We start from the raw sequence: 72,089 nt of genomic DNA, 5'->3' as shown, positions 1-72,089 counted from the left end.
TTAGTTTTGGCATGTTTTGCTATTTTGCAGTGCTCTGATATAATCCCGGTGCATTTTCTTATAGTCACTAAATAGAACAAAAACAGGAATTTGAAACAGACTGCAGACATGCATCTGTCCATATAAATGTTTTTATCCTATGGGCATGCTTATGTTGTACAGAAGATCACAGTTTTTTCCCAAACTTTCAGATTATGCTATAAAATTTTGATATAACTCTTTCAAGTACAATTTAAATTTTTTGCTCTGTTTTTTTTGCAGTAACCTGCTTTAGAAATGTTAAAGCAGAGAAGTCAAACTATCTATCATGCAGCCTGCACTGGATTCAGGCCACCTTCCCTAGAAGTTGTTATAGTGTAGACACAGTAAAGATAAAGTGGAATGGTAACTAAAATCACAAAAAGGAAATTCAATGTTCCTTTTCTCCTAACATACAGAGTGCTGGTAATGTTAAAAAATAAATACTGAAATAAAAAAATGAGACTAAGACATTGAAACTGGTCTCTTGGTTTAACCACAGGACTGCAAAGTCAAGGATACCTAAGCCAAGGAAAACCAACTTATTTCGCTGATAATGTCAATGTATTTCAGCAGTATGCCCCAATGGTACAACTTTTCAAAACCAATGATGATTAGTTTGGGTACTGTGCTGCAAAGCCTGGTTCCAGCTGTACTCTCAATCCTGTGTATCCCTGTGGTGCTCTGTGGAGGTGTGTTAAATTTGCAATTTTGATTCCAGTTAAAGAAATCCTTGTGCATGCTAAAGGTCTGCAGAGTGTCCCAAGTTCGCTAGACAACATGTAATGTTTTATTAAGCCTTACATTTTGTAAATGTATTTCACGTAATCATGTCAAAACCAAGACCTCAGTTGAAACTATTCAACTAAGGTCTTGGGTAATAAAGGTAATTATTTCTTGTAACAACCTGAAGCCTGTTAAGCCACAGGGAGTCATCTCAGGGTGTGCATCACCAGGCACTGCCCTTGTTCTAGGACGCTGCCATAGTTTGGCTGGGGGATCCCTCTGCTTGCCCACAGATCCACTGGCCAAAGCAAGCACAGGCAGCTTGTCACAGACACAAGTGGCTGCACATCAAGACTGCTCATCTCTTCTCCCAGCTGCGAAGGGGAAGGAAACTAAATCTGTAGAGACTTCAGGAGAGGCAAATGCTGCCAAGGTACTTCAGGAGAGTGCGCTCTTCTTTGGATTCAGTGTTCAGGTGGGGCCACAGAACTCCCTAGGTCTGGGACTCGATAACGATCTAGAAAGCCCATTCGGGGTCACTCCTGGAGCCTTGCGCGCCCTTTCCCCCGCAAGTGGAGGGGATGCCACCTCCGTCTCCGCCGGCGAGCGGGCGCGCCCAGCTGCGCTGAGCCGCGCCCGGGCGGGCGGAGCCCGCGGATCCTGGCAGCCGTGGGGCCCGGAGTGGCGCTGCCCGTCCGTCCGTCCGTCCTGCCGTGCGGGTCAGAGTCTGCCCGTCCTGTCCTGCGGGTCAGTGTCTGCGCGGCCGCGGGGCCGGGGCTCCGCGGGAGGGCGCGGGGCTGGCTCGGTCTGTTCGGTGCGCGCATCGCTCGGGACGCGGAGGGTCGGCAGGGCTCGGGACGCGGCCGTGCCCTCCTGTTTCCCCGGTGTCGGAGCCCCCGTAAGATTTCCCTCCGCCCCGGCAGCACCCCGTTGTTTTCCGAGGAGTGGCGTGGGTCCGGCGCCGGGGAAGCTACTGCGCTTCTGCCGAGGCTGCCTGGGGTTAAACATCTTGTCAACTTTGTTTGGTGCTTTTTGGTGAGTCTCCACTCCAGGCGTGCCAGGGAGGAATTCCTTGCTGCTTCTCGATACACCCACTTTTGGCCCCAGGAGCTGCGCCTTGGCAAAGGTGGGCTTGGTATTTCCTGGGTGACCGAGAAAGGCATTTCATGTTTCTGCCAGGGGTGAGCTGAGTCGTGAGCCTGCTAGAAATGGTTAAATTATTGTCTAATCAAAGCAATTAGTTTTCGAGATGACTTAGGACCAGTATCTTCAGTAGCAGGTTAAGAGCCAAGTTGGCTGTCACTAACCAAGGCAAGTCAGCCCTGAACTGCAGAATGACAGCAAGTCATGCATGTCACAAGCAGTGCATAGCACCGGAGTGTCTGGTCTACCCAATTCAGATAGAGAATATTTAGGTGTTTAAGGGGAAAAAAAAAAGGAAAAAAAAATAGCTGAATCATAAAAAAAGTTCAGAAGTTACACCAGCAGCTGCCTTGGCTCAGACTGGTTTCCTGTTGCTGCCAGTCTTGAGTCAGAGCTGGGAGAGATTATTTCTGCTAGGAGGAGTTCTGCTGACAGGTTCATGTTTGTTGACATTTGGAAGTAGGAGGTGAAACTAGCTTAGCTACAGAAACTCTGTGCTGAGCAAGCCAGGTAGCCTCAGTGATTTGTCATCTTCCTCAGCCTTTCCAAGTGATCTTCAGACTGTTCACAGGGGTAATAACAGTAATTCCTGGATCAGCCTCCTCTTCCCGTCTCTCAGGTGGTTCTTTGATCAATGCAGTTACATGCCACTTTTCATGCAAGTGGAACAAATGACTTTTTTTTCTTTAACCATGAGAAGCTGCTCAGCCCAATAAACAGAGATCATAAGCATTCAAAATTACTCTTCTCAGTGATAAATCCAATATTTCTTTGTGAATGTGGGCAAAGATTGTAATTCAGAAAGGAGAGAAACAACCTGTGGCCCTCACTGGGTGACTTAGTACAAATGGCATGATTAAATTTTTCTGATGTCATAAGGTATGCTGAGGAATGAAAACCTTTAGAACACATAGAAAAACATTTTGTTTCACGTGAAACAAAATAAGCCTGCCATTCATCTCCAGCTAAATGAAAGTACACCAGTCACCAAAAAGGGGGAAGAAAATTGTTATTTTCTTCACTGTAGAAACCCAATGCACTGATAGAAAGCTGCCTTACAGTTTCCTTACTGTTGCAGGAAACTGAAGGACTTATCAGGAGTGTTTATCTTCATGTTTTCTTTTCATTAAAGGCAAGGAATGTTACTGCTTCTCACACCATTCTGGTTTGACATCAGTATAGGTATTGAGAGCTGAGGGATTTCATTCATCTCTCCCTTGTTTTTTTTCACAGAATAATAGAATAGTTTGGATTGGAAGGGACCTTTGAAGGCCATTTAAACCAACCCCCATGCCGTGAGCAGGGCATTTTTATCTTGCCCTGATATGTGTTTATAAAGAGAAAATATAGTTATGCTTAAAGGACTTTTCTGTAATTTTGCTCTGTGATTTATTCTTCACTAATTATGTCATAACAAGTATATGCAAATTTTTCTTCTTCTAAGACTATGCTAATAGTTTAGGATTTTAAAATACTTTCAGGTGCAAATGCTAATTCCGTATTTTTACATTATCCAACTGTAATTTCTAGTAATGATAAGAGTGTAGAATAGTATCTATCCTACATACTATGCAACAGGAACTGCATGTGGATCTAAGTTCTCTAAGATTTTAATCTTCAGCTGGTGAATATGAACATGCCTATCTTGTGGGAACATTTTTATTAAGTCTGACTTAGCAATACAAAACAACTTCTGTTATATGGAAACACTCTTGGCAAACAAGGAAGTGTGTTTGCACAGCCTGCAAATCAAATTATAACTTCCTGTAGTATGTTGTATAATATGGAATGAGAAAACAGGGAGCAGGTACTCACTCTAGTTCCTTACTTGAAAAGGGTTCTGTCTCCCAGAGCTAATACCAGCATTGCCAACAGCAAATAGGATATTTTTAGGACCTTATGTATTTTAACTATTCTTTTTTAAACTGTATTAAATGAATTATCCAAGTCTGCTTCTTGTTAATTGTTCAGTGAAGTACTTTTGATATAACATTTTTTATTTCCAGAGCTTACATGTGAACACAGAGGCACATCCTTTTCTACCAAGTCCCCAAGTGCCATTTCTTCAGTTGGGAAAGGGGAGAAGAAAAGAGAAGAAAAAAAGGGAGTGTATTACTGATGCTGTCACTCTTCAGGATGAATCATTCATTTATTATTTTAATTACAGGGAAACCATGGGAAAAAAAAACCTATTTGTTGCATCCCCTGCTTCCTATGTATCACGGTGGACTGAGCTTTTGTACTTCTGCAAATTGTTTCATATTTTAACATGTCTTCACAATAAGCCTTCTTTACAAAAAAGATTGTTCTTAAAAGTTTTCCAGGCTAGAGTCTGTAATCCACACTGGCTGCCTGATGCACTCCACTGTAACAAACTGAGACATCAGCCTAGACTGCCCAAGCCCTGTAGCAGCTCTGCTGCCTGACCCCTGCTTCCCCATGAAAAAAGCAACTCCTTTTGTTCTTGGAAATGCACTACCTGCTCTTCCTTTAGAAACAAATCTAGGGAGGTGGAATGAGGCCTTCACCTGAAAATTTTGTGATTGGTTAAATGAGACTTGGCTCACACAGTATTCACTGAACAGTTTTTATAAAATGCCTTAGCACCCATATGCAGTGAGAGTTTTCTCTCTGTTTGATTTTTCCTTCCTTTTTTTCCATTTGTTTTTCCAATCTTAGCTACCAATATAAAACCAGAAGCCTTGAATAGCAGCAGGCTTACTTTAACAGGCAAAGTCCAAAATCATGGATTTGGCTATATGTTTGTGGTCTCTGCACAAAAAAAGGAGCTCTAGGAGCTCTTTCATCTTCAGGTTTCAGTTTAGCTTTTAAGATTTTGAGTTGAATTTTAAACTGAAGCTAAGATTTTTTTGTTGCATTGCTCAGCATTCCCCTTATTGCCTGAGCCAATGAAGTGCAAAACATGGATGTAAAATAATGTAATCACCTGTGAGCTACAGGAGTGGGTAATGACCCACGGCAGCATCGTGTACATTGTGTGGGTTTTGTGTGTTATTTGCACAGTCAGAAGTTACCGGTGCTCTGCAAAGACACGAAAAGGAGTGAGCAGAGTGGGAACAGGGCTCTTCTAGAGCTGGGCCTGTGTTGTGAATCATTTGTCCTTCTTTTTCTGCTCCCAGGTGCTGTGCTCTCTTTTTCTTGTCCTGACTCCTGCCAGGCATGGTGCCAGATCACCAACGTGTCTGAATCACACTCTCCTCTTCTCACCTCTATGGAGGGGACTGGCAATGAAACAAATTGGAGCATTTCCCTCCCTTCTGGAAGCAAATACCACCTCTACATTGGCTTGGCTTTGGCTATAGGCTCCAGTATCTTTATTGGTTCTAGTTTCATACTGAAGAAGAAAGGACTTTTGAAACTGGCAGACAAAGGAGTCACCCGAGCTGGTAGGTGATGGTGCCATCCTTGCTCCAGCTGGGGACACAAACACCTCTTCTAACTTGACAAAATCAAGGTTCAAGTCACAGATCACATGTTTAAAACTACTTTAATGGTGATCAGAAGTCCTGTCTTGGTAAGGGATGGAGACATACTATTATTTCTGTGTGTGGTTACAGGGACTGGAATTTCAGAACTCTTAGGACTAACAGATATGCAGTGGGTATTAAATCTAGTGAGCTGGTGCTAGTTCCTCACTGAGAGCAATTAGTTACCAAAATAAAATTCTCTATTTGTCTTATCCTCCAAAATGCCCTTCTCCCTCTTTTTTCAATCTTTCTTCCCCCTCATTTGAGATTGAAAGTCTTAGGCTGGTTTAGCTTTTTTGTTTTGCTCAGCTTCTTTAAAGTGTGTGCAATGAGTTGCAGAAATGACATTTATTACACGAGTTTCTACAGTTAGTACAACTATCCCTTCATCAAAGTCAACAGATGAACAGCTAGAAAAAGAACAGTTGCACTAATGTCTTAATTTGCTTTGCATGGATTTAAGTACATAGCATTAGCAGTTTTTCTTTTGTTTGTTGTCTTTATTGGAAAATATTATTTCAGAGAATTTGGTTATTTGAAAAAACTGATACTGAATATAAGATATGAATATATTGGATCTGACCTGGAAAAGCATTTTGAAACATCTCTCAAGCTCACCAAAAATCTTTATAAACATTTTACTTTTGCTTGAAACTTCTCCTCTGTGTATATTTAGTCAAATAGCATTTTTTAGAAGCCCAAGTCACAAAGCAGTAGAGTCATTGATAAAATGTCAGTCAAAATCAAATATTCTTCTTTTTGCATCTAGGTAACATGCTCTTTTTGTACTTTGTAAGTGCAAATGTGAAGCTGTACTTTTTGTTTCTTACAGTAAGGTGATCTGTTTCCTCTAAGATAAGGTTATTTTTTTCTCTTTCAGGACAAGGTGGATATTCTTATTTGAAGGAATGGCTTTGGTGGGCTGGACTGCTATCAAGTAAGTCAGCTCTTTCCTCTCAGCCTATATGTAAATCTGCAAAAATCAGATTGTTTTAAATAGATTTATTGTCTGATTTTTCATTCCCTTCACTTAAAAGAAATGTCCTTGCAATCACATTAATGACAAGCTCTTCTCATATGCCATCTTTCAAATATTGCATTTGGTCTTAAGGGCTCTTTGCAGAATAACCATCTTTTCTTTAATATCTGGTCAAATGCCATGGAATTGCATCTGTCCAGATTCTAGGAGTACTTAGGAGTACTTAGGAGAAGAGTATTCTACTTTCTTCCAGCATTTATTAGTTGTGCAGCTAATTTTGAAATGAAAATGTGCATATATAGCGCAGAATAAAGATTTTGGTTTGTATTTGCTGTCATACAAAATATTTACAATAGCATGCCTTTTAATATTCTCCTCCAAGCTGATCCAAATGTTCTTTCTTCTGCAGTGGGATTAGGAGAAGCTGCAAACTTTGCTGCCTATGCCTTTGCACCTGCAACCTTGGTTACCCCCTTGGGTGCACTGAGTGTTCTAATAAGGTCAGTACCAATGGGGAGCAAGCCTTGGCAAAAACCACTCACTGCATGAGGGAAAAAATACTGGCTTTGGCTGAAAGTAGAGATTTTTAATAAGAAAACTGAAAAGCAATTGATGGGCAGAAAATGCTTTTCATTGCTTTCTGGAAATATATTTTTCCTTATTGAGAACTGAGTTATCTGGGTAGATAGAATCAGAAGTCTTGTTGCAAAGGCCACTGAATGCCTTCCCATTAGCTTTTCACCTAGATCACAAAGTAATTCTTATCAGCATAAACAAGGTATACTGCTGATAAAAGGTAATTTATCTATTCCTAGAGAACTGGAACTTTTTTAAGAACTGTTATCCCGTTCTTCGGCTGTGACTGAACTTTAAATAAAAATACAACATTCCTTCACAAAATGTTTTCAAAAACATTTCTATTGATCAGAGCACAGTTAGTAAATATTTTGATTTTGTTTGGTCTTTTTGAAATCTTTATGGAAAGAAGGCAAAGAAAATCTAAGCTTTCTTCTGTATCCACAATTAAAATTTGTGGTTCTTTTGAAACATAAATGTCCTTCACAGACTTATTGTTTCCTATGTATGAAGAAAAAATTAATTTCCAAGTTCTTAAGCACATACAGTAATGTGGCTATCATAGCAGCAGAAAGGACATGGACTGCGCATACAAAAATTTTATAGGAAATAATCTTTTAGCAAAATGAAATTATAGTAATTTAAATGTAAAACTGATTTTTAAGAACTCAGTATATTATATGAAGCACTGTGTTTAAAACAATATGCACCACATATTAAAAACAAAACAAAAAATAACCCAAACAAACCCCTCCCCCCACCCAGGATGATGCTTGGAATGATCTACCTGCTCAAACTGCAGCTGTTCTGTCATAGCAAAACCAATGTAACTGAGTCCCTGCAGTGGTGCTGGGGTCAGCATGTTGGTAAATGCAGATCAGCTGGCTGCCTGGCTGCTGCTGTGCAAAAACAGCTTGAGTTTTATTGCTCTCTTCTTTGACAGGGAGAGCAATCATTCAAATTTTCATGAGACAGAGGGGTTGTTAGAACTTCATGTCAGTGAACTCATTACCCTTGTGTGAAAAAAAGGTATTTTGATCAGTGGGTTGAGTAACTATTTGTGTGTTCACACACCATTAAGCCCGTGTCTGTGCCCAAGGTTGTTCTCCAACAGGCTAATCATGCCCTATGAGTGGTGTTTTAGGCCATGTTATTGTGCTTAGGTTAAATAATCAACCCCGTGGAGATCCTGGGGTTGATCACTGAAGGGGGAGACATGCCTTCTCTGTGTTTTGGGGGGAGCCCTTGGCAAGCCAGGCAGAAAGTGTGCCTGGGTGGGAGAGCCTGGGGAGAGGTGAGGAATAGTTTCCAGCACTCACGTGCATTGGTTGTAATAGCAAATGAACTGCTTTGAGCCATTTTTGGAAGAAATAAACAGCTCTTGTGGTTAATCTACAGCGAGAGTGCGTACCCTGACCCAGGCAATCAGGAATGAGAAGCTCCTTAGCAATTTGGACCCTTTTACAACCTGGAAGGAAGCAATAAGGGTTGCTAAACTCCCTAAAACCTGACCTTACCTTCTTGGTCATGACCAACTTTCTTGGAAAAACTCCTCACAATTTGATTGTTTCAGACTGATTCACCATATATCCAAATTCAAAAGAGGTTTTCTGATATGCTACACAGAGAGATTTTGAATGTCTTCTGTGCCTGGTGGAGCTGAACATTTTATTTCTATTTTGCTGAACAGTGCTATATTGTCATCCTATTTTTTAAATGAGAAGCTGAATATTCATGGAAAGCTGGGCTGTGTACTGAGCGTTTTGGGGTCAACAGTCATGGTTATTCATGCCCCAGAGGAGGAGGAGGTCACCTCACTAGATGAGATGGAAAGAAAACTGCAAGATCCAGGTCTGTATGCAATTGCAGTGAAGGCATGCTGCAGTTCATAGGGAAGTGTCCAGGACACTGAACAACTGAGCATGTTCGTGAGCATAGTCTGGTGTTGTGTGTATTACTCTTCCCTTTCCTCTTTTTTACAGTGTTTGTTACATTTGCTGTTCTGCTGACAGTCATTGCCCTTGTCCTGATCATTGTTGTGGCTCCAAAGAGAGGTCAGACAAATATACTGATCTACGTTTTAATTTGCTCTCTCATCGGTGCCTTCTCCGTCTCCTCTGTGAAGGGTCTGGGCATTGCCATCAAGCAGATGCTGCAGAGGAAGCCAGTCTATCGCCATCCCCTGGTTTACATTCTGGTGGGCATCTTGGTGCTCTCAGTCAGCACTCAGATCAGCTACCTCAACAAAGCCCTGGATGTGTTCAACACATCCCTTGTGACACCCATTTACTACGTGTGCTTCACTACCACAGTGGTGACGTGCTCCATCATCTTGTTCAAGGAGTGGAGCAGTATGGAACTGGGTGATATCATTGGAACCCTGAGTGGATTCTGCAGCATCATCATTGGCATCTTCCTACTGCATGCTTTCAAAAACACTAACATCACCTGGAGTCAGTTGATGTCCACTGTTGCCAAAGAACCATCACCACCACACCGTGAATCTGAAACCAGTCACACTCTGCTGGAGAGCATGGAAAACCCAGCTCTGGCATATGAGGAGGACAACATTTTATTCAGTCAGTGAAACACTCAAGCAGTGTTTATCATCAAAGTATCATGAATTGCAAACTCAGCCCACCCATGTCTACTAGAAAGCTCTACTTTTCTGCAGTCCTCTGGAAATTAGTCTGTGAGGCCTGTTAAGTGTGGATCACTCCTCTCTATGTCAGCTGTTGGCAGTAATGAGTGAAAATGGTCAGTAATTAGCACAACAGACAGAAACCTGGTGGCGATTATATGTTAGGCAATGAAAAACATGGTCCTTCTTTTATGCAGCATCTCTTCCTGGGAAATTTTAGCAAAAAAGAATGGTTTTTGTAAGCCATGTTTACAAATGCAATTTTCTTTTGATGATAAAAGACAATCCTTGCTGAAATGGCAGGTACTCTGCTATTATCTTGTGATGGCCTTAATATTTCTGGCTTTATATTTTTATAATTTATTGCCAAGTGAGCTTGTAGATACTCTACATGAAGGATCTTCATTGGAGACATAATATGAAGAAAACAGTGTTTAATACTTAGTTTTTCATATAAAATTTTATGCAAGATTTTTTCACTTTTGATGACCTGCCAATGAGCATTGATTAGATGTCACAAAAATTTTAGCAAATACAATTCTTGATACATCTCAGCTTTTCTTCTCAAGGAATCCTGAATGGATTGTGAATCCCTGAATGTGCCTGTAACTTTTTTATTACAAAAGTAAGACTGAGTTTAAGAAAAATAAAATTCATTTGAGGCCTGAAAACAGTTGCTACTGGCTTAAAAAGTTACATGAGGTTATAGAATTAAGTATTCAAAGGCAGGAGAAAAACAGAACATGCAATTAAAAATTTCCACTTTGTTTTATATTATTTTGAGGATTAAGAAGGAGCTTTACTTATTTCCATACTTCTTCCTAATGCAGCCATCTATTAATTATAACCCATTTAAGCTTTTCAAAATTTTTTCCTCATTTTCTGGGAAGGCATTGTTCTTTATTAATAATAAAGCAGTCCTGTTAATTTTTATTCTTTTATAAGTGCAAAATTCATTTTACAATCCATGCACTACTTCCAAAACTACTAGGTAGGGGATGAGTGGTAGGCAAGGGGTGAGAAATGTCAGAATGTCTTTTTTTGAGTTTGGACTTCTCTAAAAACTATTTGCCCCTATTAGATGTTTAACAATATGTTAACCTACCAGAGGCCTTGAAGTTTGGTAACTGTACTGTAGTTCCTCAGTTGTGGTCACGGATCTTCCTGTCACAAAAAGCTTGCACAGTCCATGGTTTACTCACTACAACCCTCTTTGTTTTCCACTTTGTAAGTAAGTAAGTTCAGCAATCAGACATGTGGTTGGTGACAAGCTCATCAGAAAGCAGCATTTCCAGTCTTTGGATCTTTAAGTGTGAGTCCAGAAAGTTTGCCAGAGGATGCCATGACTTCAGCACTTAAAAACTGGTTTAAATCAGCTGAAATTTATATGCCAAGCAGAACTTCCTCATGAAGCAGGCTATATGTTTCCTAATGTTCAGAAGGTTTAGTAGAAGACGACAGTTTGGATGGATAGAAAATTGTTCTGTCAAAGAAAGCTCATCCTTCACAAAAGGGTTGCTGCTTATGTTTCATATATTTAAGTGGCATCACTATTACCCAGCAAAAGGGACATTTTCACTAAAAATGTACTTGCCTTCAAAACATAATGACATTGTACACATTATCAATTTGGAGTATTTTTCAGCTTGAGTGATGAAATTCACAGCAATTCTTTGCTGTTAAAAAAGCTTCAGACAAGAAAATCTACTAACAGGGTTTCATTACTTCTTAGTTAATGTAGAGAATACTTTGGTTTTATTTACCAGATTCAAGCTTCTAAATCTTAATAGTTAAGACCAAGTAATACAAACAATAAAAAAACTAAAGATGGAGGGGGTTTTATAGTTTGTTCTTTAACAAAAACTTGCTTTTCACTCTGAATTACACAGTTCAAAGAATAACTGAAGAAAACGTTGACTGTAAAAAAGAGAAAAAGAAATGCTTTTGCATAGTCCATGGCCCCTTTATTTGCCTATAGAGTCATCACTGTGGTGTGACCAAATCAGTTATTTGTAAGAAATAACAACCAGTCCAGTTCTTGAATGGATGTGCATTGGCATTTTTTAAAGATATATCATAATACTTCCTTTGACAAGGGTGTGGACTCCTTATGTACCAGCTGCTGGCAATAATTAGCTTATAACAAGCAAAATTCCTGTATTTTCTACTGGATCTTTGTATCTGCTATTACACATAAATAGCAACTAATAATAAAAGAATGCTATTTTCTAACAATGTCAAAAAAACAAAGTTAATGGTTATTTTCATGGTGTACAAGAAGTCCATCATGTTAGAAGTAAATTAGTGATTAATTTTTTGTATAAAAACATTTGTTGTAAGAGATGCTATTTTTTTAAATGTTTATATTTAGTTACTGGTTTGGAATAACTTTGATTTTTTTATTGAAATTATGCTCATATTTCTCTTGTAATAAATTATTCATGGTTATGCGCTAAATTATCTGTAGTTTTTAAACAAGGGATAAAAAAAGAGTGTCATTCATATTTCTAAACTGGAGAAGAAAACCCAAAGCATGTGTGTCTCACAGCCAGTCTCAGTGGAGAGTGTGAGTTGTCAGGTTTTCCAGGCAGTGAAATGAAGAACACTATTTAAAGTAATTAGATGTGTTTTGGTATGTAGGGCAAATGGTTAAGAAGGAGAACAAAGCAATCCTCAGAGGCAATACATTGCTAACCAAATTACAGCTTTTAAATGCTGATACCAAACAAATCTTGGCAGCTACTCATTATTACCACGTCTCAGGACAAATTAATGGGTAATTAAGTTCCTTACATAGCTGCATCAACTAAATTTAGGTAGGTCAAGAAGACTTCAATAGGTTAAAAAAAATCTGTACCATTTTGGAAGGAAATACATCAGTTATTAATGTCTCTAGAAATCTGCTCTACTGTCTTAATTTTCAGCCACACTTGAAAGAACCATGCCATAAAAAAAAAAAAAAATCTTCATCCCAAAGGGTGCATATTCAAAAATTCAAACTCTACTCATCAGGCTGCATCCTGGAGCTTTATGGGGAATTGCATACTCCTAGAAAATGTTGTTCTCTCTTTCTTTAAATTCCAGCAAAATAAAACTGTTGTCATCTTATTTCAAAAAGCTCTCATACCTTCTTGGTGATTTCTCACAGGCAGCTCTTCACAGCACAACCAACAAACTCCAACTCTCTCCTCACCAGCTAACCCACTCTTTTGGCTCCAATAAGGAGCACTTGTCTCCTTATTGGACACAGCTGTGGCCTGTTAAGGGCAGGCCTATTCCTAATCTTTGGTGATTAGTACAGCTGCAACTCCTCAGGTGTGAGACTACCTTCTGCACTATTTTCTTACATTCTATCCCTCCACATAAAACTGGCAAGTGTGCTAGGAAATATCCTTCCAGCAGGGCATATTTGCAGTAGCTGACTCCTTCTGGACAGGCTTTAAAATTGTGCCGTGGTTCAGAACATGGGTGGGATGCTGAGCAGGAGCCAGACTGGTGGTGCATGTGGGAGGAGGGACGGTGATGTGCTTTGGTGGGCCTGCAGGGCTTCCCATCTGTGAAATCTGCTGGGGGGAGAGGGATGGAGGCAGGAATTGGTCTGAAACAAGTGTCACCAGCCCTGTACACACTAGTTATTGGTCTGCATTGTTTCTCAGGAATACTTTTGACAAGTGAATTAATTTCACTTTCTGAAAATAAATTCCATTTTGCAAATAATGCACCTTTTTAATAGAAAAGAGATGCATCCTAAGTGGCTGGCTCACAAAAGCTTGGAGTTCTGCCTTTTTTCCTCCCATCCATAATACAGACTTGTTCAAGTTTTCTCATGTTTGATCAGCAAACAGTAGCTAAATTTTTACAAATGCTGAACACTCCTACAGCCTTTGATGGAAGTTTCCCTGTATGGAGGTGTCTCCTTTACTGCTTTTTCCAGATCTCATTTTCATCATATGTAAGTTTAAAAAGAAACCATCAAACAGACATCTCTTTATGGCTAGTGATAAGGATGTCACTCACTATTCATCCATTTTTTTGCCTGTTAGAATATGGTTGGAATTTGACCTAAGCTCACAGTCACCATGAGGTCTAAGGTGGCCTACTCAGTCTTTATGTAAGGGTGTAACTGTTAAGGTGGCCTACTCAGTCTTTATGTAAGGGTGTAGCTGTTCTGGTAAATAAATGCACTGTAGATACCTGACCTTTGTACTGCAGACCATTTCTTGCTGCCAATTAAGCACCAGTTTCACTGACTCTGAAGCAAGTTCTCATGCTTTTTCATTTATTTACTGTCACTTGATGATAGCAGCTGTTAAATTTATTCTTTGTCAGAATGTTAATAACAGCTTCCTCAGATTTTTCCCCAAGCAACCTACAGAAAGATTATATTGGGAAGTGGAAGCCTGGTAGGCAAGCATTATTGGCTCCAGTTATTAGACCAGCATGCTTCCAGGATGAGTGGAAACATGAATATGGGTCCCATATTCACCATGGAACAGCTCAGTGAGAGGCAGGAGCAAGATGCTTTGAGTACATAAATCTAATGCAGCTGGTTTTCACTGCATGGTGCTGTAACGTATTACACATTAACTTGCAGTAATATGGCAAAACCAGTTTTACAAGAGCTGCTTAAAAAGATGTCTCATATTATTAAAAGTCCCCATGTACTTTATATTGTGGAGAGAGCTTGAATTTCACATTGGTAGTGCATCATCTGCTGAAAAGCTTTGTACTTCTGTGGTCTGGCCATAAAGCTTTGTACTTCTGTGGTGAGCTCCATGTATGTACCGTGTTGTTGTCTCAGTCTTGGCTGAGAGGGAGCAGAGCCAGGACACCTGACCTGAAGTGGCCAAGGGGATATTTTGTACCATAGAATGTCATGATCAATGTATAACCTGGGGGGGAGAGGGAGGGAAGTTGGCTGGGGGTTGCTGGTTATTGCCTGTGGATGGGCTGAGCATCAGTCAGCAGGGAGTGAGCACTGGTACTGAGCATCACTGGCTTCTCTTGAGTTCTATTCCTCTCTCTTTCTCCTTTTAATTGCTATTACTATTGTTACATTTTACTTTGCTTCAGCTGATAACCTGTTCTTATCTCACCCACAAGTTTTACTTTCTGACTCCCTGTCCCACCAGGGCAGAGGCAGTGAGCAAGCACTGCATGGTACTGTTGCCAGCTGGGGTTAAACCACAACAGTTATTAAACCACAACAGACTGCATTCAGTCATAGGTCTGATAAAGGGCTGAATGCTCATAAATAAATTGATTATGAATGTAAACAGTGACATCAATTCTTCTGGGAAATTACATGAAATAATGAGAATATCATGGTTTGCTTGATGCAGAAATACCTTAGAAGTGTGTTTGAAGGTACTCCCAAATGTTCAAACACTGGGAATAATGATTTCCTTTCCCAAGGGTTGATAACTATCAAAATACTGTCACAGTAAAGATGACTGATTACTGCCAGGACTATATTTGATTATGAGATGCCATCATCCTTCAGAAATTCCAAATTTTGTGTGGTTTTCTATATTTAATTTTAATGTTACAGTTAGTTTTTATATTTGGAAATAAAAAATAAAACTGTGACTCAATTTGTGACAAAAATTAATTTGAACTCATTCTTTATCTAGCATGTTTTACATACTCTGTCTACAAAGCCCTAAAACTAAATATTGTGATGTATTTACCTATAAATAATTCACAATGCAATCACATATTTCCAAGAACATATTTATTTGCAATGATCTATTTTGTTTTAAATAATTATGAATTCCATCTACCTTTCTTTCTCTACCACATATTTGTGTTGACCATAGTTAAGATTTAAAATTAAAAGTGAATAATAACATAAGAAGTAGGGATACAGACATGTCCATGTAAGGTAAGGTATCATAGGTACTGTCAGGTTCCAGTTTTAACTTGCCCATGAACCATCCTGGCCATTTGCAAGGGCAGGGCTGAGGCACTACTTTGTCCAAGTAGGGGATCCAGGCACACGTGTGGGCACTGCTCCAGTAGCCAGTCACTTGGCTGGCTGTCCCTTGGACAGAGCCCTGCTCTGCTCCTCCAGGGCTGGATGCTCTGCAGTGCACAAGGACTTGCCTTTAAAACTGACCTAGCCAGAGCTTCTCAGAGCTTCTTCCATCATTTTTGCTCTGTATCTGGGGAATCAGTATTCCCCAGTGCACGAGTCATAGTAAGTATAAATAATGTAATACTGATGCAAGAATTAGTGTAACTCTGAACAAAAGAATTAATAAAAATATCTATAAGGTGAGTAGGCTTGGTTACTGCTTTTCAGACAGATTTTTCTCCCTAACCATGAAAAGAAAGCCTTGAGAGTCCCAAACCAGTGTCCTGGAGTATCTTCCTCAAAAAAGAAAAACTGTGCCAAGACCAAACAGCTGCTTCAATATGCAGGATGCTGGTACTGTGATTTAGGTAGAGACCTCTCTAAAAGGTTGAAGTTTTCTGTACCAGCTTCATTAGTGGCATGCTTAATGGTAACCTTTCAGGAAATACATTGGTATAAAATCTGTGATTATGTCATCTCTGTTAGATCTCTGAGGGTCACTGTTAACTCTGCAAAAGTAGGACGCCCTTCAGGTTTCTGAAAAGAAAAGCAGAGGATAAACTTGTGTTAGCAGATTGGTTGCTTACAGTACCAGACTTCAGAAATTGGATATGAGTACATATGAGATAACACTTAAAAATTACAATTAATTTTATTAATAAAGATTAACAAAATCAAGTTTGTAATTTTGGAGAAAAAGGAAAATCTGTTATTCATGACACCAGCAGCATGAGCACAGACATTCATAAAAAGATTCCTGAAATTTCTTTATACTTGTTTCAATTCTGGAGCAGAAATCCTATGGAATTTCTCCCTGGTAGGTCTATGGAAAGCCCTACCAGTCAGGAAAACATGGTGCTCAGGAATGCTTCCTCTGTTTTTGAAAAAGGATCTTCACTGCTGTATGATTTGAAGTGCTGCAGCTCAGTATGGAACAAACTCCTGTCTGGTGGCAGACAGGAAAGAGAACTTCTTCCCCAAGACCTCTCCGCTGGTTGGCACCCCAATGGGTGTTTGCAGTAAGCAGGCAAGCTGGATGCAATTTAGATTTCCATCTCTTAAGCTTTTGGTTTTTTTTTCACTCGAGATTTAAAAATTTTATTCAGAGGAGTAAGGTGGGAGATAAAGGAGGCAATGGTAGCAACAAGATTCCCCAGCTACTCGCTGTGTATGCCTGCACATTTAGATGAAAAAATTGCACACAAAGCTCATCTGAAAGGACTTTTAACCCAAAATAAAGATTCATTTCTTCTAGAGACTAGAGAAGAAGGGCCCTTAAGGGATTAATCAGATGGAGAAGTTGAGGAAATCAGTGTTTTGTTACCAATACAGGAGGTAATAGGTGCTAGACAAATGGTGAAAGAACATGAAGTACTAAATCAGCTTAGAGAGGGTGAAAGAGGTGCAGCCTTGGAGATGTACTGATGTACAGATATACCAATATACACTTGAAAAAGGGGTTTCAAAATCTACATTTAGTGGGCATATCCACTTTGTATATGAATGTGTTATCATCCAGAGCAGATCTAGAGAAAGCCATGAACAATACAAAGGCATGAAAAAGGTATCACATTGCACCCAGCAGAGAAACAGGACAGCATATTCCAACCAGGGATGCTCTAGACCTATTGTACTGATAGTGTGCTTTATATTTCTTGGCTGCAATAGTCAAAAGAAGCAGAAGCTTGTAAACTTTGGTGTGGTTTGTGAAAAACATACTTGGAGATGCCGAGAATGCCACAGATGTGAAATAAGGATTTAATGCCTTGAGCTTTTAAGATTGCTCTTATATCCATGTTAAAAATTAAGAGCAAAGTAATACCTCAGGGAAAAAAAAAAGGAAACAAACCTCATGCCAGCAGCTGTACATGACTTTGTACACAGGATGTGATGCTAAATGTGGTCGATAAAGTCGGTTACCCTGAGAAATCTCACGGACAACTTCAGCATTTGACTTGGTTTCAAAAGGCATTTTGCCTTCTGTGAAAACTTCCCACATCAGTACACCTAGAAGTGAACCAAAATAGGTTTAAGATAAAACAAAAGATGCCAAACCCACAAGCTTTTAACAAAATTAGGAGAATAAAAAACACTCCTGATTTTTCTGTGTTGAAAAATGAATGTGTTGAGAAATGAATCAAAATACAGGCAACCTGAGCTGAATGAAGGATACAACCCAAACAATTTTCAACTAATATAATTCTGCTCTCTTTTAAGTCAGCTAAGGTGATGGTCCATGAAACTCAGATGAATATGTTTGGCTAATGAGGACTCATCAGAAATGCACATTTCAGTCAAAATCTACTTTTTAGGTGCAGAACCTTCCAAATGAAAAATCCATTTGTCCAATATAAGCAAACTTTGAAAAATGGGAAGGGCTGAAGCTTCAGATAGGTAGCATGGGTAAAAATTTACACTTTCCTAAATCACATCAGCAGTTTTAGGGAAGTATGATTGCCCTTTCACCTAATCAACTCACCAAATGACCAGACATCTGATTTGCTGCTATATTTTTTGAAATGAAAGACTTCAGGAGATGACCATTTGACTGGAAACTTGGCACCTGAAGAGCTGATATATTCATCATCAATGACATACCTGAAGAATAAGAGGAAACCACATATATTTGAATGAGTGACATTTCCACAAATGGTTTAAAATTCCAGAAAAACAGTATCAATTTGGAAACAAAATTATATCACTATTTTAGTATAAAATGCACACACAAAAAACCCCCATAGCTATGCACTTAAAAGACATTTTTGTCTAAATGAATGATTTGGATTATTCATCAGAATTATGTCAGAATAAAACATTTTGATACAAGCATAAGAGTGATAGGATGGTTATTATTGTCATCTTTTGGGTGCATATTAATAAGACACACCAGTTCACCATGGGCAGGAAAATCAGCAGCAATAAATAATTACTCTTTTTTAAAAAGGATCCACCTTTTCCACCATTTGTTCTACCCAAATAAGACTCCTGCTGTCCATCTTCACAGATGCCATATCAGGAACATTGTTACCAAAGCAACACACAAAGAAATGTTCATCACATTCAAGACAGCAGTTCCTGTAGGTGCACTAAAGTAATTGTTTTTCCCCAAGTTTATAGGAGCTGACCTCCCAGATAAAATGAAATTATTTGCCTAAGGCAGGCATTTATAGGGCAACTTTTTAAATTACTACTAGGCTGACCCAAACATCCTTATGAACTCTGGGCACATTTTCCAAGTATTAATGTTCCTGAGCAGATCACAGATGTGCAGTACATGTTTATTCTCAGGGAAAGCATAAAGGTATTTTTTTAAGCACCTTTTAAAAGAGGTCACATTGAAATAAGTAATCTTTTTGCCTTACTTTCTCATTTTGGTGCAGGCACAGAAACACAGGAAGCTATTGAATAAGGAACATATGAAATAACAGTATAAAATAGCCTGTAATAGCAGTTGTGTGAGCTCTGAATAATTAGGTTTTTTGTGTTCCCATCACTTCTTCACAGCCTCCCCAGGATAGTGAATCCTAGAGCCAGACTTTGTGGCCACAGTGAGCCTTTCAGGTCCATTATTCTTAGGCTGGAGCCTGACAGCCACCTTGGTCTTACTGTATTTTCTCATTCATTTGGATGAGTCCAGTACCCTAATACTGGCCTTTCCCTTTTGGGGAGCAACACAACCATGGTACAGGATCGCCCTTTGAAAAACAAGTCCTTAGCTATAAACTGCTAGGATGTTATAAGCCTGAGGTTAGAAATAGGAGGCAGAACTGAAGGAGCATGGCTGTGCTGACCTAACAACTCGCAGCCACAAGTGTCACCACAACCTTCTGTCAGAGCCCCTGACTGTCTTTCAAGCTCATGCTAATGCTAACCCACAGAAAAACCAGCCAGTAAAGCACAAAAGTGGAGGGCTTTGTGCTGGGCTTGCAAGAGGAAAGAAGAAAGAAGAAAGAAGACATCCCTTTTGGGCAGCATTCAGTCATTTGGCCAGCTCAGCTGTGTCCTCTGAGGAAAGTCTGTGAGGCTAGAGCTATGTTTCTCAGGCTGGTGCTTGTCAGAGTTGAGAGTGCTCTCTTTCCTCACTTTGGCTGGTTCTATCACTAAACAGAAAAACCACTTCCCTGCTAGAGCAGCATGTGTCACTTCCTACCCACATGGTCCCCCCTGCATCCTGCCTCACCTACTCGGCTACCGCTGCCTCCAGAGGTCAGCACCAGCTCCCAGTTCTGTCCCTAGTAACTTTCTGACCTCCATCCTGCTCAGCAAAGCTGGGGAATTTCTTTCTTAGGCTTGTGGCTGCCCTGTGCACTCTGGGCATTTCTCTGTCCATAAACACCTCTGAAGTTTACCTGGCACTTTTTTTACCTATCTTGCACTCACCAAGAGCAAGAGGAGGACAGGATATCCAGTTCATGGTACAGTGGTTAAACAACCTTACAATTTTCATCAGCATTCAAAAATTACCCACAGTGGGATTCCCCAAACCAGTGAAGCAAGCAGTGAGGATAAGTAAAGATCATACTGCAGCTGTCTGAGAATAGGTGCTCACAAAACTTTTGTCAGTGGCCTTGTACCTTGCCATGCCAAAGTCAGATACTTTAACCACGTGCTCCTCATTGACTAAACAGTTTCTTGCAGCCTGGGGAAAATGAGAGAAACATATCTGAAATCTGTGCTAAAGATTTTTAAGAGAAATACAGCAGCTGATTATATTTGCTCTAGCTCGTGCTGTTTATATCTGAAAGGAGATTAGTGTATTGGTCAAAAATATTAATGAATTTTTGAGTCAGGGAACATATTTCACTATTGTGTAGTTACACATACATAGCACATAGCAACTTATATGCTTGTAGTATGAGTTGCAATATGTTTACATATTTTTAATAGTGAAAGACTTAGGTTGCAGAGTCTAATGATCTAACCAGATATTTTCCTGAACATCAACACTAGGGACAATCAGTGTAAATTTTAAAATTTGTTTTGTGATGTTTTCATTACAGAAATCAGAAGCCTTCTGGTGATTTTACATTTCTTCGTGCAACTAGGTAGGAGAGGAGGAAGATTTCCTCTCTACATCCAAATGTGAGCATTGAAAAAGTATCAAAGAGTAAAGAAACAAACTCCTTTCCTCTAATTACCTGCCTATGGGCAGAAAAGCCACTCATATGTCCCAGCATTAATGAATTGCTGTAGAGAGCCAAAAAAATTAGATAGAAAAATATTTCAATTTTTAAAAATTCTCATTGTTGCTGACCTTTTGAATGCTGTGATTTTGGTTGTGTTCTAAGCACTTTCACATTGAGATATCATAATACCAGATAGTTCCATGTCAATATCCTAATTTTCTCTGACCTCTTAAGGGGTGTTTCCAATGGACAAAGTTCTCTCAAGTGGTTTTTTGAGCTGTCTATGGCAAAACAATAGATGAAATTTTGGTTTTGCCTTGTTAGATCCTTCAGGGCTTAAGTCTTACAGGGTACATAGTGCCCCATAAAATGCAACGGCACATTCTCTACTGCAAATATTTGATAAGAACCTCAGAAAACCTGTTGTACATACCAAATCACGGTGAATAAAGCTGTTTCTTTCCAGATATTCCATCCCTTCACAAACGTCCTGGCACATGCTCAGGAGAACATCTCTGCCGAGTTTCCCCCGCCTTTGCCGCAGGTAACTGAGCAGGCAACCATTTTCCATGAATTCAGTCACAACATAGAGGGGTTTGTGATGTGTGCACACTCCATAAAGCTGGACCAGCTTTGGGTGGGAGAGTTTCCTGTTTAAAATCACATTTTAGACAGGCTAATATTTGTTCTTGGCAGGTAACTAAACCTTTGATTCTCGTGATGGCTTTGAAAAAAATTGTTACTACTTGATAAAGAATTTCCCATTCAGCTGTCCTCAGAGTTCTCCCAGTACTTAGCACTTTTCTCTCTACAACTTCCTACAAAAAGCTCACTCTGTGAACTCATAATTCTTCACCAGTTATATAAATGCAGTGAATGCAAAGCTTGATTTGGTCGCTGCAAAATGGAAAGGTCTAGCTACACTTGGTTTGCAGGCAGGCGCCTTGACCCGGCAAGGGTTCATCTCTTCTGGGCTTTGCCAAGACCTCATGTGGATACTTCCCTAATTTGAAAATTTGCAGATATGGTAATACAGTTTCTCAAAAGCTTTAGTTGGATAGAAGCTCTGCTAGTGTTCCTGAGGCACTGAGGTATGGATTAAAGAATAGTTGTAGGAGCACATTTACATTTTACCAGAACATTTATTCCCCATTGAGCTCCATAATACAAAGCATGCACACTCTAAAGAAAGAGTCTGGGCATAGGAAGCACCTGCATCAGCTTGGTTCAGACCTTTATGTCAGCCTTTCTGTCCCATACAATCACCATTCTCATCAAACTGCTTTGTTTGTTTGAAATGGAATTAGGTTATACTTACCTCTTGGTAAACAGACAGAATAGCTTTTGTACTTACATCATCAGTTTGGCCTCCTCTATGAAATCATCTTCAGACATTGCACCTTCATTGATTGTTTTGATGGCAACCTTGATAGTCTCTTTCCATTTACCAAGATAAACAACTCCAAACTGCCCATGCCCAAGTTCTTTCAGTAACAGCAGTTCAGATGGGTTTAATCCCCACTCCTCTGTAAAAGCAACCCAAAATTGCAGGAGAGTCAGGCCAGCTTTCCTGAGCCATGCTGCAGGAGACACACCCTGCTGATGGCAGTTAATGAGCACTGCAAAGCATCACACTTGTTCATCAGCTATAGCATGAGTTTTAAATATCTGAAAATTTTCACTGACTCATATATGTTTAAATATAAATGCTATTTTACAGCTTAAAGAATGTGATTGGGAATTTTGCTTAATGTAGGAATGTCTGAGGCTTGAAGATAAGGCAAGTGTTTAGCTTTGATTACACATGAGAACTTTTTTGGCACTATGATGTGTGATGTTTTTAGCTCCAAACCAGTTCCAGATGGATTGTATAGCTATACAAATAGTCACTGGCTACCTTTATTGTAATAACTACAATAGCTCAACCCTTCAGAAATATTAAGCCATGAGATTCATGGGAACATGAAAGATACTCAGTCTTGAAGGTTCCTATTGCCTAATAGATGGTATGAGATTCCCAATCTATATACACAAACCTGGGATTTATTGTTTGCTTGTTTTAATACCACATAAGATTCCATTCTTATTTCTAAAACCTGCAGAACTGACAAAGAAAATCTTCTCCATTAATAGTATTAATTTCAGGTTTCAGTTTTGGTTTCCTAAGCATTTATGTAAATCAAATAGCCTTTCAAAAGCTATTAAATGTCTATTTGAGTCTTAGGTTTGCTTAGAAAAGTCCAAATAGCTCTGAATGCACTGGTGGTTGTAACAGAAGCACAACAGTCACAGAAGCAGCTGAGTCAGGTGTCTCATTTGGTACTGACACCTTACACTGTTTATGTGTTTAGTATTACTAAAGAATTTCACAGATAATAATTATTAAGCTGGGTGAATACGAGCTAAATTCTTGCCTCAGCAGATAGCTAAATCTCCTTCAAAAGAAGATTAAAAATTTACCATAACTCAATCCTGCGGTTTCTGGTGAGGTGCATCCATCTGATCCCACTGGATGTCGGAGACGTGTGATAAGACCTGTCGGGGACAAAGCCACAATATTCTGCTGACAAATTACTTAATTTTAAAATATGCTATATCATACCTCTTCTCAAACAAAACTACTTGGAATCTGATGTAAATGTCTTATTTCTTTAAGTTATTTTTGCCTATAAAACACTAGATAAAACAGATAAAACACTTTTTGCTCAGATAAAACACTAGAGTGAGAAGAAATGGAGAAAAACTATTTAATAAGGCCCTGACTACAAAAGTATTTCTACTTTCATAAAGCCAACAGTAATACTCTTGCTTTTTTGTACCATGATAGTGAGCTTTAATGAACTCACAAAAAACTGTATCACTCACTTGAGCAGGGTCTGCAAGCATGACTTCCCAGGTTTGAAATATTTTTTGTGCCTGTCACTTATTTTGTTTGCATTCATAAACCAAGAGTCCTAGTGAATACATCCTTCACTACGGACTCCCTGAGTTCATTGATTCTTCCCACTACTACTTTTAGGGCAAATTCTGCTACAAATGTTTGCTACAATTCTCCTCCCTCCAGAAAAAGGCTCTGTCCATTCCCATGTCTTCCTCTCTAGTGCAAAGGATCTCCATGTGTTTTCCCATCTTCCCTCATTCAGAGTAAAACAATTTTATATTGTATTAAAATGATGGGAAGAACCAAGGTGAAGGATAATTTTCATGCTAAAAATTACAAAAATCTGCCATCAGCCAACAGTTAGAGATATCTAACCCTGGTAAGCTGAAAGTCAGTGTTAGAGAGTCCTTGTGAGCACAAGGACTAATTCTGCCCTTGATTGTTTGTGTTATGGGTTGGGTTTTTTTCAAAATCAGTAGAAGGCTGCCTGCTGATGCACAGCATAGCTCCTGCTTTTATTAGATTGCATGATGCTGGTCCTTGTCATAGACAAAGAAAGAATTATGATCAAATTTCACCCAAGTCCCATTCAGTCAAATGTGAACCAGGAGAATACAGGGCAGCCTTTTATTTTTGCTAAACTCATTTAATACATGTAGGCAAGTTTGGTAGTTTCACTTCCCCCACAGTATATGCACATGACAGCTATAAATTTGGCAGAAAGAATCAAGGCATATTTGAATTAGCATTGAATTAGCATTAAAAACACTTGTGTCAGATTTTATAAGGAAGCTATTAGAAAAAGATGTAAAACCATTATCAGCTCACATGCATTACCTGCTGCATTGTGTTGGTGATACTCAATGAGCTCAGGAATGGATGAGAAGACATAATTTTCTGCTACATAATATTGTCCTGAGTGATTTTGTTTAATTTGATAATGTAGAATATTTCCATTATGACTTCTGAAATCAACAAAGCATTAGAATTTTCAGTAAAAATAATTTATACTCTAAATCTGCTTAAATTTCACTATGAAAACATAGAAAAATCTGAAAACTTGGGACACAGTTCTCAGCTGAGAATGGCTGTGTCTTGCTGGGAGAAAAAGAAAAGACTTTTATTGCCAAAGTATTTTTTACCCCTGTATCAATGTATTCATAAGAAATAGCCACAGTGTTTAAGAATTGCTCCTCCTCATTTAACATTCATTTGAATACAATCTCTTGAAATTAAAATGTTACAAATTAACTGCATTTTCTTCCAAAAAACTTAAACACATATTCATGTATAGCATGAGATTAAATTTTTAGTTCCACTTCTTCAAAGGGTCTTCATTGGAGCTTTTATTTGACACCTTTGTTTTTCTGTATTTCTTCTCATTATCTGTCTTTTTTGTTTTCTGTGTATTTTGCTGTCTGCTTATCCCTGCTTTCTGTGACACTCAAAATTAAGCAATTAAGTTTGCATTTCAGGCTAGTGGTTGCTGAAGGTTAGTACTCTAAATTGTGAACACAGCAAGCAGAGTTCAGAATACAGAGACATTATACAGTCTGCATTACTGAGTCATTGTCAGAAACACTACTGAGCCTACAGAAATTGTGAGCCTGACCGCAGCACAGGGATGGTGGGGAAGGCTGGCCCCAGATTTCCAAGGAGGGAATGGAAGGAGGGAGGAAGAGGGTGGAGGTAACAGCAATGCCTTAGCTGCTTTCACCTCCAGCTTGCTGTAAGAAGAGAAGGAAAGCAGACACAGTTGATACAGGGGGATGTGGGAGGGCTGAAGAAAAGGGTATGAGACAGCTTGAAATATGTTAAGTCAGTTCTGTAGGTGATTGCTCCTGATACGGGCAAGTGTAAGTCCTGTGGCTGTTGTCCAGCAAAAGTAAGATTGCACAGTAGGGGTGAGGTGATTTTGGGAGACAAATAGGTGAAGTTTGAGCACAGCAGTGTCTGGGATGGATTTACAGTGCACAGAGATGTGGAGAAAGGAAGCAGTTTGGTGCAGTGGCCAAAGTCTGTGGCATGGTGTCCACGGCAGATCATTTGAGAATTTCAGTGAGTGCAGGTAATCCTGTCTTGCCAGGACCTTTGCACACTGACTCCCAGATCCACCACCCCCTTGATCTTTTCTGCACACAGGGTGATCAACTCTGCATGAACAGCATCCCGGTGGTTCCCTGCTCCTGTGCACTGCATGTCCAACCTATCCAGTTATTCTGAGGAGTCTGGAGGAAGCTTTTCCATCACCACTTGATTCAGACCCTGACCATTTAGAGGAACTCACCCCTTAGCCCGTGAATACATGGACAGCGTAAGAAGACCCTGCCGGCTTGAATCCCTGACAACAAAGGCACCTTCTTTGGGCTGAAAAGAAATCCAAGTAGAGTTATTTTATGCTTTTGAGCTTCAGTAATGCTCCCTTGAGACAGGACTTGCAGCTGATTACCAAATTCTGTAGAATACCTATGACTATTTGGGAGAAAGATCAAGAAGTGGAGAACAGGAATGGATAGCCAGGTACACAGCAGAGCAAAATAAACCAAGAGAAAATAATAAGTGCCAGGAAACTTTAAGAGATAAGTAATTTAGCTGAATTATACTCTTCAGTGTGAGGTAGTGAAAATGCTTCAATTTATTAAAAAATCAAATTGTACAAATCACTAGGAAAAAAACTCCAGTTAAAACAATTTTTTTCTGAGATGTTCTTCCTTGATTTTTCTTGCCCTAGGCCTGAGCAAAGATCCAATGAGTTTGACTGAGTTAGGCACTTTGGTAACTGACAGGGGGTAGAATGCAATGTGGATTGTTTGCTCTGTATTTAAGGAAGATGCAGTGGTTTGTTAAATTCTGCTAAACTTGGAGCTAATTAGCTTACTACATGGATTTCAGTTTTTAATGTCTAATGTAACAGACAAGCACAGTAAGGCACATCATTTGATTTATCTGGCATGGAAAATCTACATAGAATTTGCTGGGGCTACAACTTAAAGCTTTGTGAAGTCTGGATAGTCTGCACTTTACACTTACACCAGAAAGTCTTTTCCTTTTAAGGTAGAAATCTTAAAATGTACTTTTCTCTCTTACAGAATACCAAACAGATTTTGATTTGACTGTGATAATGCTCTTGATGCCTCTACTGATAGGTATTTTTCAGTACTGTTAGCTCTATGTGTAAGCTGAATTACCTTCTGGTGCAAAAGAAGTTCGGCCTGGCTTCTGTTCATGTTTCTGCAGTACCACCTGCAACAAGGACATAGCCTATCCTTAATTTCAGACAGTAAAAATGAATGTTTGCTTTGTTTCACAGTTTAGTAGTTGCATTATTCCAAGTCAAAAACATGTTTAGAACTATCATTGTATATGAATATATCTTAATTTGGAATGATTTTATTAGACTTTTTTTAGAACTTTTTGGCCCCAATTTACTGTGACTAAATATTAACTCAAAAAAAAAGAAGAAAAGAATTATGCCAAACTGTGATGAAATTTACAGTCCTGGATGATGTGTCAAGTCTTTCTTCTCTACAATTTTTCAGAATTTTAATCTTCTCTCCAGTAATTTAATTTTATAGTAGTTGGAATTAGCTACATGATCACAACAGGCAAAGATCAGAATACAGAAACATTATGCATTGAGTGTACAGAAACAGGAAAAATCTGGATTCTGACACTATGATTCATGTACATTAATGTTAATTCATTTAAGGAGTAATGTTTTGTATTAAAAAAAAGAAAGCTTTTGATAAACATGTTCATGTCTAATAAAAATTTGAAGGCTCAAACATTAAAATGTATTTCTGCAATCCATTTTTAAAAATAAAAGCCCAATTATAATTTTCAAAGGTACTTACTTGTATGTTTCTAAATTGCTTTTCTTCTCTGTAACATAGTTGCTGGGAATTAGACCTTCATTCCTGAAACAACATATTGGGGATAATATTATAGTATGGTGTAAAAGATAAGGAGGATTAAGATATACATCATCCTTTTGTTGAATTACAAGGATTCCTTATCCTGGGGGCTATGTTGCTGGATACTGAATTCCAGCATTAGAACTGAATAAAAATTTGAGTCCTTTCATCCCAGGCAGAACCTTTTTGTCCCATGACTGTGGATTGCTACTCAGATGAAAAAGGCAGATGGTACAGGCTGAGATTTAGGAAAAAAAAATATTTTTCTTCTGAACCAGAAGCCACCATCTTTTATTTCTGGCCTATAAAACCTCCTATATGAAGAAATACAAAGTGTGTGCTTGCTTGTGTGTTCAAAATAGTTGTCAATATACTTTTGCTGAAAACATAAGTTGAGAAAAAACATTTAAAATATTTAAAGGACAAATCTGAAGGGAAAGGAGATGGTTATAATATAACATACAACATTCCCAATATCAGAGTACAGGATATACTGAAGATAATGCAGAGGAGAAAGGGGAACAACACAAAACAAACATAAGTGTGAAAAAGATTCTAAGTGAAGTTATCGAGTTCTCTAAAATAGCCAGGTATTTTGGGGAAGAGGTTATGTTTCAGGTATGTCTTCATAATCTCTGTGGTTTCATAAAGTTTTTATACATCCATGCTCCATTGTAGAGCATTTGGAATATGGAAAGCTGGATTTTCACATGGCCCAGAGCCCAGTGATTCGCATGGTCCTCAAACACCCTTATGTGGCTCAGGAACTTACTGAGTGTAGGCCTTAACTCTGAATTCCCAACAGATTCTAATGCCCTGTCCATTTCTGGGGTGCCAAGCCCTGCTGAAAGTCTGCCCAGTCATCCTGTGTGCCTCACATATAGTTGAACACTTTCAAGCCTGTTCCTGAATAGTCCCATAAGTCTCATTCTATCTACCCACTTTTGCACAGCTTGCTTTAGGCTTTTTTCTTTCTGTGAAGGGAGATTGAAATAGATACCCTCTCTCTTACCCATGTTGGTCTCTTGCCTTCCACCAGAGGGGATCATACTGTTCCAGGATAATGTATTCTTCTGATTTCTTGAGAGGTAAATCTAAAGGCCCTCTAGCAAAGAAGTCATAGAGTGCAATAACTCTGGGTTTGTCCGTGTAGTCTTCAAAGGCCTCAGGAGGCAGAGGAGGTAATGGCTTGTCCTTAAACTGTAATTGTCTCTTGTGCTGCTGAAAAATCAAATTATTTTTCATAACTAGACTTTTCTCTCTAGTATAGATTGCTTAGTTACTCTTACTCTGTAATTTTTATGCAACAAAGAACTTTATATGCTCAAGAGCTAGTTACTCCCCTGCTTATTCTGGTGCTGAGCCAGTGTGTGTCAATTCTCTCTTTTCACCTGCCAAAATGTTACTTACCCCACACTTCCAAATAGATTCATAGGAAACATCTGGTTGTGAGGCAGAGTACTGGGTCACCAGGACAGTGTCAGGGTCCGGGTTCACTTTTGTTCTCATTTCCCTGATTTTGAAAAACATGAAGCATTGGTGTGAATGCCTACCTGTAAACATCCACATAAAAATATCCATGGCCATACATGCCTTCCTTCATTAGGGATATGCAGAGTACAATGTCTTTAAACTTCCACATATTTGCTCTTCTACTGCAAATAGAGGGACTTTAAGAAGTCCTTTATGTGTAGATATTTAATTACTGAAAAGTTTAGGCATTTCACATACCTTTCTTGCACTGAGCAGCAGCAGCAGCAGAAAACAGACTGGATGGTGTGATCTGTGAACAAGAACAATTTCCATATTTTCAGTGTTCCTGTTTGTTTGCTCACAAAACTTACAGAATTAAGGACTGTCCTATGTGCTTACACCCACTGTTAGCTCTGTCTTGCTGTGAGATATCTAGCAAATCATTGCAGCTGAATTTGCAGCCACCAGAACAAGCAGATCTTTCCTACCACAGTCTCCCTTACAATGTTTTGGCAATCATGAGGCTATATGTATGAGCTAAATCAGCTCACTAAATCAGCAAAAATAAATAATAAAAAAGATACATTTTCAGCCAAATTCATACCAATTTAACTGATTACACCACCCTGCACAAGCTCTACCTAGTGCAGTGAGGGGGATGAGAATCTTGTCAGGGACAGGAGGTAGAGAACTGTCCCCTTCAGCACTGACATAATTTTTAGATTATTCAAGCCAAATACAAAACCACGTTTGTATGACAAGCTTTTCTTTATTTTGAGATTTATTAAAGGAGCTGCACTATATTAATTCCTCTGAATTAATACTGATTTTCCTGTTTCTGTTGCAGCCATTAATATAATAAATGAACTAGCCTAGGTTTGAAGTGCAGAGAGAATATGTTCTTTACACTTGCATGTCAAGGGGCTGATAACCTTTCTTTATAAAATTGTTTCTAAAATCCAAAATGCATTGGATACATCATCACAGACATCAAAAATTTAAAGAGAAACCAATCCGATCTATCTTGTATGCAGCAGACAGGATATGATATTAAATATGTTGGAAGGCATTAAGAAGATTTGAGTGAAGTAAATAAATGGTTGACACTTGGTCCACTCCTACCTAGGCTGCAATGTACCTTCCCCAGTTTGTGTTCCCAGAGCAGATTGAGCTAAGCTGCAGCAGTTATGGCCCTGTACTCTTTCCCTCTCCACCTCATCTCATCTCAAACTGAGCAAGACAGGATGCTAAAAGGGCAGGTACTCCCTTTTTACTGGGTCAGATCCCTGAAGTGTCACCACTGGGCAGGTGGGAGGGCAGCAGCAGCACCTGCAGGACAGACTCAGGTTCTTTTAAGAAGCATGACAGTCAGGGATGGAGAGACAAGGTTCCCCTCATATTCAGCAGCACTAACACAAAATAAACTTTATATCCCACTATAATGTGTCCTATTTTTCTCTGCCACAGATGTCATAGTTTGCAAAGAGGCCTCAGATTTTTATTTGAAATAGACTTCCCAAGGTCTCAGAATTTTGCTGCTTTGTATTTCATATGATATTTCTTTGTGCAGTCCCACCCGTTCCTTCCACATTATTTGTTTTGCCCTCGTGGCACTTTTGCATTGCTGATCCTAATGACTTAACCCAGCCTGGAATAAATGGGATGTCCCTTCTGGTGTCCTGTGAGACTTTTTGCCACTGCCTATGACCAACTGAAAGCCAAATGTGGTAAGAGTATGAATATTAGCATTCAAACAATTAAGCAACCTTACCACATAATGAAAATGTAGTTATTTTCCCCATGAAGGTACACAGCATAGCAAATCTTGTGCTAATAAAAGAAGTGAGAATGTTGGATGTCCGAATGATAAGACCAAATCTAGTTCTTAGTTGGAAGACCCCTGTCTCATAAGTGGTTTGCTTAGACTGTCTTGAAAGTCATGGTGAAGTTTCCCTTAGAGGCTGTTGAATCCCGTGAAGAATCTATTGTGCGGGAAATGGATGACCTGACAGTAATCAGAAGACACCATCAATTGTTTGATAAAAGTTTCCAGTGACAGCTGTGGAAAATGCAGCAAATAAAAATACCCAAAGCAGCTGACAGCAACAATTCTCTTCAATGCAGCCAGACTAAAAAGTCTGAACTGTCAATGAAGTTCATTTGCTGCATAATTGTCCAGTGTACATTGAATTGTCCCTTGGCCAGTTAAACCTGCCTTATAAATAGTGAACACTGTGGGTGAAGAAATACTTAGGTTTCTTTTATTTCAGCCAGTGACATGAAGTTTAATCAATGTCTATAAAGCATGTCGTTACTTGCAAATAGGAACATGATATTTGAAAACCTGTTTCTTCTCATTGAACCATCTAGTCTAGTTAAATATATTATTTCTCTTCAGTTTATTTGCTCTCCATGTAAAACATTTACAATAAATAGTTAGAAAGAGCATTGCAGAATTTCTTTGTAACACTAGAATAATCTTCTAATTAGATTTTAAAGATTTGCCTGTTAGCTTGAAAACGAGGGGTTCAGACAGATGCCATAGATGTGTAATTCTGTCTCGTTTTCTTTATGAGCCAAATAATTTGAGTATATTTATAGTGTAAGGTCAGGAATCCTTTTTGCCTTCAGTGAATCTCAGACTCGTTTTGTTAATGGATGATTTTTATGTCTGACCCCCTCCTTTTACTGTGCTAAAAGCTATTAGTAATAAATGACTGTATGTGACATTTTAGAAAATACCCTAAGCATATATGATATTGAATGTTTATCCTCTTGTCCTATCCATAAAACCACAGAAAACTTATAGGCTGAAGCTGTAATGGTGATGTTTCTTCCTGGGACATGTGCTTCATTTGGTGAGCAATTTTTCCAAGGACAGTGTGTGTAACCTAATAAAGATGACAAAATAGGAGATGATAAATTCTGCAGACAGTTAATTAAGGCTCAGATTAGATTAAGGCCATGGATCAGACAAGACCACATTGAACTGAATTGCAGGATCCGGAGGAGCAGCACAAACTTTGCACAGTTCTACCAAAGTTTAGTTGTCCTCATTCACTCCATTGGAGCATTTTAAGTGTGAAATCACAGCCTATCAATCCAGCAGATATCATCCTAAAGCAGATAATTTCCAGTTCTTTGAGAATTAATTTGTCTTTATACATCTTTTCTCAGCAACCTCAGTCACTTCTGAAATTCTTTTGTCCCTGCATTACTCCTAGAGTATTTGTGGAATTAATTCAATAGAAATTAGTGCAAGTGTAAATTAATGCAGTGCAAACTGTACATTTCTGCTAGGAAATTTGCCAAGGCTGCAAGGAAACATTATCAAAGCCCATAGAAAAAGGCCTTCAGCTCTGCAGAGCTAAGTCCCGCTTTAGTTAAATTGACTTAAAGCCACAAGCTTTGACCTGATGGCTTGGAATTTCAGTTCTCAAGCAAAGACTCATGTACTGATCTATGCATTTTATATCTTTCCTGGTCATTGGTAAGCTTCTTGAACTACACTTTTCACTCCCAATTAAATTCATATTTATTAAGTTCAAAACTTACTTCAGAAAGTAGGCCCAAACTGTGATGCTATTTTAGAAAGACTTGGCCAACACTACAGATAGGGAAAGCTTTGATACACTGAGTGAATAATTTAACTTGCTCTCCTCGTGGCCAAGGAAGATGCTGACACTGAGGGCTGCACGGCAGTGCGTGCTGTCATGCAGCAGGAAGATGGCATTTCCTGCCTGACACTTCTCACCCCCACATGCACTCTCTCATGTCTTGTGCTCTTCCTTCCTTTCTCTTTTCTCAACACCCATCAGAAAAACTAAGAAAGAATTATAATACTTAAACTCCTATATTCCAATTTTTTAAAAGCTATAATTTAAAATACAAATACATTGATAACAGAATTTACTCATCGAAACCATTTCTTCTTGATTATCCCTTCTGCTAGATCCCTGAAATCAGTGGAACAATTCTGATTTCCTTTGATTTTTCACCAAGGACATTTTCCTAAGCAAAACACTGAATTTGTCAAGGAATGTTAGAGTCATGTATTAGCTGGCCTAGATCCCCTGGTCCCCAGCTCAAGTAACCACACTGAAGAGTTCATAATTTAAAGATTAGTCACTGATGGTATCACTGAGAGTTGTGCTTCAGCAAAGAAATCACACTTTGGATTCCATATTTGGAAGAGAACAGAGAGACCAGTTAGATTTGCCATGTTATGAATTACAAACTGCTTGGACAGGACACAGGAAAGAAATACAGGCTAAGAGGAAGAAATAGTCCATAATCTTTAACAGTAAATTAATTTTGAAGTATGTTTAAATAGAGTACTTATAGAGCTAACAATTATTTTAGATTCCATTCTCTGTTTCCTACCTAACCAAAAAGCTTCCCATAAATTAAAAACAATAAAAAAAAATTAATCAAATCTTGCTTCTTTTAAAACCATACCAAGGAAGATTTCCCCAGCACCCACAACCCCATTAAATCTTCCAGCTCACATTCACTTGAGTTCTATCACAACATAAGCTATGCACACATGTTGCTTTGATCCTCGGGGTACATCATGATGGAACAACTAAACTCAGTAGTTTAAAACCTAGGTTTAAATTAAACAAGAAGAGTATTTGAGGTGTTGAACCTAGAACTTGCCATCTTCCTTCTTCAACTGTATAGAGAATTTTTCATTTCTGCCATTTTTGATGAAAGCTCGCTACCTTAGACAAAGTTATTTAACAAAGTTATTTAACACAGGAACAAACAAATACAGTGTATTTCACTGCTAATGTCTTTTTCTTTCTGGAAATGAGGAGTTTAGGAGGAAGACACTTGTTTATAAAGCAGTGTCACATTATCTCCCTGATGACAGGCAAGCAAGCACAAATCCCAACATTAGCAAGAACCATGACAGTTCTGTACATCAGACCTATTAGGATGCTCTGTTTCAAAACAAGAAATAACCACAGCACGAGAAGCATGTGGCTAAAGTAAAAACACTAGGAAAGCGGTGTTGAAGCTAAGCTGACAAATACTCAGCCTAAAAATGTGCAGCTGACATTTTGATAACCAACTTTTGAGTCCTGGAAATAAGTTTATCTGTGCACAACAGAGCAGATGGGATGCAAGAGGAAGAAGAAAAAGATGGGTCAGCTGTCAGGAACAGCCATTCGCTTAAGCAGCTTAAAGAGAGTCTCATGAGAAGAGAGGAGGTAGAGTGAAAACACATCATGGCCTGATACAGTCCCACAACACCCAGAGTACACTTTGGGTTGATAATGTTGTCTGTATACATGGCAAATTCACACATATATGTGCAATCTTCCTCCCATCCTCAGTTGTTACTCACTGTAAATGGCAGCTTTAGGAAAGTAACATCAAAGACAAAAGCAACAAGTTAGAAATTAATTTTTATCATTTCCATTTTATAACTTTGCTATTTCACCATTTTCTTAATTTGAGAAGAAAATCCCTTTTTCTGAATCAGCTTCCCAAAGTGCTACTAACACTGAAGACACTCCAGTCCACATCTAAGGTTTGCACTCTTCCACCATTTTTTGCTAGAAGCTCTTGCTCTTGCAATGGAGCAGAAGATCAACTGTGTTCAACACTACAAACTGAGCTTCACCCACCTTTGCTGTAACACAGTGTGCCTCCTGGTCTGGTCTGTCAGTTTTCAACATTACTACAAAAATCAATAACCTGGTAGAAAGCCACAGTATAGTTTGCTTCTAAAATAATTTTAAAATACAAGCTTTCAAGTTTAGATGTGTGCAAGCTGAGGCTTCCTGTATTTCCTGTGAGTTTACTCTGGAGGAAGGACAGGCTTAGTTCTACCAAACTCTCTATCCATGTCCAGGTCTATGCAGTATTTAAGAACAGTATTTGGAAACATCTCCCTATCTATATGGAAAATCAGTTGCTTTGCTAAATCTGATACAATCTATTAATATTTGTGTGTTAATTTTGAAAGTCAAGACAAGCAGTCTTAACAGAGATCCCCTTAGCAGTGCAAGAGAAAGTAGATTGATATTTTTATGGCAATATTTAAATACTTCATTTGCTAAGCACACTGCTGTTGCACAAAACAAAACTACAAGATCAAAATATGCAGCCAGGTTTACTTACAGGTAGAAAGAATCATGTCTGGTTATCCGTTTATATTAAAATGAAAATGCAAACCTCCCTTCATCAGCTGTGCCAGTAAAACAGCCCAAACTGAGCTCTTTCCTCTGATACAAAGCATGGTAAACCACAAATATTGCTTGACCACGCCTACTCACCTTTTATTTAAAAAAAAAGACCCAAACAGAGTAGAAGGAGAAAAAATGGTCTAGTATCAAACATTTTATAGAAAAAAAAACTTATTAAACTGTTACCACTAGGTCTAACTATTTCTTTTAAAAAAAGTAAAAAACCCACAGCAGATATAAATCACAGAATGGTTTTGTTCAAATGGATTTTTGACCCCAACATTTGACTGAATTCAGTTATAATAAAAATGGGAGAAAGGGCTGAAGTTGCTTAAGGATGACTGAGCTCATCCAGAAGAAAGGATGCTACAGCATTTCAACCTGCCTTTGAAGATTCCAGGAGAGTCAGCAACACAGCTGCCTCCAGAGGAGTTCTGATCCTTTCTAAAATTAACCACCCAAGGCTACATTAAATTAAAAAAATTAATTCATCTAGAAACTGGGTGCCTCAGAGTTCCTGACATCCTAAGTATCAACCCCAATACCAAGTAGGCAGAAATTATCTTCAGGTACTGGGAAGAGGCAGGTGAAAGAGTCAGATTCAAAGCACCCATCCCACTGAGAAAACTGCTGCCAAACCTCCACACAATTAGGGTGTGTTTTATAATATAAATTAACGATAAATAATTAATTATTGCAAAGAAATAGGCTTAAGGTTCATTGCAAGCAATTAATCTGATTTTCCTAAGCTTCATTTGGATTTTAAGGGAAACATTATTACTTATTACATGACATGTTGTTGAAAGAGTTAGCAGCACCATACTTTGGAGGATCTTAAGAGAAAGTGAGGTTCAAAGGAGCAGTTAGGGAAGGAAAGATGTGCTTGGCTTACCTTAAATGTTCCACATTGCTTTTTCCACTACTTTTTCTACCAGGTAGAGTAGAAATGCCTAGATTTTCCCTTTCAACAATACTTGCTGTTGGTATTGATTGGAAAGTGGTTTTGGACTCAGCAATTTGACAAGTTAGTTTACATGGTTGGAATAATCTCAAATAGGCATTTGAACTTTTCTGGCAGCCTGTAGCTTTTCAATAGAATAGCATGAGAAAAGGAAAGCACTTCTCCCAAGAAAGAGGAGGCTTCCTTCTTTTGAACATAAAGGCAAACATTAAGCAAAGCAGTGTGGGAATCTAAACATCTCTAAAATTGATTACTGAAATACTCCCATGCAATGTATTAAGCTAACTATGGTTGCTCTTAATAACTTCATTGAAAATTAAATTCATCGTACTTCTCTCTGACTACTTGCAAAAAAAAAAAACTTTTGGTGTAATCTATTTGCTATTATACGTGGCACAACAGCACAAGTAGCAACAGAAAATGAAAAATTTTAATAGAGCTCCTTAGAAAGTGACTACAGTGAAACAGGAGTACAAATAGTCCTCATATGCACTGCTACAAAGTGAGGTTAACTGAAGTAGGCTTCAGTAAGACTGTGGAGATGTTAGCCTCCAGCAGTGGGGACAGGGCATGTAACTTCCAAGGAGAGTTCAGGTAATGCTGAACATTTCATCATGGCCAAATTCATTTAAATATGCATTCATTCTACCATATACATATATATAAAAAAAGAGAGAGTGTATGTATACACACCAAAGTGTATATATATACATATATATATATATGTACATATCTGTATATTCATATATACATGCACTACCAAAATGCCATATTCATGTGAACAATTAGTTGACTGATGATGCATTGACAGTAAATTATAGGCTACAAATTAGTTGGTTCCAAACAATAGTTAACATTCAGTTTATTTACACACACATGCAGTATGATATCTTCTGTCATGAACTGAAAGGTTAGATCACTGTATGTACAGACAACAGACAGAAACACGAGCCCTCCTTAAACACATTCGAGAATTTCTTTCATTTACAGCTCCCTGTATAGAATTGTGTGTTTAAGCGCAGGGAAAAAAAAAATTTTTGCCTGAACATTTCAAGACAAAAACCCCCCACTTTATATAAATAAATGCATTAAATTTATATATTTACAGTACATACAGCATATAAATAATTTTCTAATTGATCCAAAACATGGTACTATGGTTCACTCACAGCCAGTTGTGGTGAATCTTGGACTTATTTTTCATTAGTAACATGAAGACTAAGCATGGGAGATCTCTGGTAAACCAACATTACAATGACTCCAGGCATACCATGGCTCATGAAGCACAGCTTTTAGAGTGTTGTGCTAAACTGAGCTGGCAACAACTTACTGTGTACAAATGAAAGAGGTGCATTTCATCTTCTTGATTAACACCCATCAACCAAGAAAAAAAACGTTTCTGGAGAATCTCTGGAAACATTTCAGTGTCAGTAAAAAGCCATTTATAGATACCTTCCATTTTTAAGCATGCAAATCACTACTAATGCTACTGCCCATGTAAGGAGAAACCCAGAAATGTGGACTGTATGTACATGAACCCAACCCACTAAATACAAACGAGGTTCCTGGCCTCTGGCCACATTTTCTCCCTCCATTAAGAGCTGAACTTTACAGCTATGCTGACTTTTCAGAGAAAATACAGAGATTGCTAACATTGCTGAAGATACTGTGCTCATTTCCCAACATAATGGAAAATTCTCCTTGTCCTGGAGTGCATCAGATATTACAGGTTCCCCACATTGTTTATTTAGCAGCATCCAACAGCTTACAGGATCAAGTTCTTAAAAAGAAACTATGAAGGCACATATCTCTGGGGAGTGCCTTATTTTCTCTGCTTGTGCTGCTGTTGCCTTTTTTCAAAAAGCATCTTCGCCCTCTGCAATGTCAATGATTGCATGAAGCAACTCTTCAAAAGTCGGGCGTTCCTCTGGTTTCTAAAAATAAAAAGCATGCACAGATGTTATCAGAAATCAATAAAGTTGTGTTGATTTTGATAAATTACTGGACATATCATCATTTTTTGGTGAGGAATTTAGCATTTCATTAAGTATTAAATGTAAAAATATTTCCTTGTCTGGATTTTGGCATGTGCCACTTAATCTCAGTAAGCAACAATTTTCTTTATGCTTTGAAAAAGGCATAAATAGGTGTAGCTGGACTAAACTCTTTATATAATTCATTATTTTGCATAGTTTTACGTATTTTTATTTTTCTTCCCCATTCCCACTCTTCCCCAATGAACTGCTCCAATCTTTCTTTATGCAAGTTGTTCATGCTCCTAAGAATTCTGGGTGCCATTCGCTGATGCCTCTTTTAAATCAACTTTATTTTCTTACCTCTGAAATGAGAAATGATTTAATTTTGTTACTAAATGCCTTCACATACTTAATCTGACTGTTCATTTATTTTATAGAAATTTCTTCAAAGTTTTGTCTTATCAGAGTTCAGTCGCACATGAATAGCTGAGAGACCTGGATGCATTCAGAACACTGCTCTAGAGAAAATAACTGCTGTTTCTAGATCAACCTTTATTTCAATTCAAAGACCAAAAAAAATTTAAATATATGTATATGAATACATACCTCCTGCCAGCACATCATCATCATTTCATACATCTGCTTACAGGCCAGTTTGGGCCGATACAAGCGATGTCCTTGGCTAACCATTGTTACCACTTCATAGTTGGAGCTTTTTTCAAAAGGCATTTTTCCTTCTGTATATACTTCCCACATTAAAACACCTGGGGGGAAAAAAAAAGAAAATAAATAACTTCGTAAACATATGTGTTCATTAAACATGTGTGTTTATTTTGAGGCCTGGACTCAGGCTTTCTGATAGATAAATAGTTTGAGATCCATATTCTAGACACTTTTCACATGTGTCATCACTGAAAATGTGTTATTCTAGTAGCATGGGGTTTAATGAATAACAGAACTAAATGTGTCTCTGGAACTTTATCACTAATAAAACCATGGCAAATGATTTCTCTGAGCTTCTTCTCAGATGTCTGAATCCTTCCCAATAACCAGAGCTTAACTGCTACTGATAAAATATAAAAAAAACCACTTTCATTCCATGATGAATATCTTACCAAATGACCAGACATCTGACTTGCTGCTGAATCGGCTGTAATTAAAGACTTCTGGGGGACACCATTTCACAGGAAATTTAGCCCCTGAAGAACTCGTGTATTGGTCATCAAGGACATACCTAAAAAAACCCCACAAAAAACAAAACAAAAACACCACCACAAAAAAAAGAACAAGAAAAAAAAGAAAAAAAAAAAAGGAGAGACAAGGAGAAACATTATATCCTTCTGTCAGCCTCCAAACCTGCAAATTTTAATTTAGCTTTGGATTGGAGTACTAGAAGCTCATATTGCCACCTAATGGCCATGGGCGTTAGCATCACAAGATAAAAATAGCTTCCCTGGGGCAGTACTACTGCTTCAGCCACGACTCTGTTCGTTTTTCGTATTACCCCAGAGTTCTTTCTTGTGATTTATTAGCTACACAACACAGGTCTAGGCCACCTGCTAGTTAAATGTCTCTATTATGAGAGAAAATGAGGGAAAAGCAGAAATTTCATGTTCTGTTTTTCAGCAGCCAATCTGAGTTCAGTTGTCAGGGGACATAGAAACTTAGCAAGACAGAGATGTGGCAAAAGTCAAACCACGGTGCTTTAACACCTTTCTTGGAAGAGCTGCTCCCACCACTGCCTCACCAACACATCACCCACACAGGCACTAACAAGGGCAGGAAATTAACCCCCCTCCAGATCTCAGCATCTCCCAGCCCTTCAGCCAGCACAACTTTGAAACATCGAACCCAAGAGAGTCCCAGACTCACTGAATAGCCTCTTTCTAACATCTATTTATCAAAATACAGTTTAACTATTATCTCTGCAGCAGCTCTGCTCTCTGAAACACAAACTCTGTCTTTTTTAAAATGAGTAAGGAAATCAACACAGAACCAGCAAGCATTAAAGACACTAGAAAAGAAAAAAGCAAAACAAAGCCCAAAAAACCAAAAAGAAGAGGCCAAAAAAGATCATTTTTGTATGCAATTTTGCTTGGTCTGTGTTGCCTTTGGGCTAAGTACAAGGCTTAGATGAATTTTTCCAAATCTCTATAAATTCCTTTGCACAGTCACACATACCTTGTCATTCCAAAATCTGAGACTTTGACCACTCCTGAGTCACTCACCAAACAGTTCCTGGCAGCCTGCAATGGGAATGGTTAGAGCTGGATGAAAACTCGGAGTCTCTTGCAGACAAATTACAGCAATCTAATCATGTCTTTGTATTCATTGCTTAGCAAGTTTACCACATTCAGTGATGTATTCTCATTAGAAAAAGTACATGTGCATCTCCTCTTGATAGCACCATTTTCACAACTACACTATTGTGGAAAGGATCAACAGAAAAAAATATCTTCTCAACGGACTAATGTGTGGTAAAAATGGCAGCAATATAGAAAGGAGATAGGCTGTTATATCAGCACAAATTGCTACTATTTATAAACATTTCAGAGAGATTTTATTCCATTTTCTTGAGAGAGAAAAATCTCTCATGATTTTCTATACAGAGCAGTTTTAGAGACTTGACTAGACCATAAAGAGCCAACTTCATGCACTCAATTTTCTGCAAGGACAGAAGCAGCTGTAAACAAACAGGCCATTTCAAAAAAGGAATAAGTACATTCAAAAATAAAAATTTCAAAGAGGAATGTATTGCCTAATGGGATGTTACCAGGTCTCTGTGAATAAAGCTGTTCCTCTCCAGGTACTCCATTCCCTCACACACATCCTGGCACATAGTAAGCAGAGTGTCTTTACTCAAAACTCCCCGTTTTTGTCTCAGGTAATTGAGAAGGCAGCCATGCTCCATGAACTCTGTCACGATGTAAATGGGCCTCTGTTGTGTGCACACACCATACAGCTGAACTAGTTTAGGATGTGTTAGCTTCCTGAAAAGATTGAGATCATGTCGTTATTACTTCCTCCATGCAGTGCTAGTTCGACAGCACACAAAACTGCAGAAATACCACCTCCTCCAGAGTTTTATTTACAATCAGTATAGAGCATCAGAGGTCTAGGACTGGAAATCAAAGTGCCAAGCACACTACTCACATCATTACTTTAGCTTCTTCAATGAAGTCCTCTTCATACATGGCACCTTCCCGAATTGCCTTGATGGCCACTTTGTACTGCGCCCTCCACTTCCCGAGGCGCACCACCCCGAACAGACCGCTCCCCAGCTCCCTCATGAAGGTCAGTTCTGAGGGGTTGATCTCCCACTTCTCTGTAAAAAAAGTTAACAAACAGTTAAGGAACCTACAGAGCTGGTAGAGGATAAGGAAGAGGAAAGAGAAACTGGACTAGTAGCAAATTAAGGAATTTAGGTAGAAAATGTCTGAGAATTAACTTTAAAACGGAACACTTCTGTACATTACAAAACAAACTTTTAGGTAAATGGGACCTTTAAGCAACTCCTGACTAACACAGCAGTCAAAATTCAAACTTTCCTGAGATCAGTAATTATGCACTGATATTATCAGATTTGATTTCAACAAAATGCCACCACAAAGTTGTGCCAACACATAGAAGTTGCTCACATCACCACACTTGAAAATGGCTATTCTAAATTTGCATTTTAAAACAGTAACCCTTCAACAAAGACCAAAGGGTCAAGTCTGAGTCAGAAGTCTGGAGACTAATGAAGGAACCAAAGGCACAGCTCTCTAATAAGGCAGAGCTCAAGATATCCATGCAGACAGCACGGAGGAAAAGACCAAATTCCCCTGGAGCACCAGTGGCACGTGGTGCCTCCGCATGCTGATACTCTGTGCAAGGGTCTTGAAAGTACAGCTGGGACCAGTGTAAGTTCATATAGCCAATCACAGCACAGAATCAGATCTTTTCAAAACTTTTAGAAAGTACTGTAGGATCTCAGCATACATAAAATCATTAGATAAGTGTAGATGAAGATAACAGGCAATCACCATAGCTGAATCCCGCTGTTGTGGGTGCTGTCGTCCTCTTTGGGGTCACCGGGTAACGCAGCCTGGTAACGAGACCTGAGGTTCAATGACAATTCAAGAGACACAGTTTACTTCTGAAACAGCACCAGGCAGCATCTCAGCCTCTTGTTCACTGCAGACTACAATTAAGAATATGTAGAAAAATCAGTTATAATAAATGAAAAGTGGGAGTATGTTTTTGGGGTGTGTTTTCCAGGACATCATCAGGAAATGCTGAGCCGTCTGAGTTTGATGTAAAAATCTGGAAATTATAGATCTTGAGTGAGATTTATGCACAGACCAGACTTGGAAAAAAGAAGTATTAGTATCTGTGCCTTGAACCCAGTTCCTATCCTCTTCCCATTCCATCATACAGTGGGCAGAGACCAGCATCAGCCATCAGTTATGGATCTGGAGTAGGGATTTTCTAAACAACACATTATTGTTTTCCTCAACTGTTTGCTGTATGGGAAGGTTAGATTATTTCAAGTGGCAGTGAGGAGCAGGTAAAAAGGTAGAGTATGGAGAGTTTTCTGGGGAAGTACCATCCCTATCCATCTACTGTGAGTTACAGGCAGCTGATAGAAACACTATGTGGAGCTGAGGGGACAATTTTTCCTGACTTGTTACAACTATTTTTCTGTTACTCTGGGGCAGTAACATTTTATATACCATACAGATCTAGATATAGACACACACACATAAAACCTTTCAAATTACTATCATTATTGAAATAATGTGGAACTGCAGTGTTTCATTATTTCCCTGAAAAGGAAGGATACACAAAACCCCCCAAAATTTCATTAAAACAATAAAAGGTCTCATGCTCCTTTTCAAATCAATATTAAGTGATAGAAAGAATCCAATCCATCTACCTGCTGCATTATGGCTGTGATATTCAATTATTTCTGGAATGGAGTTAAAGAGATGTTTTTCTGCGAGGTAGTACTGTTTTGGTGATGTCACGGTTTCTTTTATGTGATAGTGTCTTATTCCTGATGAACCTTCCCTAGGAAAAAAAAACCAACAATAACAATTAGTAATAATATCATGTCATTTGTGGTGAATTTTTTAAGAGGAGCACATTGACAAGAAAAAGTAAACTGAAAGGGCCAGCACAACTGCAGAGCACCACATGCTTTGGGAATGGCTTGAATATCAGATATCCTAAGCACTGGCAACTCACCTTCATCTCAGTGCTCCAACCAAGTTGAAGATTAACCAAGAAAAGGTTAATTTTCAGCCCAGTGAGCTCCCCAGTCCAGCTCACACATGCAGACACAAATACAGGCTGGCAGGAGAGAAGAGACCAAATGGGTTGGGAGAGCAAATCCTCCTCCTGTGGGTGGGGGTTAAGGTCTATGCTGGATTAAACCAAATGGGAGCTAACCATGGAGTTGGGAAGTTCATTTTAGTCACCCATCTTTTCTATCATAGCAGCCCTTGTTTCTTTATTGAGCCTTCTCCTTGCTTTCTCCCAGCCAATGAACTTGGATACAGATACAAACAGATTCAGATGAGATAAGGTGTGCAGAGAAGCCACAGAAACTCACCCTCCAAATTTTGTGTAAAGGGAAACAGTATACAGGCCAGGCTGACTGGAGTCTCTCACCACAAAACCACCTTCTTTATCCTAAAACATAAGCACATTGACAATTTTGAGCAACTGGTTTTAAGTTACATGATTCTTTCACTTGGTTCCAGGATATGCACTTGCAAAAATAAGCCTCTGCTTTAACTGAAGAAGCAATTAAAGTGAATTTCACAGTTGATTCTACCAGGCTGATGTGCTCACCTCATTTCTGAGGAGCTGCTCTGCCTTGCTTCTGTTCAGGTTTCGGCTGTACCACCTGCAACACAGCATCAGTAAATAAAACTTCCCCAAGGTGCATGATTTGCCTAAAATGCTTTAAGCAAAGTATTATGAAGCTGGAGACTAAATAATTTTATGACAAATGAAGATCAAGAATTGAACCTTTGATAACATGCAAAAATAAGTCTCTACTACACTGTGCAGTTGTCCCATAAAAAAGCCCTGAAACAAATCCATCCCACAAAAGCCCATAAAACTCAGGGAACTGATGTAAGTTTTTGGAAAAAACACTTGTCAAACATGCCCAGGCTGATGGCAGGAGTTGCTGTGAAGAGCAGCCCAAGGGGAAGGCTGGCAGCCCTGGGAAGCAGCTGTCTGCACACCACTCAAACCACCCGTGGAGCTGCTGCCAGACTGCTCTGCCATTCAGTGTCTCCACACTTCTGGGCTCCCAGGGAGGACCCACCTAGCACAGGGGAGGCTGAAACTCTGAATTAAGAGCCATGGCTGCACATCTCTGAGCTCTGTGCTGCACGGGCAGGTTAAAGCAGCTACAGCAGCACCACCATGTCAGCCAGTCACAGAGAATAACAAAAAAAGGAAAACCAGGCAGTTTGCAAATGGTGTGGTGCAGTTGTTTTGAGCTGTGCTGTTATTTCTGTAACCAAGCAGGGAAGTGGCACAGCAACCTTTAATCAGATTGTGCCTGTTCGGGAGACAGTGGTTTCTTGCAGTTGGTACATGACCTGGAGTAATGCTCTCTGGACTACACAGAGACTCAGAATTTTGGCCCCAAGGTGGTAAAAGCACAAAGTGGCTGGACCAGATAAGGCAGTCCAGTTCCTTCCTTCCCTTTCTGCCAGCCCTGCAGCCCAGCCCAGAGCTGAGCAGAGCTCTTAGCAAGAGTTCCTAAGATGAGAAAGCAACAAAGAACTCCCTCTAGTCAAGCTAAGGGCAAAATCCCAGATGAAATTCTGTCTTCTGTCAAAACATGGCAAGTAGAAACCACATGTAGCCGAGAGCAAAGTTTTGGAGTTACTAATGTAACTTTGAAATTTGGTTTTGTTTATTATTTTCTTACAGCTCCATTTTATCACATGAAGTATGCCCTAAATTCTCAGACATAGCAGTTTATCCTATAATGATATCTGAGCATCAAGAACAGGTCTGGAGACTATCATGTTAAATTTTACCCTGATGTTCTTAAATAAGTACTCCCTGATTAAACGTCACCTGGAAAAAGAATTTAAAAAAAAAGCTAGACATTTATAGCTGTTAAGTTCTGAAATGCATCAAATTACATATTTTCTTGAAAACTAGAGCTTCCAAAATATTCAATCTTTTATGTTTATTTGGAGTGACTTCCACTGTTTTCTCCTCTACTGTTTACTGCTACAAACTTTGGACAGACATGTCACTTTACTATTAAAACAACATTTAGCACACTTAAAATGGGTAAATTTCCTTCAAAGTTTCCCTTTGTCTACCAGAGAATTAAGAGGGGAATTTTGCTTTAACCATGATAGCCTAAATACCACAGGCTGATGGCTGTCTCACTGACTTGATTCTACATTATAAATCCCAACAAAATCAATGAGAAGAATCTGAAAAAATATATGCCTATTTCAGTTGTTTAAGTTTAACCTCTAGGTGCTACCATATATGAGCCATTGCTTTCAAAATGTTAAGAACACATTGTCATTCTTGAAGCATAAGTTTCATTTCATGATACTCCAGATTTTAATTCAAGCATTCACTTACTCATATTGATCAAGGTTGTTGGACTTCTTTCCTGTTACATAGTTGCTTGGAATATATCCTTGTTTTCTAAAAAAATATAGAAGAGATCATCTGAGTGAAAGGGTGTCAAATTGCATGCCTAGAAGATAGTTGTTCCATTCTGCTAATTACCAGAGGTCTCTCAATGTAATTTATTAATTACTGACCCACCCACTCTACTACTGATTATTCAGAAACTAATTTTCTGCATCAGCATTTCCACATTAACTTTCAGCACCCCTAGAAAACTGTCATGGGCAGCAAAAGTGTCCAAGAAAACCAACAGAAGGGATGAAGGAAAGTGAGAAACTCTCTGCTGCTCTGTCACTCTTCTGCACTCAGAAGTCCCAGTGAGTCAGGGGAAATATGTGTGGAGCCTGGCACAACCTGATAACTCACAATTACCCATAACATATGGCAACAGGAACCTGATAAATATTGAAATATGAAAACTTTCATCTTTGAAACCGCAGGGAAAATTCTAATACAGGGCATGTGAAGTTGTAGTCATTACAGCATCTCACTGTAATTCTCTTTCAACTTATTCAAAGATTGTCCCTAATGATCCAGCTATTAAGTAAAATGATGATTATTCAAGTCTGGAAGTTAGAGCCTGCTGAGCTAAATGTTAACCATATTGCTCCCTAATGAGATGTTCCCCAGGGAAGTGGGAATACTTTACCAGTCTAGTGAGGTTTCAAAGGATGGCTGGTGTTTTAATTGTGGAACTATAAAGTTGGAAAGTAAACATAATTGGAAAGACTTCCAGTTCTGGAACTGTCTTTGCACTTGGGTCCCACAATCTATCTGTCGAGTACTGCCCTTTTAAAAATTGGGTTCTGCATGAGAATACATGGATGAGATTTCAGAGCCCGGGCCCAATGTAAAGTCTAATGCAGTTATTTCTTTATACATAGTCAATATGAACTTCTACAATATGGAAATAGACTTTTGAACTTTGTAACAAAAAATAAGGAACTCATTTTTACCCATATTTGTCTCTCGCCTTCCACCAATGAATGTCGTTCTTCTCAATCACTGTATATTCTTCACCTTTCTCTAATCTTAAATCATGGTGTTCTGTAGGTTCAAAGTCATACATTGCTACCACTATCTCCTCCTCTTCCTTCCCATTTTCTTCAACTGGAGGAACAGGTGGTGGAGGCCTTCGCTGAAAACAACACAACATTATAAAACTATCATTACCATTATAAATTATCATTATCATCCCATGCTGCTCCACCTTCCCTCCCCATCCACCCTTACCATCCCACCAGTGCATCCTGGAGGCAAAAGCTGGGCTAGGCCCCTGGTGGCCTGGGGGCCAGCTGGGGCTGGGGAGGCAAACCATGCAGGTGCCATCCATGGGGCTGGTTTGTGCTGCAGGCCTGCAGCTGCCAGTACAGAGCAAAGCTGGCTGGCATTTGCTTTTTGCCCACATCTTCCACCAGCAGTACAGATACAGCTAACAGATGCAGTTAAATTTCAGTGGGATTTTTTTCACCCTGAGATAGAGCATAGTGCCAATTGTTGCATCCAGAAACAGACCTTTGCTCCAGGATACAGCAAGTATTTTGAGAAATGTAAGCACTTTTTCAAAAAGTAGTAATTATCTGTTCAATATTTTAAAGATTCTACCTACCGCACTTTTTTCTGGCATTGAAGAGGACAATCTCATTACATCTATAAACAAAGCACAGGAGAGGATTTATGCCTATTCATTTAGCTATAAATCTTAAAATTAAATAAAAGGTTTAAATTTCAGATTAGGCTTGAATATCTTAACAAGCCTTCAGTATGGCCTAGATATTCAGAAAGCAAAGACAACTCATATTAAGCTATAGGAAAAATGGTTAAATATTCTTGCAAAAACATCCTAAATCACCCAGCAGATTTGGCAACATCTATGCCACACCAGAGCATGCCAGAGAGAGCTCTGAAACAGTTCCTCAGATGCAAAAATTTATGAGAAATAAAAAAGGGATAGAGATGAAAAAGGCATAAGACAATGAAGCCGTGTTCTTGTCAGCATGATGATCTAAAAGTCTGTTAGTATTAACATCTGCCCTTTTAAAATACATAAGCCCCTGAACCCTGCCTTGCTAAATAATGCATAACAGTTGTATGTATTTTCTTATTATATGTCTCAGATCCATTTTTTCCCCCTGCAATGCCTTTTTCATGCATTTAAACCACTGAGCTATAGGTCATGCTTTTCACTTTTCTGAATCAGATCAGCCATGAGGGCCTGTTTATTCTGCAAATTTTCTAATGTTAATAAATCCCCAGGTCCCCCTGACTGCCTGTGCACACATAAGAAATTACTGGGTGCCACAGATTTAACTGGGAGATAAGCAATGGCTCAATTTCTTTCCCTACAACAGAATTTTCTTTAAATCAAGGACTGGATAATTACTAGCTCCTTTGTTGAACAATATTGCAGTGCCACAGCAGTGCACAGTGCAGCATCCACTGCTGAATCAGCAGAACCTGCAGTCTGGAGCCTGGAAAAAGTCACAGCTCATCCAGGTTCAGCACAGGAGCATTTACAAACTCTGAGGAAATTCAGTCCAGTGTCTGTAAATATATTAAACCTTCTTGTATCATTTTTAGCTTGGTGTAGGAACACTGAATGCAATGCAGTTACTATTCTTTCACATGGCTATGCAGAGTTTTTAATAAATAACTGAAGAGCTGGCAAGATTTGTAGCTGAATCTTTTTACCATAAGGTTTTATCCTCAGTCTAAGGTAAACACTTGGTCAAATAATTTTCAAGTGGGAGGAAAAAAACAAATGAAATTCAGCAACTTCAATAATTCCTTTCAGATTTAGCTAAGCTTTTTTCTTTTTTGCAAGGCTAATTTGCTGGCTTTTCTACTTTTTTACCAAGAATTATTGGTAATTATTTTTGTCTTACTTTAGTCACAGTACCAATGATTGACTCTGCTCTACAAACTTGCCTAATACCAAGGGCATTCAGGTGTGATGACAGAATCACATAAAAAAGCAGAAAAATGTGCCAGAAGAACTTCATAAGAAAACATATGTACTTACTGTTTTCAAAAAGACTATATTTTTCACAACCAGGTGCTAATTTTTCTGTCTGCCTACAGCATTGATAAATTCCCTCTGTCCAGAATTTAGGATGATATTTTACCATTATATTGCTGTTGTTCTTTATTTCTACAAGAAGATAAAGAGCATATATTGAAGGATACAAAAAAAGAATTCTGCAAGAGGGTAATTTTTAATACATATTACAATATCTTTAAGATGAGGCATAATCTTTGCTTGCCCTTACTTTAGCATGGCATCTCTTCTTGCAAGTTTACATGGAGGTGATGAAACAATCACAGAGGATCTATTTAAGGTAGTAACTTTATTCCAGCAGGGTATGCCATATTCCCCCCCTTCCCCAGTCATCCTAGGAGGGGTTTGGTGCATCAGTGAAAGGAGACCCTGCACCACTGGGATCAGTAAGGCAGCTGTGTAGGCTTTGGGAGCTCTGCCTCCTCCTTTGTTGCTGTTGCAAGTGACTCAAATTCATCTACAAACAGTGTTCTGGAGGGAAAGAGAGCTGATATTTATCTCTATTCCATGGCACAATTCATCATTTTGGCCTGGAAGGCTGCTTACCCCATGCTATGGGCTTGCTCAGTTTCAGAGGTCACTCCTTGCCCCCTGACCCCAGCCCAGAAATAATTTCTTATTACTTTACAGACCACCTGTAATTAATGTGAGTACCTGATGGTGAGAGAGGGCATTAAGAGGCAAATTTAAAAAACCACCTTTACTCACTGTGAAAGCAACTATCTAATCACATCTCAGCAGAGATACCTCCTATCATTTTACATCAGCTTAAGGCCCACAATATTGTCTAGCTACATCCAAACAAAAATTTCCAGTGATGCCATCAGCTAGCTTGGATAAACTTTTTAACTCATTGTGCAAAAGCAGAGTCAAATTCTGATTGCAGCTGCACTTCACAAAATCAAACTAGATCAGTCTGAGTATGTGAGGCTCTCAGTACCTGTTACCACACCCTGTGTATGCAAGCAATAAAATTAAAGCAAGGAAAAATTAAAATTGGTAGATATGAGCAGTAGAAACTCTACCATTTCATTTTTGTAATTTGTTGTGGGCTGATGTAGCCAGCAGCTAAGCACCCATGCAGGCACTCACCCACTCCCACAACCCAGTGGGATGGGGGAAGGAATAGAAAGAACAAGAGATAAAAACTTTTGGCTTGAGATAAAAACAGTTTAATAACCAAAAGAGAGAAAAAAAGAGCCCAGAAGTAATGTAAAGTAAATCACTCACCATCTCCCACAAGCCAACCAGTGCCCAGCCAGCCCCTGTGCAGCAGATAATAGGGAAGGGAAAACCCTAACCCCTGACTTCCTCCACCCCAGTTTTTATTGCTGAGCTCAATTTTATATGGAATATCCCTTTGGTCAGACCAGGCCTGCTGTCCTGGCTGTGTCACCTCCCAGCCTCTTGTCCATTCCCAGGGTGTGGGGGCAAAAGAGGAAGAAAAAGGCAAATTCTCCATGCTGTGCAAGCACTGCTCAGCAGCAACCACAACACTGGTATGTTTTTAACACTGTTTTGGCCACAAATCCAAAACACAGCACCAAGTTAAGTCCAATCCATGCAGACAGCTCAGGCAAAGCTATCTGCCTATGTTAGGGTTTAAGTACAAGCAGTTCCAATTACCTTCTTTCAGGTTCCTCACCCACTGATCCCGGCTTTGTGCACTCGGTGCAAAAATATAAAGTGTATTAGCATCATATACAACCTGGAGGGGAGAAAAGAAATAATCAACATACATTAACCTCATAATGTTAATTCATTTCTTCCTAAAGAAACAGAGTAGGACAAATAACTTACATTTGGCAAAATTAGTGTATTCAGGCACAAAATGCAGAAACTGGGAAAGGTTATTAAGGTGTATTATTCAGATATGATGTTTTCAGGAGAATTAGGAATAATTTTGTAATGGTATATTATCTTGTCAGCATTCCTTAAAATGCTTACTTCACGCTTTGCTTTGTTCATTCGTCACTGTGCTTTTTCTAAAAACAGCTCTGTTTAATGAATGAAAGCTACTTTGCAATCAGACATTCTCCCATCTGATTCAGTATTGCTCTGGAGTGACTCTTTTTTATTTCTCCACTGCTTGTATTGGCAGAAAAAGAGTATTGCTGTGGCAAAAATGGATCAGAGTCAATGCTGCCCCTCTCCAGCAGTGGAATTCCTCCTCACTCCAACCATTCCCTCTATAGTAAGGAGGGAATAGTAAGCATCCAACCCCCACATTTTTCTTTTTCCCCTCTAAGCACTTTGTTTTCTGTTTTCATTTCCATTCAATTCACAGTGAAGCAGGAAAAAAAAAAGCAACAAGTTAGTTATATTTTGATTTTCTTATTCCTATATAATTTCATGGCAATTAGATTTAATTTAATGTGAAAGAATGAAGACTGGTAAATTGAGCTGTCAGCTCTCTTGTTCCAGCAGAAAAACAGGGCAAGGCAGTTTCCAGTCAAAATTCAAGCTGAGAGGGTGAGGAAAAGAAAACAACCAAGTGTCTGTGGCTCAACTCCCTAGGGAAGGGGCTGCAAGGGCAGCAGAGCTTGCAGGGGATGTGTTTTAACCACTGATTCTGAATTACCTCCCACCAGCCCAAAAGAAACAGAGAAAGGACTCATTATTTGGAATTGACAGTAATTTTAGATTAAATTGGTTATGTCCAAATGATTTGGTGTTGTTGAAAAGAGCACTTTAATTTATGTAGTTTATATTTAGAAAACATACCTGAAAAGGATATTTATTTTGACATGGAATAATACCATCATTTTTTACAACTTCTACACATTTAATCCTTGATATATCCACAGATCCTTTTCTGTACTTTTTCTATAAGAGAAAAGAAAGAAAGAAAACACTTGTTAAAAGATAACCAATTTATCTAATTATCTTTTTTTTTCAGCAGAGGCATCTTGATTTCTTTCCCACTTATAAGAGTGATTTCACTTTATGTGACTTTAACTGAAGAAGTTGTCTGAAAACTGAAAGTATAAAGACCTAAACTTGTGAAAATGCCCAGAGTACAGTAAATTTGCTTAGTGAAAAGTACCAATTCTTTATATAGAAAATTTCCAATCAGATGTGATTGTAAGCTTAATATACTCTTCTTTACAAAAAATAACTTGAGAAAAAAGAAGTGCTTCCCCCTTGCTGAGTTTATGATTAAAACTGGTATCATCTCATCTGCTTCCCTGCTCTGTTGCTGAAGTGCTCCACCATTTGGAGGCTTCTGCAGTGTTCCACTAAGGTTCCAGAGAAATTTGGATGCTACACAGGCAACACAAGTCCCTGATGAGACAGAAGGCAGAAGATACAGGTGTAACCCTGGACCAAAGTGGGGTCTGTATTGAAGGAACTTCTTTGAACGAGGCTAGCAGAAGTCCAGAGAAGTCAAAAGCACAGACTAAATCTGAGATTTAGTCACCTTCACTGATAATTATGAGTATTTTAAAGAAGGCATAGGTGCTCAGCAGGCGCTACACTGTGCATGGAATGACAGTGTAGCTCAACACTCTGGAGAGGCAGCCCCTTGGAAGAAGAGCTGATAATGAGAGGAAGGTGTACTGGGCTTTAGTCTGCACTGAAATCCACAGAAAGACTGTACAGTGCCACCTCTCACTTTTGGGACAACCAAATCTCTAATAGGAGAGGAAGTTCCTACTGGAAGCCAGAACAAAAAAATAGCAGTAGCAGCTCATGGCTGGTACTGAATTAATACACATCAAAAAAATTGATTTGCCAAGCACCTCCAGAACATCCAGTCCAGAGTACATGTTATGAAAGACTGACACTGTTCACACAATGTGGAAATAATTAGCAATTACTGAATTCTTTGAGATATGCTAATCCTTACTCAGCTCCTCTCTTGGGGATGGAAATTTGAGCCCAAATAGCAGAAGTCTGGTACAATCACAAGCAACTGAAAACACAGTCTTGCCAACAGAAGCAAAGAACAACTTCAAACACAGTAGTTATGATTCCATCACCCTAGAAACACTACAGTAAATTACCCGTGAAGCTCCATCAGCACTTAAAATGCATTTAGCGCTCTGAGTCTTACATAGATTAGTGCAGAGAAAACATGCATAAAGAATTCATGTACATCATGGTCAGCATCAGGAAGAATGACAAGGGATAAATTCAGATAAAGCTGCAACTGCTATTTGTTACCAGAAAAACCAACACACACAAGAAAGGTAGGTTTTTTAAGGGGAATGTATGGGGGAATTAGGCACTTAAACCAAGCATAAAGAAAAAAGTAAATCATAAACATTACCGTGAGTTGTACTACAAAGATTTATCAAGTAACACTGAAAAATAATTTTGTCCTAAGTATGCAACCTTGGATTTTTTTACCAAAAATCATTTTAAGTTTTTTGTTTATTTTATGTTGGTCACCTCCAAACTCAGTATATTCTATGGTATCCCCTTACTTGAACATTGATTCCCTAAAGTTCATGCAAAAGCCAAAAGTTGTTACTGAAATCCACACCACTTGGCAGAGCAGCCAGTACTGTCTCTCGCTCTCCTTGTCACTGTGTGGCTGCCTGGCAGTTTCAGGGATGCCAGGTTAGCCTAGGCAGAACAGGAGGGTCCAAACAAGATCAGCCTTTTCATGAACCCCAGAATTCAACACCCACATAACTGTGCTGAAGACACCTCCCCAGATTCTTTCTTGCACAACAACAGGCAAAGAAGAAGAAACACCACTCCTGTAACTTATCCACCCTGCTTTCTGTGTACAGAGGGGTGCCCATACTGCTTGGATCCCTGCTGCTTAACTGAGATTGCAGGACAGACAGACAATACACATTGGAGGGGTTTTTTGTGTCCAGAATCACAGAAATCCCTTAGAGGAACACACTATTATTTTATCTTAAATCACTGTCCTTCTGGGCTCAGAGATTTTCATGCCAATTCTCGCATTCAGGGAGCTCACTCAGAGGACACTGACAGGAGGACAAAGGACTAGGAATCCAACTAGATAACCACCCAGCATTTGGGGGGAAAACATAAAGGAAATACCCTGGTGTACAGCACATCATTCTAGTAATTGTATTGCCTAATTCACACCTTTGTATGCTTTCTTGATTTAGGGTGGCTCAGTTTGCTTCATCACAAGATGCTAAATTAAGCTAACACAAAGCTGACCCACCTTACAAGGCAATCCACCTTATTAAACCTAATGCCAGGGAAGATTCTTCTGTTCTTGCATATTTTATAGATTTAAAACCCCCCTTGCATATGCGAAATTAAAAACAAACCTACTGCTCAAGACATTTTCAAATCACATCAGAAGCAACAATTATTAATGCCAAGTGTACAGTTCTGTTTTAGCTGACCATTACTCATTATATAAACTATGCTGCACAGAGGCAGGAAAGAATGACTCAAGAAAAATGCTAAAAAGACCACTGCAATTCTCTCTCCTCCCTACCTTAATGATTTCCTTTAATAATAACAGGACATCTTGCATACCATAACTGTGTTGCATTTATTCTCCAGGCAAATGGGTTCTATGGGCCCTACACCCACCTGTACAGCAAACATGAAATGCAGAATCAAGGCAGAGCTCAAGCCCTGAAGCAGTTGGGAAGTAGAGATGTGGGAATGAGCCAGCCCTGAGAAATCCAACCATAACCACTCTTTCCAACAAGAAAAGCTACAAAGAGACAAAATTAGTACAATGGCTAATCATGCAATGTTGATTTGTAGGAAGCAGAGGGACATTTTTAGAGATTCTTTTTTTTTAGGTGAAAGATGGCTAACAGAGGAAAAAAGATAGATTTATTGTAGAAGTAGCAGTATTTTACCAAAACGTTCATGCATGCTCTCTGAATGGGATACAAGAGAGGGTTTGGAAGAATCACAACTCAGTGAAACGCAGGGATCTATCAAACCTGGTCTGCTCCTTTACTAAAGATAAATATATGCCTCTAGAGGGAGGCCTATAGAAGCAAATATGGTTAGAACAGTAATAAAGGAATAAAAATACTAAATCCCAATAAGGAAAACCTAAAATAGGTAAAATATGTGCTTCAAAGTGACACTAAAGGTCGAGGTTTTGGTGTGGGTTTTCTTTTTTAATGTATCTTCTTTCTGAAAATAACAAAACAGAAGTGACTATACAGAAACTATTTTACAAAGCTTTTCAAAATGCGGTACATATTTCATATTTACCTATGTTTCAAAATATTGATTTATAGTTTTAGAAGTCCTACTCCTTGCTCACAATGGGTATGGCCAAGTCTTGTTTCCATACAATCTCAAAAGAATGAGCTATTCCTCTTTATTTTAGCATATTAAACAGTAATATGAAGAAGTCATAACACTAGACCTATGTTGTCAGATACGGAACAAATACAGGATTACACAATTCCTTAAAAAAATAATCTTAGAAAACAGTAAGACAAGAAATACCCAAGTGTTAGATAAGTGTACAATCAAACAGCTGATCCTCTGTACATTTGGAATTCCTCCTCTGCTAAATACAGAAGCTTTACAGCTACAGAAGCCCATATTCTCACTATCAGATGAAAATATTTCTTCAGCGTATTTCCTCTTTGCTGATGAACATATTGCACTGTTTACCCCTGCAGAAGTATGTATGGGGGGGGGGGGGGGTGTTAAACAATACAAAGGATGTTAGATTTGGAAAAAAAAGCCTCAATGAAAACATGCATAAGTCAGCCCAGCTCGCAAGAAATATCTAGATTTTCGTCTCCCCCATGCTCTCTCTCTCTTTCCTTGATGTACTTATTATTTCTTTCTTCCATGCCGATCCCCATATAGGAAATCCTGAGGTCATCAGCATGTGACCATGGAGCTTTTGTTCTCACAAGTGCAACACATCACAGCACTACTTTTATCTCCTTTTATGGAGTGTCTCTTCAACTTTGCAAAACCACAAAAAGCCTGGCTAAGCTAACACTGCCTACAGACAGCTACTCTGATAGAATACGCTCCAGAGCCAAATGTATGGGTATTTTCATTTTTGGGTTCTTTGTAGGGAGGGAGGTTGAGCTTTCAGGTTTTTGGGTTTTTTTCCTTTTCATAACATTGCCATTTATTAATAAGAAGCACTGACTGGATACTTCTGCAGTCCCTCTTGAGGCAAGCAATTACGGATTATGTGAATATAATTCCTGTAGCTAGGTGCTAGGTGGCCACATTTTCTATTCCTATATTTTCCAGTGTGTTAAATACATTGAAGAATGCCCTTCTCCTTTCAATTATATTTTTAAATTATTAGGAAAAGCAAGTACCAAGTATTTTCATTTACCTTTCGAAAGTGGCTAGAATTGATAGGAAAAGTGAAAGGTGATTACTATTCTGATCTAGTCTGACCTGATCCAGTATCTTTCTGCAAGGAGGAATTTAAAGGGGAAAAAAATACAGACATAATTAAGAAGAAGAAAGTTTTAAACCCTGTCTTGTAGATTAAGAAACAGAATCCATTACCATGGCCTGGCTGCTCAGCAGATGTCAATGACCAGCACTGGAGAGACTAAGAAGCACAAAAATAAATTCTCTGTCATAGCACTGATACAACTTCCTAACCATGACTACAGTGCAGTATCTGTAATTAATGTAATTAATTTAATCTTTTCCTGCAATGGAGAGGCAGCCATTAAAATGTGCACAACTGCAGTTATGATACATTGCTGCAACCTCATAAAAGTAAAGGACACATAATAAATCAGCCAGGTCTCCATCCATATCAGGCCTTAAATAACGTTCAACCCTTCTGCTGTCAAAGTAACTGCTATACCTCTACAGGTTCTTTCAGACAAGTCTTCTCTTTTTGGTTTTTTGTGAAGTCCACACACACAGAGCTCTCAGTCTGCCCAGCCCAGCTGCAGCATTTCTGCCCTGTTTTCTCCCTGCTCAGGACCACCTTCTGGCTGCTGGGTGAGTGACACCTTGCATTCACCCCAAATTCAGCTCCATGCTGTCTGAGCCATGCAGAGAGGAGAGCCCAAGTCCACAGGCACCACAGGCCAGTGACCAGAGCCCAAAACAGGATCCAAGAGGTCACTCAGCCAAGGCACTTGCTGCTTTAGCTACCTTCTCAAGGTCCAGATGATGCACTCCACAACTACAGGCCCCAGGCCCTGCTGGCGACAGCCTGACTCTTGGCTACTTTTTGCTGTTCTGTATCTGAACATTTCAGCATTCCTGCCTTTTTTACTTGTCCATATTGAATTGCATTCTACAAAATAAATTTAAAAAAAAAAAAAAAAGCAACAATCAAACCCACCTCATACCTAATTGAAATATACCCCATGGATTTCTAGACTTATTTGTCAAAATACTTGCAGCTCCTTAAAGTTTAATTTCACCTGAGAACTCCACAAGCTTCTATTCCAACAGTAGTATCAGAAGTGAAAATACTAAAATGCAGAATAGGACATCCCATTCAAGACAGGCTCTTAATCTGGAAACAAGCCACCAATGCCTATTCAACACAGTACCAGCTTCCCATGTGCTCTGCAATCAGATTTACACAAGTCTATATAGGTATTTTCTAATGCTGACATATGAAAATGTCTCATTCAGCAGTGTCAAAAAACCCTTACTGGGATGAAAACACAGGATTTCTGCTGCTCTCTGCTATCCACAAGACTTATTACCTCATAGCAGAGCATAGATAAGTCTGAGATTATTTTGTTTTGTTTCTTTCTTGGCTGATGTGCAATCCTGCATCTTTCAGGTACCTTCAACAAGCCTGGTTATTCTTGCATTTTTCTCTAAATTACCTTCACAGATTAAAGTTTCTCAGCTTCTCTTCTGCACACTTTTTAAAAAACTAGGACTTCTCTAGTCTTCTCTAATCTATTTTCCAGTTCTTTCTTTTTAAGACCTTAAAGACTCATCCACTCCTGTCTAGTCATAAGGTAAATGTTCTCATTCCTGCCTTTTCTTATCTCAACAACTACAATCTATGCTTCTCAACTTCATCTACATTTCATTTGTTCCATATCATAAAAATCAAAATTCTTGTAGAAAGATAGTTACTACAGACTCTCATTTTATAGCTGACTTTTCTTTCAGTAGCTGTTACAGAAATCAGGGAATCATTACTACAACATAACCAATGTTTTTTTTACAACTTAGGTATCTTTATTAATTGCCCTTTAGAAATGAGCATTCCCATGCATCTGTTAAGCTGCTCCCATTCACATTAATAGCTTTACATTATGTCTCCAGCTTGAACACTTTTCACTCACAAGTACTTTACGAAAGCTCTATCATTATGACCTGTGTCTTGGAACTAAAAAATTCTCTGTAAACCTACTGGTTTCAGAAACATTGTAATACTGAATTGTGCTTTCATTTATATAAAATAATTAAATAATCTATGCAATGACTAAGGTAACCCCATAATTCAGGGTAATTATTTTAAAAATTATATTAAAATTATAAAGGATACTATAAAGTACTATGGGAATAAACAACATTAGAATGAATTAATCTTCTGTTAAAAAAGGAAAGTAAGAAGCACAGCTTTTTGGAACTCTATAATGTTGTTGTGCTCCAAATGAAGTATTTGCACAATATTAGTGTTGCAATGAAGCTACACAATTTTACCCTGAAACCTACAGCTTCGGGGTGGGCCCCAGAGCTTTATTTTTCCTTCCTTAAAATATCACCACTGTAATTTCAGTAGCTTCTGTCTCCTCTATATTCAAATTACAAGAACCAAACATAACCCTTACAGAAGGACCTTTTTTCCTTAGGAAGAGACTTTCAAAATGAGCAACCCCCCAGAACGTTCAGTTTTGTATTCTGCTTTTTTCATTTATATTCTGGTTGGTTTTTATCATTTGTAACAGTCCTGTTTACACAATAAACTTTTCACACAAGTCTGATCCCAATGGCAAATACCACTACTGCCACTGAAGACAGGAGCGTTCTGCACCTCTCAAGTTCAGACTCTTAAATGTTTTCCCTCAGGGAACTATCATTTGCCTTCTCTGTAGAAGCAAATGGTTTCTGCACACTAATTAACAGGTAAATGATGTGCCTACTCCAACATCTTCTGTGCAGCAGTTCCAGAGCCAGTGGGCATTGCAGCCCAAACTCTGCCCCCTTCTCTTCCTCCCTTCTAGCACTGCAGACTCCTGTCTACCCAAACACATGCAGGGTAACCACAGGAACCAGGGTTTAGCCTATGCCTTTAGAAAATGCAAAATCCAATGTACACTATTTATTGCTCTGAACTGTCATCCATACAGCAAATGTGAGCAAACAATAAAGATGCCAAAGCATAAAGAAATTTAATGTTCATAAGCTCATAGTCAGCTTCACATTCATGGTCAATGCAAGCTGCAGTGGGATGGAAAGGTTAATTCAAGCATGCTGTGCCCCGTGTGGGAGGACAGTAACCAAACCACACACATCAGCACACTTTCAAACTAGAGAGTATCACTGATAAACAAGCTGAGTGACAAAGAGAGAGAAATAGCATGGTGAAAGGGAACATTGCACAGGCTCAATATATTATGAGGATACTAACAGTTCACATATTGACAAGGATTGATAAAATTATGACCAGATCTGTGTCGCCTTTTGGAAGCACCACACTCATGAGAAACATCAATGTGAAAGTTTTCAAACCAACAAACTAGCAGGACATCTCACTTACACAGACCAGCTCTTTTCAACTATTTCACTGCAAGAAGTACTTTAACACCTACACTTACTCTCTTTCCTTCATCATGATGAATTTCCCTTACCTAAAATGCCATCTAGAGCAAAAATCTCTAGTCTGGTGGCACTTTTAAGTTCAAGCAAGATGCCCTGCCAGTACTAGCTAACTAAAATTTGTGTGCAGTAGGTGTTACTTGCTATCATGCCTGTTCTGTAATGAAACAGCAAGCCTGCCCCAGCTGAGGCCATCCGACTGCCCAGTGAGAGACACCTTCTCACTGTGTGCTGAGAAAAGATTCACAGCAGCCAAACTCACTGGCACACAAGGAGAAAGCCAATAAACCACAAGCAGGTGGTGGCCAACCCTGATGGATGCAGTAGCTTGGATGCAATTTTTGTCTGGTCTTGGCTAACTCAAGAGGAATAAAGGATGCTGTTCTTTGCAGCCAGCCTGCAAAGGAGTGTGGGGAGCACGTGAATCGTGCGACACCAGCCACCAGGCATGCTGGTAAAATGCGTCCTCCTTTCCATTGTCCAGCTGATATTTACTGAAGTGTTTACAATTTCAGTGGACTCCTAGATAAACACTTAAGGTTTGATTTTCCAAACAGAAACAGATGAAAGTGAGAATGCACTGATCCTTTAAAAATAAACTCCAGGGAATTTTAAGTTGAATATTCAAGATATGAGCTCACTTTTGACCGAAAATGGCTAAACTTACCTAGGGCCATGCATATGTGGTATTATTTCCACAAATGCCTCCTTGGAATTCAAACCTACACTCCATTCGAGATGAAATTAGCAATTTGGAAAGAGTCATACTAAAACTTCAGCTAAATTTTTGCTGGTCAAAAATAAAGAAAGCTGTTCTGAATGAGATTTTTTTTAATCACTGCATGACATATTTGATTTTCAAGCAAGTCAAATAATTTCAAAATTGCTTGAATTTGCTTATCAATTTAAAACTGACTAGTATGTTTTGATTTCTTGAAAGAAAATAGTTCAGGAAAATGACCAGAAGCACACCTGAAACATTATCCTCAGTTTTCAAACCACACAAAATTGAAAAGAGATTTCCTAATAAAATATTTCATGCTTGGGTTTCCTCATTTGAAACAAAGAAACACTGCCTTTGCTATACAACCAGATTATCCAGCAAAGTCACACTACAATCCATTACTCCAGCTGACACCAGTAAGAATAGTGCAGCAGCCCTCAAGAACAAGGGCCAGTTTGTGAAAAAATGCCTACCACCTCCCACTTTCAAACTACTTACTACTGTCTACATAAATGTCTTCAAAGCTGGCTTGGTTAAGTCTACAATACATGTTTGAGAATACTGTGCCTATCTTAAGTCTTTCTGAATGCAGCATAACCAGCAAGATGTACTTTATAGTATATCTCCATGCTCAGAATAGGAAGATATTTTACTTCTTCCCTATTTTTATACATTCATGACCAGTACTCTGTGCTTGGAGACCGATGCAGTTATATTTTACTACAGTGAATTTTTGTCTTCATTGTAAATGGACCACATCACATTCAGATTTCAATAGCCACTTTTGCAACATTAGGAAAAAAATACAGGAAATACTCTTTCCAACTATGACAGCTGATAAACCATTAAGAGCTTCAAGGAACAACATTAGCTCAGCCTTTTCATTTGCTTATAATCATTGTTAGTCCAATATTGCACAATAGTGCAATGATGCTATTTCCCCAACAGCTCCACTTAGTAATTCTCAGAATTTATGACCAAGAAAAAAAGACAAAAGCAGAACACATCCCAGCTTAAACAGAATATTTCTCTTTTCTGACATTAAAAAGCTATCTCCATGACACTTAAGGTACATTGGTTCCTGATGTATTTTTATTTTCAAGCTTCTTAATGTCCATCTTTTTAAAAAAACTAAAGGTGATACTTCTACATTTTTTATCTAACGGCATCATGCCCACAAGGTAATCAGTAAAAGCCAAGGTCCTATTGGCTTCCTATGCAAAGTAAGTTTCCCATGATATTAATCATAATTGTAGAGCTTTGCACAGGTGACCCAAACCAGGATTCTCCTTCCTCAGGCTTCTGTGTTTTGAAACCAGTCTTGAAATGCAGTCTCTTCACTGATTCTGTAGCTGTGCTCCATCAATAGTTCATGCACCTGCTCCATGACTTACAGCAGAGCAGTATCTTTAAGTGAATAAACTGTATTTCTCCTTCTCATGGCAGCAGTGCAGTTCCAGCTTCACTGCAGGCATGCACTGTCATTGTACCATGGTAGGGGGCTGATCTGCTTGAGAGCATGTATAGAAAGATTTAAACTAGTAATGAGCAAGCGAAAACAAGATTTTAGCCTGTTAGTAGTTATGTTTAGGAGATAATAATTTATTGCTCCAAGTAAGGTATATTGGACTTTTTCAGTACACAGGACAGGAAAAAACAGAGAAGTGTGGTATCTATAATGCGCAGTTTCGGTTCAAAGAGCAAGTGATGCTCCACTTCTGGCTGCACAGAACAATTAAATCTCTCAGCAGCATTTACATGAATACTATTTGCTGTGGTTGACTGCTTTTTGTTGTCATAAATGTTCTACTTCTGTCACCAGACATACAAAATGTCTAATTCTGTCACTTTATTAATAATCCCAACCTGCCCACACTCTGAGTATTGACTAATCTGGTTAACAAGATTTACTTCAGTCTGTTTTAAAAAAGAAGTGGTATGATTATTCACGTGCCCACAAGTGCTGGGTTTTTCTTGAACTCTCTCTACTGAACTTCCATAAAAGTTAAAATGGAAGAAAACAAGAAAATACTTCAGATTGGCCAACAATCAAACTGGGAATTGCACACTTGCCTAGAGGAGCTGAACTCAACCACCCTTGGCAGACTGCTATCACTGTGGTTATGGAATTAAAATGAGGGTGTGAGATCCTATTGGCTTGGGATTTCCATGCTAGTTTAACCAATCTGGACTTGGAATACTGCCAAGCCCAAAATTAAATCAGTCTGTACCTATCCTTTCATCTGTCATGTCTTTAAATTCAACCAGCATACACAGGAGTCACATTTATTTCAGCAACAAATCCCCAGTTATTCAGAGAGGGCAGAATTATCTTGATGGCTAATAACTTTTTTTCTCTTCATACAAATTACCTCAGCCAGAATATGCAGCTTACATATTTATAGCCACCACAACTGGCTTTAAAAAACCCCAAACAATAACCAAACAAATAATTAAACCCACAAACATCTTTGCCATTTAAGTTCTCCAGAGACATTAAGGAATAACTGTGCCACAGAGATCTTAGTCTTACAGTTGTGGTTTTTTAAAGAGATACAAGTATTCAGTATGCCCCTTTAAGATCAGAGCTCACTATTTTCAGACAACATTGTTAATAAAACAAAATAAAATGCTGATTAATGTTTAAAAGAATCTAAAATGAGAGGAACAGTGAAAATGAAAATGGTTTGAGGCTGGAAAGTAATGCATTATGGCTGAGCCAGTCTAACAACCTGCTGATGTCAACAGTTGGAGCATCCTGTTCTCCTCCACCACCTGGCACAGCCTCTGGCACTTGTTAGATCCTGCGCCCAGTCATGCAGCGTGCTAACCCAGCAGAACACTAATCCAGCAAAAATAAAACCAGATCAAATATCTTTCTGCTGACCTAATTGCAGCCTTCCAGCACCCCAAGGGAGACGACGAGCAAGAGAGAAACTGTTTCCAAGGGCATGTAGTGACAGGACAGTGGGGAATGGCTTCCAACTAAGAGTAGGCTGAGATCAGTTTTCTGGAAATAATTCTTTACTGTGAGGGTGGTGAGGCACTGGAACAGGCTGCCCACAGAGGTGGTGGATGCCCCATCCCTAGAAGTGCTCTAGGCCAGGTTGGATGGAGCTCTGAGAAATCTGGGCTAGTGGAAAGTATCTCTGCCCAGGGTCAGAGGGGCTCAAACTGGATGAACTTCAAGGTCCCTCCTGACCCAGGCCATTCTATGATTCCATGCTTAGCAATTTTTTTCAGAGTAATATGGATTCCAAGAAGGACCAGTATGAATTCTAGTGAGTAGGGAAGTCTAGGAGGTCTAGGACAGGGATAAAATGGCCTTTTTCAGCAGCAAACTGATGGCATAGCAAAGGCATAATGCATATTTTCAGCCCAACTGGCTGTATCTTAGGCAGAAATTTTTTAAGAAGTTACTGCATCCTCAGCTGATGGCACAATGGGCTGCCCTGTTCAATCTCACTGCAAATAAAACTGACAGTTTAAACCCCCTCTCAGAGAGAACCACAAGTCAGTCTCCTGGAAAAGCATTTTAGCCAGAGGACATTATCCTGCAGGGCAAAGGGAAAACTGGAAGGGGAAGACTGGAAGAGGGGAAGCTGGAAATGGTAACTTCTTAAAGGGTGACAACTAGACCTGCAAAACCTGTTTGTCACATTTCTATTTCATCTGAATGTAAGACATGGGATAAGAAGGCAAGACATATTTCAGAGGGCTTCTTCGCCCCCACCTCTTTATTCTCTGGGAGGAGGCCAGAGTCACCAAAGTAGGAGTGACTGGTACACTCTGCCATCATAAAATGGGGACATAAAATGCCTGACAGGAGTGTACAAAGAGGACAGAGCTGGGCTACTGCCAGCAGTGTCCAGTGACAGGGCCAGAGGCAGTGGGCACAAACTGAAAGACAAGAGGCTCCATCTGAACACCAGGAAATAATGTTGGTCTTTTTTTACTGTGAGGGTGACTGTGCCCTAGCACAGGTTGCCAAGCAAGGCTGTGAGGACTCCATCAGTGGAGATACTCAACAGCCAGCTGGACAGAGATATTTGACAGCCAGCTGGCTCTTGGCAACCAGCTCTGTGTGGCCCTGCTTGAATAGGGGGCTTGGATCAGACAGCCTCCAGAGGCCCCCTCCAGCCTCAGTCTGTGATCTTGTTCTTCATCCCTGACTGTGTCCAAGCTACTTTCAGAGAACAAAGTGCTGTGAGCATCTTACAGCATGGTAAGTGAGCTCAGTTCTGGTGCAACCATAGCATCTGGCAGAGAAACGTGCTGAGCAAGCCTTTGCTCTCCTGTACCCTCTTCTTTTAGCACAGGTAAGACAGCCAAGACAAGAGGTTGCAGGGGTCCCTCCATTAAGCTTTATGTGTTAAATGGCTTCCCAAGGTATACATGTTTCACAAGCTACTGCAGTCATTTTAATCCTCTTCAGCATTGTGACAAACATGGAAAGTAGCCTCACTTAAGTGGAAAATCTCACCTCCAGCACTGAGGATATGACACGGCAGATGACCTGAGGAAAAAAATTTCACCCTGAGCACTGAGGATATGACAGGGCAGGTGACCTTGATGAAACAGAGTCTGAAGATTATTTGAATAAATGCTGATCTGAGGATTTGCGCGGTTTACACTAATGACTTTCTGAGTAACTGAATTTACACAGAAAGTGGTAATCTGGATGAGTTGCTCGTATGGTCAAAGATAAACTGCTTCCAGTTTCATTTCAATCACCAGGTTGCATGATCCACTCTAATGGATCTTGTCTCTGCTGAACTTGGTCTGCAATGCACTGCTCCTATCAAATGGTCTTTCTCCTGTTCAAATGCAGTTAATTGCCAGATGTTAATGTAATGACCTTCACAGTACCCACAGCTACAAGAAAATGCAATTGCAACTTTTTCTACCTTTGCCCCAATTCATCATAGCAGTGATCTTTTATCTCTCTGGAGAGAGAAAGAAATCAGCTTTGATGACCACCTCTAAATGCTGTTTTATGTCACTCCTGCCATCCTGGCCATACACTACTTCTCCTATTGAGAACCAATTCACACTGACTACCAGGTAAGTTACCTACACCTCTGTCAGCTTGCATTATAAATAAGAGAAATGCCAGCTCATGTTCACAGCCACTAAAGACCATTTCCCTGATCAGCTCTTGATAGTATGACACACAGTAGGAAAAAAAGCCAGTGTGGTACAAAAGCAAAAAGGAACAAAGGCAATCTGTGTCTCCTACCTCAGCTCGACCTTCGTAGTATGTTAGCATAGACTTTGTAAGTACAAAAAGCCTCTCTTTGTAGTTTAAGGGAGAAGTCCTCTTCTTCTGCTGCGATCTTTTAATCAAAATCTCTTGTAGGATAGTAGTCGTATTCATTTCAGCCACTTGTCAGCTCTCTTCTAGCCATTGAACATCAGTTCCTGTGAAGATGAGGAATAAAACATTACCAGATCTTTGGAGGATCACAGAATTGGAGACTTCTGTAACAAAAAGAGCTTCTACTTATAAATGAAACTGCCTGAATATACAGAAAGCTGGAGCTCACATGGAAGTTTACAAAAGTTAATTATTAGACTAAAAAGTTCAGGCTTTGCTCAGCTGAGGGCTGCACTGGCACATTCCCAGGAAGCCCAAAGCTGTACGTGACTGGGATGAAATCAGGTACACTGCAGCCTGTGTCACAGAGAATATGGGTGAGAAGTCTGAAATGTGCTCCAGGCAAGCTGTGCACAACTGCTCTTCACCACAAACCTGTACAGAAGTTTCTAACCTGTACAGAAGTTTTAATTGCTAAGGTCTGTGCATGTATAAATATAATTGGCAAATGAGTTCTATACACAAAATTGAAGATCATAGAATATCCTGCATGGAAGAGACCTACAAGGATCATGGAAGTCAAACTCCTGGCCTGGAATGGGACAGCCCCAAGCATCCCACCATTTATCTGAAGGAGCATTGTCCAAATGCTCCTTCAACTGTCAGGCTTGGTGCTGTGATCACTTCTCTGGGGAGCCTTTCCAGTGCCAAACCATCTTCTAAGTGAAGAATATTTTTCTGATATCCAGCCTAAACATCTCCTGACACAACTTCAGGCCATTCCCTTGAGTGCTATCACTGGTCACAAGAGAGAAGAGATCAGTGTCTGCCCCTTCTCCTCCCCTCCCAAAGAAGTTGCAACTGCAATGAAGTCTCCCCTCAGTCTCCTCCAGACTGAACAGACCAAGTGTCCTCAGACATTCTTCATATGGATTCCCCTCTAGACCCTTCACCATCCTTGCTGCCCTCCTTTGGATGCTCCTGAATAGCTTAATGTCTTTCTTACATTGTGGTACCCAAAAGTGTCCACAATACTCAAGGTGAGGCTGCCCCAGTGCAGAGCAGAGCAGGACAATCCCCTCCCTTGCCTGGTTGGTGATGCTGTGCCTGATGCCCCCCAGGACAGGGTCGGCCCTCCTGGCTGCCAGGGCACTGCTGACTCATGTTCAACTTGCCACCAACCACGGCTCCCAGGTCTCTTTCCACAGTGCTGCTTTCCAGCCTCTCATTCCCCAGTCTATACACACAAGCAGGGCTGCCCCATGCCAGGTGCAGAATCCCCAGTGTGCCCTTGTCAAATTGGTTGGTGATTGCCCATCTCTCTAATCTCTCAAGGGCTCTCTGCAGGGCCTCTTTCTGCCCTTGAGGCAGTCAACAGCTACTCACAATTTAGTATTTTTGGAAAATTCATTTAATATTCTTTCAATCCTGCATTCAAGTTGTTTATGAGGATGTTGAAGAATTCTGGGCCTAAAATGAAGCCCTGGAGAATTCCACTAGTGACCAGTCATCAGCCTGATGTAATCCCATTTACTACAACCCTTTGTACTTCAGATGGATCAGTAGAAGTAATTTTGAAAATTTACCCTAATTTTATGAATGAAAATGTTCAGACACAAATGGTTGTTTAGAAGATGTCAGTTTGGGAACAAAGAACTTAAGCTTGTTTTTCAGAAACTGCTAAGCATATGCCTTCCAACTTCTGTTTAGAAAGACTTCATGCTGACTATCAAAATCAAGCAATTGAATTCAGACAGTTTTAGTCACTCAGTAATGTCAAGCTGCTTTAAGCTCTACACCATGACTGATACCTGTAGGACAAACTTAGGAGTCCATGAAAACCAATGCACCCACAGCTGCTTCGTTTGCAAATCTGGCTCCAGGGTTCTGCCGTAGGCAATCTCTCTGTTCTTCACAATGATGACAGCTTAAACACAGCTGATCTCCTCCCTCATCAACCCACCACTGTCCTGCCATGCCACCCTGCCTTGTGCAGGTGTTCCTTCTGCCAGGCTGGGAAGCAGGTGAGGGATGGGATCCAAGCAGGATTTCATCATGCAGCACAGGCAGCTGCCTGCACAGACACATTAAATGAAGTGCACGGAGGCAGGAATGAAAGCTGTGGGAGAGGTTGTGCAGAAGCTGTCCCAGAAATCTTCCTCCCCACTCCCTTTTGCTTTGCTCACTTTCTGCCAGCCCTGCCCATGGCACCACTTGGCCCTCCCTGTCTGAAGCTGTGCTCCAAAGCCAGGAGAACCTGCAGGCACAGACCTGGAGGGCAACTCAGGCTAGAGCAGCACGGCTGGAGCTGAAACCATGGCTTGAAGAAGGAACAGCAGCATCTGCTGAAGCACCAGTGACTGTGAACAATCTCTCAGCTCTTTGGAGGGGGTGGGGGGATAACCCAAACCAAAGCCCTAGAGTAAAACAAAAAAATAATTCATTCTTTACAGGGCTTACTTTATGCACCTATGTGCTATTTAGAGTATTTCAGAATTCACTGGGGAAATGGCATGCACATTTTTGTCTGCAGGCAACATAACTTCAGCATGGACAAAACAGTACATTTCACAGAATTGTGGCAGAGAATCCTGAAAAACCACAAACCTCCTCACAACATTGCCTTACACTATATAATTTTTAATAAAATCAAATGTAAACCAACTCACTGTTTGTACAATGGGTGTTTGTACTAGTGTGTCTCATTTTGTGAGCAATTGATGGCTGTCACAATATATGAAATGACACTCTTTGCCTTCCAGTCCAGTGTTGATACTACTTTTCACTGCCTGGTTTGATCAGCTGAGCTCTCATAGCCCATACTGCTGCTATCTCAACAGCTGGAAGTAGTTATTAACAGCTTTAAAATATCTTTTTCTTTCCTAGGAATACCTCTTCACATGTCAAAAAAAAAATTCATTGGTTTAAATGGAACTACAAAATAAGACAAGGCTACGATGCATAAATAAAAGATGACGATTGGACTGAAAATGGTGATTATTATGAATAATCTACATTTTGTTATTTCTCTTCTTCTGAAATGCATACACATACATTTTGTTGGTAATCTGTCATATTGCGTTCTGGGAAAAAGGCAGATCTTCAATAAGTAATTGTCTTGGATATGTTATTTAACTACTAAAGCTGACCAATTCTGTTTTATTGCCCTTCTAAAAATAAATTTGCAATCTTAAAAGTAATTGCAGAAGGAAGAATACTACAATAAACTGAAAATATAAACATTGTCCAAAATATTAAAATTCAGTATTAACTTTCAGACCAGCTTAATGCACACAAAACTTTAAGGGGTCCCATCACATGATCTCCTACTCAAAACAATTCTACTGTTCTCAATAGTAAAAATTCTCTGTTTGTACTTAAGAAAAACATAATTATTATCCATCTTATCTAGATCCCTAGAGTGCTGCCTGCATTACAGAGCACAAGAAGGATTCAAAGTTAACTATGATTTCAAATCTCAATACTGATAAGGCTAATATATTTCATTTCTCTCTAGGTTACATTAACATGACACAAGAATCAAAAAAATCCTTTTGACAAAATCGGGTTCAAAAATAAAAACATCAGTAAATGTCTGCTCTTGGTTGCTACACTGAGTTATCTCTGCTATGAAGATTTCAGCAGATTAGAACCAGTTTCCCAGGTCACAAGATCGGTATTTGAATCTGCATTTGGTCACAGAAACCTGCCTTATTTGGGGTTATTTCCAAGTCAATGGCTCTAGATACATTTCTGCTTGGCTCAGGATAAGTGAACCCTCACCTATTATTCTGGAAGTTCTTTTTCAGAATATCAATACTCCATCAAGAAGTCCCTGTAACAGCCACACTTACCTCTCAACAAACCCTTATCTCACTGCTTTTCTTCATTGGAGTTTTAGACGCTTTCTGCACATTTTCCCTGCCTCCACTTGCCCCCAAACCCTCCTTTGTTCCCAGACCAACCCTCAGAACATGAAGCTGTTTGCATGACACCTTGTTATCTTGTTATAAACATCTGTGGGAGTTTCAGGCTGACACCCAATATAAACTTTTCACAATGGGACTGGTGCCAAGGAATTGCCCTGTTCCCTGCCAACTGTAGTTACACAATAACAAAGACAATCTAATTTGCAGAGATGCTGAAGACTCAGAATTACGGCAGAAATCAGAAAGAGTTACAGATTCTCAGCTTTTCTGAGGGCAGGAAAACATCTTCAACTTTAAGTGTCAAAATATTTGCATCAGCTCAGGTTTCCCATCCTCCCATTGTACAACTATTAATCTGTACAGCCATGAAGTCACCATACACCTCCTCAAAACAAATGAAAACCACTGTTCAGATGAGCTTTCTAAGTCAATATTGGTCCAAATGCACAAGGTACATTTTCACTTGTACACAGAGCTTCTTATGCATGCCACTTTTGCCAGTTTTCACCGGGGAAAACTGAGCCACTAAGTGATGTGGTAAACTCAGGTGTTGCAACACTACCCACCCCACACATCTTCTGCTTCCCACTCCCAGCTTCCAGATTGTGTCTGTTTATTGAAACAATTAGTCACTGTAAGCCAGCTGGACTGTAAGCACCTTTAACATTCAAAAAGTTGAAAAAAATTATGAAATTCTCAGTGCAAGTTGTAATGAGCAGAAAAGAGAAAGTGCATCCAGTCTGATCAGGGCTTCTCTCAGCCAAATGTAACAAGTAATTGTCACTTTTTAAGGCACAAATCTTTGCACTACACATAGTCATGGAGGGGCTCACAAGAAAAAAAACACGTTCTGAAAAACACATTTATCACAATGATACAAAAGGAACACAGGAGGAAATATTTGTAGCTGAAAAGAAAAATGAAAGCAAGGTGGAACTGTTTTCTGAGTTTCACCACCTCCTTAGTGATGGTAAAATGTCCCTAGGAATTTGTGTCCTTCAGAGCAAAGTCTTAATGTTAAGCTGATGGGCAATCAAGGCAGACAATCCCTCTAAGGAATAAGCATCCTCAGCTTCCTGACTTGGATTTCATACATCGTGCACAACTGCTCTTTTTCAGATTTGGGACACATCAATCCAAACCCATGTCAACTCCAGATCTGGATACTTAACATTGAAAATGTACCTCCTAGGGCAGGAGACTGAAAAAAAAAATATAGAATATTCACTACTTCAATTTTTGAAAGTATCAATCAAAATGTCGATTTTAAAAACCCAATTGGTACCTTGTAATCCCTCCTCAAATCTGTACATTTCAGAATATTTTTCCTCCATTTTAATCAGCTCAGATCAGTTTGCTGACCAAGCTCACATTGTGCAAATGTCTGCAGTGGGGCAAGTGAACAGGCAGCCCAGAGCTCCTTTTGGGTAGAGAGCAGAAACAGTGCAGAAGGAACAAGGAAAGGAGAACTCCTTACCCTGTCTTTTTCTGCTGGAGCTTCTGTTGCTTTACCATGAAACCATGAACTGAGTTACATGTGAGCATTTACATAAGTATCCAGCACAGGCTTATTTGAATAATTACAACTCAGTGTAAGCAAGGGTTGCAAAATATACTCTTGTCTTGCCTTTTTGTCCCACATCTAAGACTGCAAATTCAAACTCAAAAAAATAAAATACAACTGTTATTAATACCTGTTCAAAATTTCACAGAAATGCATTTCTGTAAATTTCACAGAAATGCAAATACAAAATAAATATACTTTAGCAAAAATCTGTCATAATTTTAAAATTCAAGTTCAGGGGAAAATACTGTAATAATATACAAAATGTGTCATATCCAGAAAAAGGAGAAGTAAAAAACATTAGGAAATATTTAGATTTACTTGATTTATTTTTTCCCTCTTTTTTTTTTTTTAACAACAGACTCTCAGAAACCACTTCCATCAAATGCAAGTTTGGGGTTTTTTTAACTGTGAGAAATGTAATTTGGGGGGACTAATTTCTAAGAGATATCAAAATTATAGCCAAAGGTTTGCAAAAGCTTAGTTTCTCTTTGAAAATCAGTCAAACAACAAATGGCTAATTTTATATACACAATCAAACTCTGCAAAAATAAAATTTATATTTGCCTGTATGAAATTTAGGTTTAAAAGTAAACAGGCTAAGGGGCAACTCTGTGACAACTCTGACTGGAGATTCTGAGACCATGTGATACTGCAAAATATCCTTTATTCAGCTGAGAGGTACTCATGTACACACACAGAAGGAGCATTTTATCACAATCAGAACCAGTTTTCCAAAATTTCTTGGAAACAGGCTCACTGCATTTTACAAAATACATCATTTGTTTCCTTTTGGTATTCTAACTTAGGTAGTTGGGGTAAGTAAAGAAAACAGTGATGACAAGTCATGGTCCCTCTTAGGGTCAGCTGGCATTGAGGTGGTTTATCAAACCAAACTGGAGCATCAACCATTGCAAAAGGGAAATGCACCCCAGAGAGTACACAGAACA

At 39.2% G+C, this 72,089-nt stretch overlaps 3 protein-coding genes across 3 annotated transcripts; 1 reads left to right on the top strand and 2 right to left on the bottom strand.

Moving 5' to 3' along the window:
- Positions 1 to 1,325: 1,325 nt before the first annotated feature.
- On the top strand, positions 1,326 to 9,517 carry NIPAL1 (NIPA like domain containing 1). Its single transcript, XM_066549109.1, is given in 6 exon segments — positions 1,326 to 1,491; positions 5,028 to 5,294; positions 6,256 to 6,312; positions 6,764 to 6,854; positions 8,621 to 8,781; positions 8,913 to 9,517. Coding segments are annotated over 6 exon segments (1,347 nt in total).
- Positions 9,518 to 16,115: 6,598 nt separating this feature from the next.
- On the bottom strand, positions 16,116 to 35,225 carry LOC136556054 (tyrosine-protein kinase TXK-like). The gene is made up of 15 exons (XM_066549108.1): positions 35,174 to 35,225; positions 29,300 to 29,351; positions 28,979 to 29,081; positions 28,581 to 28,786; positions 27,509 to 27,571; positions 26,843 to 26,897; positions 25,942 to 26,021; positions 24,492 to 24,619; positions 23,234 to 23,308; positions 22,128 to 22,299; positions 21,207 to 21,423; positions 20,222 to 20,286; positions 18,127 to 18,245; positions 17,497 to 17,654; positions 16,116 to 16,184 (listed from the first exon to the last, which is right to left on the bottom strand). Exons 1-15 carry the CDS (start codon positions 35,187 to 35,189, stop codon positions 16,116 to 16,118), a joined length of 1,578 nt encoding a protein of 525 aa, XP_066405205.1. The 5' UTR covers positions 35,190 to 35,225.
- A 2,398-nt stretch (positions 35,226 to 37,623) lies between these two features.
- On the bottom strand, positions 37,624 to 65,706 carry TEC (tec protein tyrosine kinase). Its single transcript, XM_066549106.1, has 17 exons — positions 65,569 to 65,706; positions 51,626 to 51,727; positions 50,528 to 50,609; positions 48,866 to 48,994; positions 47,453 to 47,493; positions 46,800 to 46,981; positions 45,793 to 45,858; positions 44,014 to 44,068; positions 43,772 to 43,851; positions 43,094 to 43,227; positions 42,201 to 42,275; positions 41,329 to 41,500; positions 40,949 to 41,165; positions 40,357 to 40,421; positions 39,291 to 39,409; positions 38,782 to 38,939; positions 37,624 to 38,133 (listed from the first exon to the last, which is right to left on the bottom strand). Exons 1-17 carry the CDS (start codon positions 65,704 to 65,706, stop codon positions 38,056 to 38,058), a joined length of 1,893 nt encoding a protein of 630 aa, XP_066405203.1. The 3' UTR covers positions 37,624 to 38,055.
- Between the last annotated feature and the right edge of the window lie 6,383 nt (positions 65,707 to 72,089).

Source organism: Molothrus aeneus, chromosome 4, assembly GCF_037042795.1.
Source record: "Molothrus aeneus isolate 106 chromosome 4, BPBGC_Maene_1.0, whole genome shotgun sequence".
Lineage (NCBI taxonomy): Eukaryota > Metazoa > Chordata > Aves > Passeriformes > Icteridae > Molothrus > Molothrus aeneus.
The sequence above is the reverse complement of the archived record's forward strand: the minus strand, read 5'-3'. Positions and strand labels throughout refer to the sequence as shown.

What these genes read in the sequence shown, in the direction of transcription:
- LOC136556054 (XM_066549108.1), bottom strand. An exon ending in AATCTATTTGGAAGTGTGGG is followed by an intron (nt 28,787 to 28,978) that starts GTAAGTAACATT and finishes ATTTTTCAGCAG; the next exon opens with CACAAGAGACAATTACAGTT. An exon ending in TGTACAGCTGCTGGCATGAG is followed by an intron (nt 16,185 to 17,496) that starts GTTTGTTTCCTT and finishes TTTTCTTTTCAG; the next exon opens with AAACCTGAAGGGCGTCCTAC.
- TEC (XM_066549106.1), bottom strand. Translation starts at nt 65,706, where the DNA reads ATGAATACGACTACTATCCTACAAGAGATTTTGATTAAAAGATCGCAG. An exon ending in AAGGCGAGAGACAAATATGG is followed by an intron (nt 45,859 to 46,799) that starts GTAAAAATGAGT and finishes ATATTTTTTTAG; the next exon opens with AAAACAAGGATATATTCCAA. An exon ending in GAAGAAGCTAAAGTAATGAT is followed by an intron (nt 41,166 to 41,328) that starts GTGAGTAGTGTG and finishes CAATCTTTTCAG; the next exon opens with GAAGCTAACACATCCTAAAC.